Source organism: Ahaetulla prasina, chromosome 7 (genome assembly GCF_028640845.1).
Source record: "Ahaetulla prasina isolate Xishuangbanna chromosome 7, ASM2864084v1, whole genome shotgun sequence".
Classification (NCBI taxonomy): domain Eukaryota; kingdom Metazoa; phylum Chordata; class Lepidosauria; order Squamata; family Colubridae; genus Ahaetulla; species Ahaetulla prasina.
This window is the reverse complement of record NC_080545.1, coordinates 34748477-34820565: the sequence shown is the minus strand read 5'-3', so window position 1 is coordinate 34820565 and position 72089 is coordinate 34748477. Positions and strand designations below refer to the sequence as shown.

General features: G+C 40.8%; 1 protein-coding gene across 4 annotated transcripts; it reads right to left on the bottom strand.

Annotated features, from left to right (window-relative positions):
• Nucleotides 1-14861: 14861 nt before the first annotated feature.
• PPP1R3A (protein phosphatase 1 regulatory subunit 3A) lies at nucleotides 14862-59349 on the bottom strand. Of its 4 annotated transcripts, none has more exons than XM_058190719.1 (5): nucleotides 58510-59348; nucleotides 21708-21766; nucleotides 21474-21604; nucleotides 18104-18566; nucleotides 14862-16618 (listed from the first exon to the last, which is right to left on the bottom strand). In XM_058190719.1, exons 1-5 carry the CDS (start codon nucleotides 59304-59306, stop codon nucleotides 15831-15833), a joined length of 2238 nt encoding a protein of 745 aa, XP_058046702.1. In that variant the 5' UTR covers nucleotides 59307-59348; the 3' UTR covers nucleotides 14862-15830. The 4 variants fall into 4 exon arrangements, with proteins under 4 accessions (XP_058046702.1, XP_058046703.1, XP_058046701.1 ...); XM_058190720.1 differs by having other exon boundaries at nucleotides 14862-16615; XM_058190718.1 differs by having other exon boundaries at nucleotides 14862-18566; nucleotides 58510-58597; nucleotides 59276-59340.
• Between the last annotated feature and the right edge of the window lie 12740 nt (nucleotides 59350-72089).

Below are 72089 nucleotides of genomic sequence, written 5' to 3'. Positions count from 1 at the left end.
AGTCCTAACTCAGCCTCTGAGCCAAGCCTTGCCCCACTCCATCAATATATAAGGGGTGACAGGGAAGATATTACAGCAACCAATTCTGGAACCCTTAATTTGTAATACAGGAGGAAAAACTATAACTCACCAGTCTGTATATATGCCAGATTGTCCCATTCCTTTATTAGGAAGAGATCTACTATGTAAACTAAGGGCACAAATCTCTTTTGAGGAGGATGGCACTATGGAAGTGAAATACGGGAAAGTAAAGATGGAAGTACCCCGTGAAGAGGAATGGAGAACGATGATGCTGGCACAAGAAGTAGAGGAGAACGCCAGATGGAAGGAATTTGATGTACCACATTTGTGGGCAGAGGATAATCCCCCTGGCTTTGCCAGCCACCATCAATCATAGTAGAAGAAATCCCAATGAAAATACCAATAAGAATTAGGCAGCACATGTATCTTTGGGCTGTGATACAAGCCATCCAGGAAGTTATAGACTTATACTTAGCCTATTAGAGCTCTAGAACTTGCAAAGGGAAAATGTGTTAACATCTATACAGACTCTAAATATGCCTTTTTAACAGTACAAGTCCATGGTGAGTTATACAAAGAGAGAGGTCTTATAATGGCAGGAGGAAAGGACATTAAGCATGGATCCCAGATATTATGTGGGTAGAGACAATTGATGGACGAGAACTGGTGTCCGGCCCCATTAAATTCGCCACCCAGCCTTTGCGCCTGGCTATTGGGGACCATGAGGAGGCGATCCAGTTTTATGTCACGGCGGACCTTCATTTTCCCTTGGTCCTTGGGATGGCCTGGCTTCCGACCCACGATCCTCAGGTGGCCTGGTCGCGGAACGCCATCTCTTTCCCGAGTCTGCAGTGCGTCGACCACATCCGCCACACCTGTGCCGGCCAGAATGTCCCCACCGCTGCCATCACCTTGCCTCCTGAGCTGACGGACTTCGCCGATGTGTTCAGCGAGAAGGAGGCGGACCGACTACCCCCGCATCGGCCCTACGATTGCCCCGTGGACCTTCTGCCCAACGCACCACTGCCTGTGGGACGCCTGTATTCCATGTCGGAGCCCGAGTTGGCCGCCCTCAGGGACTTCCTGGACAAAAACCTGGCCCGAGGGTTCATCCGGCCTTCAAAGTCCCCTCTCTCGGCCCCGGTCCTCTTCGTGAAGAAGAAGACAGGGGACTTGCGCCTGTGCTGTGATTACCGCCGGCTAAATGCCATTACGGTACGAAATCGCTACCCCCTGCCGCTCATCCCGGAGCTACTGGAGAGGTTGCGGGAGGCCACGATCTTCACCAAGCTCGATCTCCAGGGGGCCTACAACCTGGTGCGGATGCGAGAAGGAGACGAATGGAAGACGGCATTCGCACCGACACGGACACTACGAATACACTGTCATGCCATTTGGGTTGACCAACGCTCCCGCCGTTTTCCAGCACTTCATGAACGACGTGTTCCGAGACATGTTGGATCGGTTCGTGGTTATCTACCTGGACGACATCCTGATTTACTCCCGGTCCAGGGAAAGCCACCTTCGACATGTCGGTCTGGTTCTGCAACGCTATGGAGCAACAACTCAATGCGAAGCTGGAGAAATGCGTCTTCTTCCGGACTTCCATAGAATTCCTCGGCATATCATCTCGCCCGAGGGCATAGCCATGGACCCATGTAAAGTAGAAGCTTTGTGTAGCTGGGAAGCCCCTCGTCGGGTGAAGGATGTTCAGCGCCTGCTGGGCTTCGCCAACTACTACCGGACCTTCATCCCGGGCTTCGCCACACTGACGGCTCCACTTACCCAGTTCCTCAGGAAGAAGGTTGCATTCGGTGGGGTCCCCAGCAAGAAGCATTCACAGCCCTCAAGAAAGCCTTCGCCACGGAACCCGTCCTGAGGCATCCCGACCCGCTCCGGCCTTTTGTGGTGGAAACGGACGCGTCAATGTGGCTCTGGGAGCGGTGCTGCTACAGGCTCCGGCGAATGGCGGCACACTTTTTCCTTGGCCTTACTACTCCCGGAAACTCAATCCTTCCGAGCCCAACTACACTATCTGGGAAAAAGAGTTGCTGGCTACCAAGGCTGCATTCGAGGCTTGGCGACACCATCTGGAGGGGGCCCGACATCAGGTGGAGGTCGAACGGACCATCGGAATCTCGAGCACCTCACCACAGCTCGGAAGTTGAACCAGCGGCAGATCCGGTGGTCATTGTTTTTTGCCCGGTTCAACTTCCGCGTGACCTACATTCCCAGCGGTCACAACCGGAGGGCGGATGCCCTGTCCCGCAAGAAGCCAGAGTACCTCTGCGCCAAGGACCCCTTCCTCCACGGACAGTGCTGCCGGCAGAAGCCTTGGCCGCAGCACGGGAGCCAGTGGACTTGCGGGCCCAGGTGCGAGAGGCGCAGCCAGGACGCCTGGTCGCAGCAAAGGAGAGCGGAGGTGGGCCCCGTCTCCTTGGACCTTGGAGGAGGACTTACTCAAGTTTCGGGCGATTATATGTGCCCACAGGACCACTCGAGCCCTCGTCATGACCCAGTGCCACGACAACCCTGCAGCAGGACATTTTGGGTTCTTCAAGACCTCCACCTGGTGACACGGACCTTTGGTGGCCCAGTGCGGCATGATATACATGCCTCACGTGACATCCTGCGTACCGTGCCGGCAAGCCAAGACCGCCACGGGGCACTCCCGGCTCCTCCAGCCCTTGCCGACACCCGACAGACCCTGGGGCGATCTCTATGGACTTCCTGACAGACCTGCCGCCCTCTGGGTTCACCACGGTGCTGGTGGTGGTGGACATGCTCACCAAGATGGCACACTTCATCCCATGCCGCGGACTGCCCACAGCCGCAAAACGCCTGTCTCTTTCTGCAGCACATCTTCCGCCCATGGTCTACCGGACAGGGTGGTTTCGGACCGCTGGAGTTCAGTTCACAGCCCGCTTCTGGAAGAGCCTGATGGCGCGTTGGAGGTGCAGGTGTGTCTGTCGTCATCGCACCATCCGGAGACCGACGGGGTACAGAGAAGGTCATCGGTATACTGGAACAGTATCTCCGTTGCTTCATCAACCAGCAACAGGACAACTGGGCCGACTACCTGTCCCTGGCGGAGTTTGCTTTTAACAACTCTCAGCACACCTCTACTCAGATGACCCGTTCTTTGCCAATGTGGGGTACCATCCGCGGCTCTTCCTCTGGCACCACCGGACTCTCCTGTTCCCGAACGCAGACCTTCCTGACGGAATTGCATGCGGTCCAACAGTTGGTACGCCAGCAGCTGAATCGGGCAAAGGAGGACTACAAACGGTCCGCCGACCGCTCCCGACGGGCAACGCCCCGCTGGCAGTTGGAGACCGGTGTGGCTCTCCACCAAACACCTCCCGTCCGACCGCCTGGTAAAGAAGTTGGACCACCGATTCATCGGCCCGTTCCCTGTCGAGGCAGTCATCAACCCGGTAGCCTACCGACTGACCCTGCCACGATCCATGCGGATCCACCCCGTTTTTCACCGGTCCCTTCTAGTTCCTGAGGTCACACCGAGTCCCCTTCGGTGCCCAACAGCACCCGTCACTGTCGCCGAGGACGGATCGGAGGAATACGAAGTCCACAGTGTACGAGACTCCCGCTGGCTGAAGGGTCGTTTCCAATATTTGATCGCGTGGAAGGGATACGGGACTGATTTCTCCTGGGTAGATGCCTCCGACGTTCATGCCCCTGACCTGGTGCAGGCCTTCCATGAGCAGAACCCAGTCCGACCGCATCCCGATCGTCATCCCCGGGGGAAGGGCCCTGTGGTGAGGGATAGTGTTGTGACCCAGGTTCCTGGACCCGGACTCCTGGACTCAGATGATTCAGAAAGTGAGGGAGAAGACCTGGCCAGCCCTGCTTCTCTTGAGCCCTTTCCCTCCCTGGCACCCACTCAAAGGGAGGAGGAGGGGCCGGCAAAGCCTGATTCCATGGAGCCTCCTTCTGATTTGGCAACGCCCCAAGAACAGTTTTGGAGTGATGCAAGGTTACGTAGACGTGATCGGCGTGCGCAGCAGCGGAAGAGTTGGGACAAAGCCAAGTCATAATTGTCATGCAGTGACATCTGCAGAGACTATAAATAGGAGGCGGGACTTCCTGGTTTTTTGTCTTGGACAAAGTAATGAATTTGGGCGGGCAATCTGTATCAACGGAGGGAAGAATATATTCGTGAGTAATTCTGGTCTTATCTGTAATTTCCTTGTTATCTCCAGAAACTTGGCAGGCCCGTGGGTAGACGTAGCCAGGACATTTATATATATGTAAATAAATCAGAAAAGGAGGCCTCTGACTGACTCTTTGCTGGGAGTTTTGGGGGAAGGGAAACAGAACAAAGTATCTGAGGTTGGAAAAGCATTGCTCCAAATTATAATTCCCCATGGTATGGGCTACCATCTAGAATCTCTTCAGATAATGGTCCTGAATTTATTCATAAAGCCACCCAGAAGATATCTGCTATGCTGGGGATAACATGGAAGCTTCACTGTAGTTTCCACATCCCATCAGGAAGAAGGGTAGAGAGAGTGAATAGGACCATTAAGGAAAAATTAGCAAAAATATGTCAGGAAACTCAATTCAAATGGCCAGACACTTTAAGCATGGCCCTGGTTGCAGTAAGATGTGCCTCACAAAAGGGGCTGCTTGTATCACCTTTTGAATTATTATATGGTAGAGTCCCTAATTTACTTCAACCCAATGTTCAGAATACTAGCCAAGTGGCAGATACAGTCAAATTGAAACAACTGCAAGCCCTTAACACAGTAGTCCAGAGGTTGCAGCAGTATGTGTTGACCTGTAGAAACCCCACGTTTTAGTCACATCAACTCATAATATACATCCAGGACAGGAGGACAGGGTAAAGGACTGGAAAAGGGAGCCCAAAGTGGAAAGGACCATATACTGTTGTTATTGAAATCAAATCATGGATCCATTGGTCCCGAGTTAAACTGGCTGCCCCCATCCAGTGGGAAGTGAAAAGCAACTCGGCTCAACCATTGAAACTAACTCTTCAAAGAACAAAAAGGAACCTCTCCCTTTCTGATGACACTCCGGAAGCTGTCTGTCTAAGAAAAAGGAGGCAAAGGAGGAAACCCCTGCAGGTGTTACTCCGGAGGCTAACACCCAATGCACGGGCAAGGAAAGGAACTTACCCTGGAAGCTGTGATCACACAACCAACACACTTAAAAGATTCTGTGTAACTATAGGTATTGTAGAGCTTGTGAAATTAATCTAGGTATTATTGAAGATTGTCAGGGTTCAAAACAACATGGAACCAGTCAAAGGATGAGAGAAACTGCCTGTATCCGAAAAGGCCTCATGCCATCAATTTGGGTGGTAGTAGCACTGTTAATGATTAGTATCTTCATTAACTCCCTATACCTATATAAGATGTTAATTCCTGAAGGAATTGAGTGGGATAAGGGGCTAACCCCTAATGACGATGACGTTCGGGATTGGTGTCAAACTGTCCTTGATGGTCAGGATATGGAAAGAGTTGTTACTCCTGCCCCCGCTTTAGATTACCTAGAGTTAACACACACAGGGTGAGACCCCTTTGAATGGGCAGGGGGAAATCCATAATATACAAAATGCGGATGGTTCCAAGCGTCCTTTCCCTTTATGTGCTGAATGTTTTATGGCCTTACCCTCAGGTAGGAATTTTGTTTATAGCAGTACCAAACCTCCTAATTGCTCCTTCTATAATCTCCCCCCTTGTGAGCATGAAGGAACTCAATATTTTTTTTTTTTGTTTGTTTACATTTATACCCCGCCCTTCTCCGAAGACTCAGGGCGGCTTACAGTGTATAAGGCAATATTGCACATTGCAATATTGGCAATGTGTACATAATTTCACTATAAGATGTCATCTCCTAAGTACCCCGTGGGTCCCTGTAAACCTCTGTGATAGAAATCAGGCTAGGATACCATGCCAAACAGCAAGTGGAAAAGGGCAATGCACTCAATATTTAACCAAAAAGGGAGCCTGCTAGCTAGGATTGGAAAGCCTGAAACATGTAATCAGTTCAATTTGACCTCTTGTGTTTATGGCCAACGAGAACCAAGAACATACAAAAGATGTAATGGGATGGGGGGAATCTTATGTTACAACAACCCTCCACCCACTCCCCTTCGGACTCGGGACCTTCCCAAATGCACCTTGAAAAAACCTACCATCCCACTCCCTGATCACTCCCTATGCCCTAATAATTGTACACTTTGTGAACTGTGCTCAAAGGAAGAACGATCACTACTACTTTGATGTACCATACCCATTATCAATGCCCTGGGAATCATACCCCTTGTTGTTATAAGGGGACGTGGTATCTGTGACCAAAAGGCTGAGTGTTATGATCCAAGGATAAATCCAGCTCAAACATGATTGATAGCTAGGAGTCATGGATCAAGTAGTGGGCCCGTGATATCACAAGCTCAGATATTATCAGCCACAAGTCCTGGAACCCTACAATTTGATGTTTGCAAAGTGGCTCAATGAATATGAAGACCTGCAACACCGATTGTACATCATCATGCGTGGGGAGGAGGGTCTAGACTACAGGGGCATTGCCCGCGAGTGGTTCTTCCTCCTGTCCCATGAGGTGCCATGTACTGCCTCTTTGAGTACGCTGCCAAGAACAACTACTGCCTGCAGATCATGATGTGGGTGTTGCATGGCACAGGACTCTTGCCCAGAGCGACATTTATATATGCCCCTATACTTATCCAGTAGGGACTGAGAAATGGGATTGTAGCAACACAGAGGAGAGATATTGTCCCACTTGGAGTTGTGTGGCATGGGCAACATATGAATCAAACCAAGGAAAAGGAATTTATCTCTGGATATCAAGAGTGCCAGCCTTCACTAATTGTCCACCATACCAATGTAACCTTGTAAATATCACCATACCTAACCCTCAGTTGTGGATCTCCAGGTATGGATCAACTATGGGCATTAGGCTATGGGCATCTGGTAGTGATCCTGGGGGTATTTCCATTTATTCTTGGAAACAAGGTTTCACCCTACAAAGAACTATACTAGATATTTCTCTGAATTTTGGGAGGAGGTAGAAATTGAGTTTCAGCCATCTCAGCAGGCTCGAAATTTATTCATAGAATTGGCCTCCACCATTGCCTATACCCTAAATGTGTCTAGCTGTTATGTATGCGGGGGGATGAGGATTGGAGATCAGTGGCCCTGGGAAGCACAGGAATGGAACTACTCCAATCCGTACAATATCTCTGTCATGCCAAAACGCCAACCTGAGTCAAGATGGGAATTGAAAACAGCAATTGTAGCTCAGTAGTGTCTAGCCAGCTCCCAAGGAACTGGACCACAGGTGAGGGAAACCAGCTGTCTGGAGATTCAAGAATGGAATCTAACTACTGAAGAATGGAACTACTGGTCTGATCATACTAATAACTTTTGGTCAGACTTCTCTCTAGAAAATATTACTGAAGCTCCTCCTGGAGTACATTGGATTTGTGGGATGGTAGCCTATAGTACCCTTCCATTGGGTTGGAAAGGCACATGCACATTAGGAATAATAAACCCTGCTTTCTTCATGTTGCCCCTTGACCAACCACAGGTGCTGGAAGCAGAGCATTGGGAGGGAAGACAACTGAAAGCAGGCTTTAAAATAGGGAACTGGAAGGACAATGAATGGCCCCCAGAATGAGTAATCCATTACTATGATCCTGCCACTTGGACAAATGATAACATGTGGGGTTATCGAACCCCAATTTATATGATCAACTGAATTATAAGACTACAAGCTGTAGTAGAGCTCATAGCTAATGAAAAAGCTCAATCTCTGTGAACTTTGGCACAATAGCAAAGAAAATTTAGGGGTGCAATCTATCAAAACCGGCTAGCTTTAGATTACCTCATGGCAACAGAGGGAGGTGTGTGTACAAAATTCAATGTCAGTAACTGCTGTTTGGAATTTGATCATATTGGAGAAATCATTGAAAACAGTGCCCATCGCATGGAAAAAATTGCCCATGTCCCAGTTCACCAATGGAAAGGTTTTGAGTTTGGCCACATTTTTCGATCATGGTTTCCCAAACTTCCTGAGCTACAAGCTATTGTGGCACTTATTGGATTAATAGCAACCGGATGTGTACTTTTGCCATGTTTTCTCTCAATTTTGTTCGTACAATTTCTAACAGCTTCTCTATGCTTGTGGAAAAGAGAGCCACAGCCCAGGCTATGGCCTTGTGGGAATATTAAAAGCTAAGCACAGTAGAAGAAAACATATCGGAATATGAAACTACACAGTAATCATATGATTTAAGTTAAGTTTCAAAAGGGGGGAATGAAGCAGTATGGAAAAATACCATAAAAGTGTTAACAGAATTAGCAGGAGTTATTTTGCTTAGCAGAAGTTATCTTGTTGTAAAGCTTAGAAAAGTACAGAGAACTTGCAAAATGTAACAATGAGCCTAATGACCTATGTGCTAGATAATTCCTGTAACAGAAAATATTGCAAGAAGTGCCTATCAAAAGCAACAGACGGTGTAAGATATCACCTATATATGGAAATGTAATAACCAATTATGTAAACTTTTCTTTTTGCTCTGTAATAGCTAGATAAGAGTAACACCTCAGGCAAGGCTGGGGTTGCAAAATGAATATAAGTCACACCTTGGGCGTAACCGGGGGTTCAGAATTTGCCATGCTAATGCTCTGAACCTTTGCACAAATAAGCCAAAAAAATCCTTTTAAAAGTAAAAAAAAAAACCTTTGATGATCACATGGCTCAGCTGGGATCATCAGAACCCTTTAAAAGTTTTTTTTTAACAACCTCTTCAGCTGAAGAGGTTGTAAAAACAAAAGGTTTTAAAAAGCTCCTCTGGTGATCCCAGCTGAGTTGCCTGATCACCAGAACCTTTAAAAAACATGTTTTCTACAAGCTCTTCAGCTGGTGTTAAAACAATCCTTTTAAGAGGTTCTGGGCTGCGATCAGGCAACTTCAGCTGGGATCGTCAGAGGAGCCTTTTAAAATCTTTTTTCCCTCTGATGATCCCAGCTGAGTTGCCTCATCATCACAGGCTTTTAAAATCATTTTTTACAACCTCTAACAACAGCCCCCAACCATGCCCACCCAACCATGCCCACTCCTCAGAGTGCCATCAGCCAAACAGTGTCGACTGGCGGCCCCCAGGGGGAGGGCCTTCTCTGTGGGGGCTCCGACCCTGTGGAACGAACTTCCCCTCGGACTTCGACAACTACCTGACCTTAGGACCTTTCGCCGCGAACTTAAAACTTATTTATTTCGTATGGCTGGACTAGCCTGATTTTATCTTTAAATTTTAATTGAATTTGATGGGATTTTAAATTGTTTGTAATTTTATGGGGTGTATTGTTATTTTAAATTTTTTGGGCAAATTTAAATCAGTTTTTTAAGGGTGGTTTTAACTATTGTGTATGTTTGTATTTTATTTGCCTGTTCACCGCCCTGAGTCCTTCGGGAGAAGGGCGGTATACAAATTAAAACATCATCATCATCATTATTATTATTATTATTATTATTATTATTATTATTATTATTATTATTATTATTATTATTATTATTATTATTTGTCCCATCCCCACTTACCTATAATTGCTGTTCCTTTTGGGCTTGCAAAGCCTTGCTTTGCTTCGGCTGCTGCAATCAGTTGCATCAGCTAGCAACTGAATCTGCCTGCCTGCAATCCATCTCCTCAGTGAGCAACTCAATCTGCCTGCCTCCAATTGGGTAAGTAAACTATCAAAAATAGTTAATTGGGTTTTTTTTTTAAGGAGTTGGGTTTTTTTAGATAGCAATTTAAAGTTAAGGAAGTTTTAAATTTAGCTGCTTTTATCTAAAATAGGGGTCTCCAACCTTAGTAACTTTAAGGCTTGTGGACTTCAACTCCCAGAGTTACTCGGCCAGCTTTAATGGCTGATGAACTTTGGGAGTTTAGGTCCACAAATCTTAAAGTTACTAAGGTTGGAGACCTCTGATCTAAAAAATATAAATAAAATAAAATAATAAAATAAAATATTTGTGCAGCTTTCTGAGATTTGGTGTGTTTCTGTAGTGTTTCACTCTAACTACACAAACATACAAAATCTCACATATGTGGCATTTTGTGTGTGTGTGTGTGTGTGTGTGTGTGTGTGTGTAAAGTGTGAAAGTTGATTTTTGAGCTTTTTGTGGCTGTGTGAGGTTCCTGTTTGTTGCAGCGGCCATTTTGGGTGAAGTGCAGCTGCTTTTACATTGTACGTGAGTCAGTTGTGTTGTGTTGTGTGTGTGTAAAGTGTGAAAGTTGGTTTTTGGTATCTCTTATTGTTTTTTATACTTTGTTTATTATTTTTATTATTTATTGTTATTGGCCACGCCCACCCAGTCATCTGACCACCAAGCCACACCCACCAATTAAGCCACACCCACAGAACTGGTAGGGAAATTTTTTAGATTTCACCCCTGGTTCTACCTTATGATTCTTGATGAATGTATCTTTTCTTTTATGTACACTGAGAGCATATGCACCAAGACAAATTCCTTGTGTGTCCAATCACATTTGGCCAATAAAAAATTCTATTCTATTCTATTGGCTGGATTGGTCAAATGATTACTGATCACATGCAAAAACACTAAGCTGGGTTCAGATGCCATAATGAGCTGGGATACAATTGTTTGTTTAAAAATGGTGAATGAGAAACCATAGTGTCTTGTGAAAAGGCTTTCTTTTTTCCTAAGTCTTTAGTCCCTTTCAGATACTTTTTTCTCTTTAAGTCACTTAGAAAAATGGCTATGGATACCCCAAACAGCAGTGTCAAATGCACAGACAGTCTTCTCTTCTTGTTATTATATCAGCAGAGCTGATTCCAGAAAACATTACAAGTAACTAATCAGGAAATGACTTATATGTTTTTTTTAAATGTATAATTAAAAACATTGTACATATTTTTTTGGGGGGGTCTTACTTGATTACTCAGGAAGGCTGTATGTACAGCCTTCCTGAGCACCGTATTCTGTAAGATCTTAGTTATGAACACAAAGTAACCATGCCAGATTACTGATTTGTTATGCACGTATCAATGCACACATAAAGGCACTAAATAATTCTCAAAAGAAGACTATATTTGAGTAGTGGGTGTGTATACAAAATACTGTCTATGAATGGGTTGAGCTTTGATCAGGGAGACACAGACTCTATCCCCACTTGACTACACCACATACTGGTTCCATTTGAAGCTATTTTTTCTCCATATAATGTATCCTATAGACAAAGATTATGTTATATAAATCCAAACAAGCATGTTAATGGCACTATGGTGTTACATAGCACATTGTATAAAAATGACAGCAAAGGGCAGAGTTGCATTTTTATATGTATATACATCAGTGGTGGGTTGCTACCAGTTTGCCCCGGGTTGGGCAAACTATTAGCGGCAGTGGCAGGAGGCTCCACCCACCTGCCTGGATGCTTGCACGCACACATCCATGAGTGAACTGGTAGCGATGGGTTTTGAAATCCGCCCCGATATACATATTTTTAATTTCCATAATATAGAAGAGCTACATGCTGTGACTGAGAATTGGTTTTGAAAGAAGTAGGATTCTCCTGTTTGTTCTAAACTAGTATTTCTCAATTTTGGCAACTTTAAGATATGACAACTTTAACTCTTTCTCAGAATTCCTCAATTAGCTGTATTTTCTGAGGAATTCTGAGAGATGAAGTCCATATATCTTAAAGTTGCTAATGCTGATAAACACCATTCAGGACAAAAAAGCACATCTTGTCATTTAAACATAGCTCTTGAAATGCTTCTTTCTTGCTGTTTAAATAAATCATGTCACAGAAAACAAATAACAGTAATCTACAACATTTTAAATTATTATTCATTTGATGTTCGTTTATTGCCTTTAGTGTTTAACACTAAAACTTTGCTGTGGTTGTTAGTTTTAAATACAGTTTTGCCTCTAACGTGTTTAGGGTGAATAGTTAAAGTTGTTTAATGAGCATTCATAACTAGAAAGCCAGCAATTGCTGCTAATTTTACTCAATACTAAACACATCGCTTTTTTGACTTCTGTTAAAATATATTTCTTGATATTCACAGTTGTATTTCAATAATATATTTTCTTTAAGAATTGGCTGAAATTTAATTCAGTAATTTGTAACTTCTTAAACCTAATGAGGCTGGGGTTTCTTGTATGTCTCGAGATAAGAGAAAAACTTCATTTGCTATATTTATGGTCTAAAGTTTGCACATATGAAGATTTCCTATGAATACAATGTCTCACAAATCAAGAATAAGATGGGGGGAAGATTTAATGGAATGTGGCTTCTTTGAAATAGATGACAATATTAAGGGTTAATTTGAAAAAGAAAACCCAAAATATTAGGAATTAAATTTCAAAAAAGAAAACTACCGTATAAACTTAGCTGATTGGAATGTAGGAAATGAAACATGCATTGATAGTAAGAGGAAGAAGTAAGCTCTGAAGCCATCCACTGTTACCCCATAAACCTCTGTTATGTTTTGCAACAGTCTTATACAGCATTCTGTGTTTGCTTGTGTGTTTGCATCCCTTATGCCTTGACATACAGCTGCAGGTGGCCATTCAACCATATCAGCTAGTCTGAAAGGTCATGGCAGCATTTGCTAGTGTTGAATTTCTTGCACTTTTAAGCCTTATGATCCTCAATAATTCTATACTAAATGTACCATTTTGTCTGAACACTTGTTTTCTGCAGCAGAGTGCACATTGTCAAATTAGTAACATAGCCTGTTGTTATTCTTGGGTTTTACAATGCATTTCAACATTTGATTTAAGCAAAGGTCAAAGCTGCAGGACAGAAATGGCAAGATAGTTTTCAGCTATCATGTGAAAGAAAGAAAGTATAGCCTTCCCTAAATTTGGCTTTTAGACATGCTGTCATGCTAGTCGCTCTTGCAGTCTCAGTGCTCCTTGTAGAACATTAGATGCACTCTTCTCTCCTTCAGCTTTTGATCTATATCCAAATGACTCTTTAGATTTTGTATTTTTAACTTTTAAATATCTATTACTTCCCCCTAGATTTCAAAATGATAGACAATTTCAGAAATTTTTTTAAAATATATTATTGTAAAATCTATTATTACATATTCTATTTCTAAATAGTGCAAGTACAAATTTTAAAAAAATCTGTGGATGCAGATCAGGTGCACAATTCCTAGATCTTACTTCTACATCTGTTTTGTGCATGCAAGGAAGTTTTGCGTAGGGATAATGATTTGATAATTTGCTTCACTTTGTTGCAAAGATCTTTCAAAGCTAAATACCCCTGAATAAAGATATTTCAGTGTATCAGGAATATGCAGAGAACCTGACAAGTCATCTCTTGTTTTTTACACAGTATAATTAAAAGTAAGTCTTTCTTCCAATCAGAAATATTTTAGGTATCTATTGACAGTATTATGAGATGTCTTAGCACAGTACCCATTTTCTTTGTTAGAGAGAAAGGACCATTGCTGGCTATAGCTCAATTATAGATTACAAATAAAAGGGAGGTTATGTTAGGGAGTAAATGCATAATGGTTATGAGAAATATTCTAAATACTTAGTGGATAAAGACACTTTATGTGCAGTTGGACTCCAGCTAGGCCAATCCTAGGGATTTGATGGAGGCTTCATAAGTCCTGTTGTTTTTATTGTATGTAACAATATAATATGATACATAATAGTATTATAAAACAACAGAGAAATATAAGTGTTCTGTTTTAAAGCCCTCTGAAATTTTTTTAGCTGCTAGGTTTGAATCTTATAAAAGATTTGATTAGTCTATGGACTAATGAAGTGATTTGTCAAGCTGATGCAGGCATTCTTAAAGATTATATGTAGGAAACCTTGGGCCAATCAAACTCGAGTCAGAATCCATTTTGGAGTGTATTTCATGAGAGTGAAGATAACATCTATATAATATCCCATCTCTGCCTCATTGTACACTTTGCATAGTGATTTTTAGTTAAACATTTCTATCCTGATCTATAAGGATAAACTAAAATGATTGACTTTAAATAATTTGCATTGAGGACAATTTCCTCAATATGACATTAAACTGCATGTTTAATAGGAGATAAGCTTCACTGTACAAACATTACAGCATTAGAAATGTTGTACTGCAGATGTTGCAGCTTATAGATTGTAGAGATGAAGGATCACAATATTATTTTCCTTCCATTTCCATTACTTTATGTCTTCAAAGACATAAAGTATAACTAGATACCATATTTTTTGGAGTATAAAATGCACCTTTCCCCCCAAAAAAAGAGGGTGAAAATCTGGGTGCGTCTTATACTTCGAATGTACCCCCACCCAGCTTCTCAAATGGAGGTTTCAGAAGCTGAAAAAAGCATCAGAAATGGAGCTTCAGAAAAAAAGCCCCAAACAGAGCTTCAGAAAAAAAGGCCCAAAGCCTTTTTTCCTGAAGCTCTGTTTCGGAGGCTTTCAGAGGCAGAAAAAAAAGCAAAAAAAAAAGCAAGGCACAGAGCTCACAACCAAGGAACCTGTTGCTAAAATTCACCTCTGGTTGGTATTCCGGGAGGCCAATCCACCTGTCAATCAGCTTTTTTCTTATTTTCCTCCCCAAAAAGTAAGGTGCGTCTTATACTCCGATGTGTCTTATACTCCGAAAAATACGGTAATTAGAAATTAATTTTAAAAAAGTGAATGAGAGCTATGAAAATTCTTTATTAATTATAGCTGGGAGGTCCAAACTGTCAGTATTAATCAAAATTAATCTTCCATAGCTGTATAGGACAGAGCACAATTGTTATACTTTATTATGTTCATTTGGGAATTTGAAATATTCACATACAACCAAGACAGTCAAACTTTATTAGTATTATTCAATGTTCATCAGGTTTGCTTTTTCTATATAACATAGTCCAAATAATATGATTCAAAACAACTAACTGAAATAATGTGGAAGAAAAGAAAAGAAAATCACACAGTCTTCATTTATAAAAATACAAACAAATGAAAACAGTGAGGCTCCAGTTTTTATCCTTTAGTGTGTATCAGTCTGTATTAATTCTGTGATAAGAATGGGAGCCTGGTTTTCTTGCTTAACTTTATATTTTTTTATACATACATCATAATTACTTTGCATTCTATAGCTGACAGTGTGTTATTAATGTTATTCACGATATAACTCATTACCTTGAAAAAAAGCAGATGTATCAGAGTTCTTCCACCCACCCACAAATTAGAGCAATGGATCAATGTTTCCCAACTTGGTACTTCGTATTTCTAGCCAGCTTTTGGTCATATTAGCTAAGAATTTGTAAGTCCAGTGTATCTGGAAGGAACTAGATTGAGGAAGATGGATAATAGATTTAATAGATTTAGCAACTGAAGTACATTCCTTGTGGTTTTTAATTCTTCAGTTTTTAACTTTAACTTGCATTAATAGGTTCTGTTGGCATGTTCTTTCTTTTAAAAAAATTAAGTATTTAATTTATATTGCTAAATATATTCATATTTTTAAATTCACAGAAAATGAGACTATACTTCAAAATAAATATTATCAGACCAGAACAGATTGAAGCATCACACCTTCATAATGACAGCAACTAGATTTAATATAAGTTGATATGCTGCAGAACTTTTGATTCATGTAGATACTTAATGTTCAAAACAGAATGGTCCTGTATAGAATGTCTGCATATACAGTACATATGCATTCCGTGTGCATTCTTTTTAAGCAATATTTGAAAAGAGGAAAGGAGTCTTATTTTGGTTTTAAAAGTAGACATTGTTACTCTTTGGAACATGCAGATATATTACTATTCCTTTTTGATGGAGTTTTTGTTTCTCCTACCATCACAATATAACCAGCACAATGAAAATAAGTAGAGTGCAAAGCAGACAATTAAATCATAATGATACAATGTTACACAAAATACAATGAACAAAAGGAAATAAAGTATCTTGTAAGCAATATGCTTTAACACAAGACACTCAGCAGGTGAATTATAAGCTTCATTTTGCTGGCCAGAAACTCCTGTATGACCAAAAAAAGCCTGCTTATCACGTCTGACAATATTCATTTTCTTTTCAGTTATTAAACCTTCCGAATCTAAGCTTGTCTTTTCTGTTTTTTCAGCTGGTTCCCTAATTAAAATTGTGGGCCTTATTTGTTTTCCTGGACTGAACTCTTTTTGATGGGAAAACTGGCCTATGTTTCCTTCTCTATTCTCACTAGGAGGAAATTCTTGAGTTTTAGTGATATTTAGAATAACATGAGTTATTTCATCTTTTGGGTTAAAGTTACATCCAGACTGAGCTGCAATTTCAGTTGAAGCATCTGTGGATGGAGGCAACATCTCTTCAGCAACATGAGGGCCTACAAAGCCTTTGGGAGATATCACTGAGTAGTTTTTATAACAGCTTCCCACTAATTTTTCATCCAAATGGCATATTTTTGGTTCAGTTGTGGGACCTATGTGAGAAAATGAATTCCAGATGCTTCCTTCTTCAGCTTCTTTATTGTGTAAGCCTTGTGAAGAAAGTTCTGAATGTTTCAATGGTACTTCACAATGTACACCTTGTTCAGAAACAATTTTTCCTTCTGCTGAAAAAGGACAAAATATTTCAGTTGATGGTGAATTATTTACAGAATTATGTTCTGCTTTGGCAAGCATTTCATTTATTGCATAGGTTAAAATCATTTCCATATGTACTGTTTCATATGTGGGCACATTATTAATACCTGAAGCAGATATTCCAAATTTGGTGTCACATAATACACCCTCTCTATTGCATTGACAAAGAGGATAATGTGACCCATCATTTCTTCCTTCATGTATATCAAATACCATTTCCTTTATCTCTGTGGGCCTGTCACTTAATGCAGTCTCTTGGGGTAGCTTAACAATTACTGCTTTTTCACCAGCAGACATTTTTTCAGGAATACTTTCTGATGTCATTTTAATTATATAAGCAGCTGTAACTGCTTCTGCCTCTCCTGTACTATCATGCTTAGTGACTGAAGTCTCCTCATACCTTAGTGCATCTTGGCAGGTAAATAGTTCACCTGTGGGACTTACTTTCAAACATCTTGTATTGTCATTAATACCCCTCATGGCTTCCACTCCTGTTAGTTCCTTCATCTGCACGCTTTTATTTGCTTCACTTTGCCTTTCTGCCAACGGATTTTCTGAACCATTCCACCTTTGAATCATCAATCTATCCCAGGTACTCTGATCTTTAAGAATAACTGTGTCAGGTTCTATCTCAGAAATATTTCTGTTTGCTGAATTATCACTCTGACTGTACTTCCTTTTTGCTAAGTTGTTTCTGCTACCAGACATTTCCTTTGTATTTATTAATATAGATTGCATAAATATATTTTCATCAACTGGTGGTACAACATGGGATTGACTCTCCCAAAGTGTATTATGAACTTTCTCATGGATTCTAATTTCTTCTTTTTTTGAGTCATGATTTGACTCATTTATAATGCAACTTTTGCTTTCTGTTTTATTTTTATCTGAATTTCCATTGTCACTTAAATATGGAATCCCTATTGATTTTGACATTTGCTCTTCTTTTATTTCATCTGGGACACTGGAAGTCATTACTTTTTCCCTTTGAGCTAGCCTGTTGATTTCATAATTATCATATAAAACATGTTTTCTATAACTGTTGATAAGAGATATTTGTTTTTCTGGGGAGTTCTCTAAAATTCTCAGCATGATTTCTTTCTCCTTATCAACATTATATTCAAACTTATATTCTTCTTCTACAATGTTTTCTGAATGAGAGCTTACCAAATAATTTTCTGTGATATCAGCACTAGTTATGGCATCACTATTTAAACTTCTGTTTACACATAATTGGTTTTTGCTTTCAACTTTTTCTCTTTGGGATTCATGTCTGACGAAGTTTTCTGAATTTAATTCTGGAATTTGAAAAGCTATTTCCTGCTTAAGTTGTTCCTGAACTGTCTTAATATTTTTATACTCTCTTTTCAATGCATTTTCTTTTAACTTCCCTGCTTCAACATCTTCTAAGGAAATTGCCTCCCTTGCTTTTTTGAAGTTATAATCAGCCTCACCTATGAATAATGTCTCTTTTGTTTTATTTCCTGGAACATTCCTAAATTCATCACTTGGAACATATGCTTGATGCATTCTGCAATTGCTTGAGACAATATCTGGAATATAGGCAGTCTGGTTTTTCTTTATTTCAGACCAATATTCTAGTGAGGAATAGGTTTCATTTGGATTCAAACCCTCTATGGACTGTGCACTTTTGTTCAGTGAGTCAACCTCCCTGTATTTTTCTGGGAATAATAATTGCCTATCATTTCCAATGGAACATGTTTGATTCTTCTGCAGTTCTTTGTCTTGTAAAGCATGTTCTGTTGAATAGCTTCTAGGTAGAGGTTGTCTAATCAAGCCAGACTCTAGTTTGTCCCCCAGTTGTTGTAGTTCATCTGGAAATCTAACTGGCTCAGTTGCATAGGAATTCCTTTCATTCGTCGAAGAACTTCTGCTTCTAGTCAAGTGCTGACTTAGCTGAAACAATAGAATAAGAGTGAAAATATGTATGAATGTGTATGTGAATAGACTATATGCCCACACTCATACACACATGCATGAAAAGGGGTCCAATTCAAGGAAGAGCTTTTTTCCAATAAAACCCATTTTCAGAAAGCATGCTTCCAAGCTGTTTACAAAATCAATATTGCATTTAAAGCACATGTGCATGCACAGCCACAAAGGGCAACAAACAAACATAAGAGACACTTTTCTTCTTTATGTCTGTCCCCATCTTAGCCTCTTTATTTATGAGTTCAGTAAGCTTCAAGTATGTTTCAGAGAAATGAATCCTGAAGAGAAAATTCTATACAAGAGCACATTCATTCAGAGAGCACATTCCATTCTAGGCATGCTTTATTTTAAAGTGAGTGCAGTGACACAAAACATCAAAGCTAAAGAATGTATAGGAGTGTCCAGTAAAATATAGACACATTTGCACAGTGACAAATACTATAAGGATTATGTTTATTTTATTCTCCCAAGACCCCTCAGACAGGAATGTTTTAGTCAGAAACTGCAGAAACTCTAAGTTAGGAAAGGCCACAAAGATGTTTCTTCAATATCACCCCAATATTAAATTATATTATTCAATAGTATTTGCTCCTTATGGCATTGTTCCCTTGCTTTCAAATGCATAGACGGATGGTTCTATACCTATCAATTAGAAGGTAGCAACTGGGATACTCCCTTATTACACTTGCTGCAGATATCCCTATTACAATGTCTCTTATTAATATGTTTTCTGCAAAGCCTCTGCAAACTATTAATAGTAAAACGTCACTCAAAGAAAAGTGAAGGAACTAATGTTTCTGCAAATTCTGTTTTAATGACCCTCTGCCAACTAGTCCTCAAATGTATCTGAGCTTTTCAGTGATGCCAACTGTCAGGATTTAATGGTGAGATGCCTGTTTCTTTTCCCCCCATCTCCCTCCTTATAACTGACATTTGCATGATTTCAATAATTATATGCAAATCTTACAATTTCCCCTTCTCACATAAGGCTGATGTTACTTGTCAACTTCCGAGCTGTCGTGTGAGCCATTGCCTATGGGTTTCAAAGATTTGGTTGCATTTCCATTTATTATAGACCTCTATTGTTTAATTTATTATGCAGCACATAAAATGATTGGACTGAGCTTTGACCAGGTATATAGGTTTTTAAAAAATCTTTATACTTAAATCTTGTATTGGAGAATGAATAGCTTCTCTCTTGTTAATAAAAAATAAAATATTTCGATGCTGATTATTCAGGCAGTAAAAGCTCCTGAATGACAACTTTAAACTCTCCTAAAGTTAGAGCTAAGGTAACTTTGGGCTTTTGTCTGAAGAATTGTCTTATTCTCTACCCAAAATGGCTGTGTGGTACTAATGTTTAGCATGTCCTTTTGTGTGTTTCAGATTTTATATTTTCACTCATAAGCACCATTATATTTCCTGCTTATTTACTTGTGTATATAACTATCCCATTTTTTCTTCTCATAAAATGTAGGTTAATCCAATCACATTCATGAAATATAAGTTGCATTGAACTTAAAAATAATGTTTAATATGAATAGATTTCTTTATAAAATCAGTGAGATTTAGTCAATATTGGGAATGTGTGTTTTATATCTGAAAGGTGGTATCTGTGGTCAGGTGCAATTTTTGAGTTTAAAAACAATAACTTATTTTTCCCTACTATTATTCTCTTCAGAATCAAAACTTTTGGACAAGAAGCAATTTTTAAAATCAATCTATACATCAAGTACCACATTAAAAATTATTTTATGCAATTATCTAATTATCAAATGCTTAAAAAGATTCACTTGCAACATCATTGCTTCACTCTTTTATGAGCCTACAATCACTGTTGAGTAGTCATTAGTTATAATCTATGTATGGCTCCCTAACTGAAAAACTAAAAAAAAAGTGAAAAAAATGCAATAATAGAAATCAGAAAAATAAGATTTTAAGTTATTCTTCTATTGTTTTCAAATTGTCCCTTATATCCTGTGATAAAAGAGAAATAAGTTGTTAAATGAAAGATAACAAAATAAAATGTTTCAAAACATCCTACATCCTTTAATTATACCAAATATATAATTAAAACTTTGATAGTAACATAGTATTAGCAAATTATGTAGTATGTAGTAACCCCCCAAAAATGTCAAGCCTGTGTACAATTCATGCACTATGACCTACTATCCCTCAACCTTCTTCAATAAGAAGATTGCAATCCTTTGGTTGTTGAGGAAACATATCAGAATATATAATTTGAGTTGATACACTTAATTGTCTGTCTGGGATATCCAATATCAAATCCCTGATGATTTTTTTATCACAAGTTTTTGAATTTTTATAGTTACAAAACTCAATAAGAAGTTGTATCCATCTTCAAAATATCCACAAAAAAATGTCCAGAGGTAAGTCAATAAGAAGCTAGTGAGGTAGGCTAGGAGGAGAGAGAATAATAATCTGAAGAATTATTTTTCATTCTACTGAAGAAAACTCCACTAGCTTTCTCATGTCTTGTCAGGAAAGTTTTGATCAACCAATTGGTTGGTCTAAATACATTTGCATTGTTTGCAACAGGAAAAATATTTGTTTATTTTCGAAAATAAAAGAATAGAGAATGCTGTTTGATTCCACCTTCTGGCATTTTGACATGCAGCTGAAAAGGATTTTAGAGTATTTTAAAGTCATAGCAGTTTTTTTCTTGAGATTTTTCTGTAAAACGGGTCCCCAGCCTGTGAGCCGCACCCTACAACTGGGCCATGGCCTATTCACAACTGGGCTGCATGAGTGAAGCTGCCCCTCATGCAAAACCATCCCCTCCCACTCCCCCTGCATTAAGCTATTAACACAGAAAGGTTGGGTTAGCTGTAAAAGATTCTGAAAATTTACCAGCAATTCCAATTCTTTCTCATTTTCTTTGTCATCTTCATTACAGTCAGCATTTTTTTCTTCTTCATTTTCTTTTCTGTATTTATTTTCATTATCCACATGTGAGTAAACAATTTCAGGGATGGATGAATCTAAAGGAATTGAATTATTGAATAATATTCATCTAGATGCTTTGTTACTTTAAAAAAATTATAACACAAACTACAGAAGGCTGAATTGATTGAGACTTTCTACCTGAGATTCTGGGATTAATCCAAATGTCTTTATCAGTCGTTGTCAATGTTTCCTGTTTACTATTAAATGAGAAAGAAAACAAAGTGATAGTTATTAAAATATTTTTCTGGCTTTCTAAGCAATAGTATTATCATAATTAATGTAGTATTTGCATAAATTTAATCTTAAATAATATTTTTCTCATCTGGCTTCATGTGTCATAATCTAATGTCACCATAGGATAGTAATGACAGTAACCTAATCTTTCCATCTCCTTCCATAAATCTAATCTGGACTGAAGGGATCACAAAAAACTTGGTGTCCCCTATTTTGTGTTTGCAAATTATCCATGTGAATATTGTATACTATTGCACTAAGGACCATTCTGTAGAGGCCTTACTGCAGTGTGCTCTCCACTTTTATCATTTGGATATGCCAAATCTGTTGACTGGACTTTTATGTTGGTTTAACGATGTCCCTTTTGGTACAGTGTGCAAAATCCTGTTTGATATATTATCTTGTGTTTGCCTTTCATTAGTGAATGTTCTTTACAGATGAATACAAAGAAAGTTTGTTATAGTAGTTCAAAATAAGGAGCTATGAATACCATAACCTTATTCAAGTTCAGTCTTTTATCAATGGAATAGGGAGACAAGTTATTAAAGCAAGGGCAAGAATATAACATGAATATATAGAAATAAAATATTACATTAATTAGTACATTAGACATATAGTATATAATTCATTTTTAAACTATTCTGTGTTTTTCTTTAAATGTTTTAAAAACAATACATAATTTATTGCATGGATAACAAGCAATAATAACAACATAGTTTTATATGAATCATATTAACATAATTGATATCTTCAAAGCTTTTCATTCTCTGGAAATACAGTATTTAAAAGGAATATTAATTAAATTCAAATTTGTGGCTGGTTTTCATAAGATAATTAAAATATTTATGGACCAATTAAAGCATGATAAGACTTAACACTTGTGATTCAGATTCCATCACAATTTCAAGAGGCACCTAGCAGAGTTCACAATAGTATTTATATATAAAATCAGATTTTGGGACAAAATGGGAAATAAGATGTATCTTTTAAATCTATTTGCAGTGCTATAATTTTGACTTAAATGCTTCTTATTCAGCCACTATATTAAGAAGTTAGATTAATTTGCAGAGGTGTCAGGACTATCAGTTAATTTTTATACATCACATCTGATTTTTTTCTTACTATCTTGAACACTTAAAAGGAAATCTCCATAGCTTTAGGGATTGCTATAGTACATAAATCTTTAGAATAGAATAGAATAGAATAGAATTTTATTGGCCAAGTGTGATTGGACACACAAGGAATTTGTCTTGGTGCATATGCTCTCAGTGTACATAAAAGAAAAGATACGTTCATCAAGGTACAACATTTACAACACAATTGATGATCAATATATCAATATAAATCATAAGGATTGCCAGCAACAAGTTATAGTCATACAGTCATAAGTGGAAAGAGATTGGTGATGGAAACTATGAAACGATTAATAGTAGTGCAGATTCAGTAAATAGTCTGACAGTGTTGAGGGAATTATTTGTTTAGCAGAGTGATGGCCTTCGGGAAAAAACTGTTCTTGTGTCTAGTTGTTCTGGTGTGCAGTGCTCTATAGCGTCGTTTTGAGGGTAGGAGTTGAAACAGTTTATGTCCAGGATGCGAGGGATCTGCAAATATTTTCACGGCTCTCTTCTTATTATTTAGGTATATTTAGGTATTACTATCACTAGAAATATTAATAAAATCTCTACAAATAACTACACACATCAACATGGAAGAAATTAAGGAAATGTAAAATTGGCCTTCAAAACATTTCAATATTCTAGGATGAATTGGAGCAATAAAGATGAAAAGTTGATAATTCCAGAACAGGCTTAACAGATGGGCAAAAGGAAGGAAGGAAGGAAAGAAGGAAGGAAGGAAGGAAGGAAGGAAAGAAGGAAGGAAGGAAGGAAGGAAGGAAGGAAGGAACCTTGGTTCAAAAATCTCTGCCCTCTTCATTTCATTATATTTTAGATATCAATGACAAATAACAAGGATCATCAGATTCTCAATCATTACTTACCGTTTGCATGTTCCTTCTATTTAATGATTGATACAGAATAGGAGATTAAACTATAGGCAAGCTCAAATTGACTGATATTTGTAAATAAAATATTCCAGTTTGGCTAGAGAGTGTTCACCTCTAGTCTATCCTATAGTTCAGTTCAAGAGAACATTTCCTTCAAAAGGCCAATCAAAATGAACTTAAATGTAATTTAGCTGTCAAGCTTCAAATAGAGTTTTTGCTTTGCAACTATTATCACTTCTCAGCTTGCCAACGAACTATGGCAGGAGGGAAGGAAAAAAATAGAACTAAGCTCCAGACATCAAGATCCAGCCATGGTAACCAAGGATGTTTCAGCAGTTGTTTACCAGAGCCAAAAGTACTTTCTCACAACAATACCAGAAGTCTCCATTGGACAATATGACCTGGTCTAATGGCGGGGAGGGAAGACCTGAACTTTAGCTATATGGGTTTGTGTGAGAAATAGTTAGAACTGGTTTTACCCTCGTCTTTGCCGATATGATGCACTCAATAAAGTTTTGCATTAAGAGATTGGATCATCTCAGCCATGCTTGCTTTGGCTGAGTTCTTCAGTCAGAACATTGCCATTAGCTTTAGCAGACATGGTGGTGGTTCCCTATATATTTACATTCTGTCTTTTCTTATCAGTTTTTTTTTTACTATTAGCACATGTTCTGATCTTATAATCAATTATGTATTTTTCATTTTTATTTAATTCAAATATTTTGTAGGCAAACTGATGTTATTCACCAAAAGTAATCAGCAAGAGCTTGTTAATTTATATTTGGTTAAAATAGTCTGCATGTGATGTGGGTTGTCACCAACTTTTTATTTATAATCCTATCTTATTTCTATAATATATAGTAAAATAATTTTGAAAAATACCATATTTATTTAAACAGTCCCTTTGTTGTTTCAATAACATATTTGCAGACATGCAATATGTGAAACTCAAATAACATATTATATATTTATTGGTTCCATGTAGTTTCTTTCACAAAACTTCACTTTGATTTAATATCCTGATTTCATAAATTCAATTCTGTTAATACAGTGTATTTGTTTTAAAATCAAATAAATGGGTAAACTTGTTTTAAAATAGCAATAAGAATAGCACTAAGACTTATATACCACTTCACAGTGCTTTACAGGCCTCTCTAAGTGGTTTACAGGATCAGCATATTACCCCCAACAAACTGAGTCTTCATTTTACCAACTTTGGAAGGAGGAAGGCTAAGTCAACCTTGAGCTGGTGAGAATTGAAGTGCTGGCAGTCAGCAGAATTAGATTTATATAGTATTGTTCTATAGGTTTTCTGGGCTTAAAGCAGGGGTGAAATGCTCCCGGTTTGGACCGAATCACGCGATCTGGTAGCGATGGGGGTGGGTTGTTCGGAGAACCGGTAGCAAAAATCCCTCCCCCCTGCCCATGTCCACTCAACATGAAGACTCCAACTGGTTCAGAATGCGGCCGCACGGGTGATAGAGGGAGCAACTCGTTGCTCCCATATAACATCCCTCCTGTGCAGGCTGCACTGGCTTCCGGTGGTCTTTCGGGTGCAATTCAAGGTGTTAGTTACCACCTTTAAAACGCTCCATGGCATAGGACCGGGTTATTTACGGGACCACCTGCTGCAACCGGCAGCCTCCCATCGACCAGTGTGCTCCCATAGGGAGGGTCTCCTCTGGGTGCTGTCAGCCAGACAATGTCGGCTGGTGACTCCCAGCAGGAGGGCCTTCTCTGTGGGGGCACCAACCCTCTGGAATGAGCTACCACCAGGTATTCGCCAACTCCCTGATCTCCGGACCTTTCGACGCGAGCTGAAAACATTTCTGTTTCATCGCACAGGACTGGCCTAATGGTTTTAAATGGGGTTTTTATTGGTTTTAAATGGTCCAGCCAACTTTGAATTTTTGCTTTTAAATTGGTTTTAACTTTTATATTGACTGTCGTATTTTGGCTGTAAACTGCCCTGAGTCCTTGGGGAGAAGGGCGGTATAGAAATTTAAATAATAAATAAATAAATAAATAACCCGGTCCCCACTTGCCTATTTGGCAGCTTCCTGCTTCTTTCAGTCTGGCTCGCTATTTCGGCCTTGCTTCGGCTGCTGTAATCAATTGCATCACCTAGCAACTGAATCTGCCTGCCTTTTCCTTTGAATTGGGTAAGTAAGGGGGGGAAGCTTTAAAAAAATAGTTAATTGGGTTTTTTTAGTTTTTTTTTTTTTTAGACATAGCAATTTAAAGTTAAGGAAGTTTTAAAGTTAAGGAAGTTTTAAATTTAGCTGCTTTTATCTAAAAATATAAATAAAATAAAATAATAAAATAAAATAATTGTGCAGCTTTCTGAGATTTGGTGTGTTTCTGTAGTATTTCACTCTAACTACACAAACACACAAAATCTCACAAAGCTGTATGTGGCATTTTGTATGTGTGTATGAGTCACTTGTGTTATGTTGTGTGTGTGCGTGAAGTGTGAAAGTTGGTTTTGGGGCTTTTTGGGGCTGTGTGAAGTTCCTGCTTGCTGCAGGGGCCATTTTGGGTGAGGTGCAGCTGCTTTTACTTTTTGTGTGAGTCAGTTGTGGTGTGTGTGTGTAAAGTGTGAAAGTTGGTTTTTGGTACCTCTTATTGTTTTGTGTACTTTATTTATTATTTTTATTATTTATTGTTATTGGCCATGCCCACCTGGTCACCTGACCACCAAGCCACGCCCACCAATTAAGCCATGCCCACAGAACCAGTAGGGAAATTTTTTAGATTTTACCCCTGGTTTAAAGGATCAGAAACTAGCACCAAGCTATTCAGTCACAATTAATATAAGCTTCTGGTTGACTCTGCTAATCTGTTTTTTTTTAAAATTGAAAAAGTTTTACAAGATTTTTTCCCCCATACATCCCCCCTCCCCCCCACCCTAACCCTTCCCCTCCCTCCTCCCTCCTTCCCCATCCCTCCCCCCCGATTTCCCAGGGCAAATACAGGGTATTGGATCTAACAATCATAAACTAAAATATGCTAATTAACATAAACTCCTATCCCTCTTCTTGAACCTCAACTCCCCTTTTCCATAAAAAAAGAAGAAAAAGGAAAATATTAATACTAATACAATTACCTTCTATTCATTTAAAAGCTATTTAATATTTTGTTATTTCAATCTCCATTATATATATCTTTCAAAAATAATCTTTCAAATATGGTGATAATTCTACCTTCTCATCTAAGTCCATTAAATTTAAAGTCCAAACTTCTGTAATAAACAATATTCCATCTTCCAATGTTGTAATATCAAAAATTATTCCTCAGTATACCTTATAATCCATTATATTTATATCTCCATCATACTTAATAATAAACATCATATTTCCTTATATGAATTTAACATTTACCTCATATTCTTCCCCATATTCCCCATGCCATAACTTTCTAAACAATTTACACCCCATTTATCATACAATCCATAACTTCTTTCTACTTTTTCTATTCAGAAATATCTCTTATAATTTACCCTATCCCATGAAAGGAAAGTCTTTTCATTTGAAAATATTACTTCTTTACTCCTTGCTGTTTAGTAGTTACAATCATACTTTGATCCTTCCCTACGGCTTTCTGTTTCTTCTCCCAAATTTACAGCCCCAATTTTAGGTTGTATTTCCTTTGCTTCCTTTTCCCTCTTTTTAAGCATTCCCACCTCTCCTTTCCTCTTAACTTCTAACAATGCCCAACTTCCAACCTTCAATACTTTAGTATAAAAATCTCTCGCTTTAAAAACTGTATTAAGACAATATCTCCCTCCCTTATAGTTTACTTTTAATCCAGCTAGTACATTCCATCTATACTGTATCTGGAGATTTCTAAGCTGATCCACCAAAAAGGCATATTCTTTTCTATTTCTTAACATTTTAGGAGGAATTTCTTTCAGTACCAATACCTCTTGTCCTAATATTTGAATTTTATTTTTATAAGAAAATAAAATTTTCTTATAAAATTTTTATAAGAAACTTGTGAAACTTGTGGCGGAATGATCTAGAATTAGGGGACTTAGTTATTAACCCCCTGTCATGGTTTGATCATTCACTCCTTCGACTCGACTTCAGAACAGCCAACCCGCACCACAGGGAGACGGAACTGATCCGTTGGTTCTGTCCCAGGCGCCTGATGGACCCGGAGAGGTTTCTGATGGAGCTTGGGCCACTTCCTGAGGATCTGGCTCATGGCTCGGCGGAAGAACTAGTCACCACCTGGGAAAGGTCGGTGACTGGGGCTTTGGACCGAGTCGTGCCTTTGCGGCCTCTGACCCAGTACCGATCTCGACCAACCCCTTGGTATTCCGAGGAGCTGAGAGAGATGAAGCACCGGAAAAGACGCCTAGAGAGTTATTGGAAGGCTAGCCGTTCTTAACCTGACCGAACACTAGTTAGGTCTTATATTCAGACCTATCTGGTGGCGATAAGAGTGGCAAAATGTGAGTATTTTTCCACTCTTATTGCATCTTATTGCAGATAATCGCCCAGCCTCCCTGTTTAGGGTGACCCGCTCCCTACTTCATCAGGGGGCGTGGGAGGACCCTTGCAGGGTCGTGCTGAGGACTTTGGACAATATCTGCAAGATAAAATCATTCAGATTTGGGGCGGGCTGGACTCTGATGGGGTGGGTTCAGGTGGGATGACGGGGGATACTCTTGGTGATGTTACCTGGGATGAGTTTGATCCTGTGACTCTCGAGGACATGGACAGGCTACTAGGGAGGCTGAATGCGACCACATGTTTATTGGACCCGTGTCCCTCCTGGTTGGTACTGGCCACACAGGAGGTTACACGAGGCTGGTTTCTGGGAATTGTAAATGCTTCTTTGAGGGAGGGTGTCTTCCCGTCCACCTTGAAGGAGGCGGTGGTGAGGCCCTTCCTCAAGAAGCCTTCCCTGGATCCAGCTGTTTTATCAAATTACCGTCCGGTCTCCAACCTTCGCTTTTTGGAGAAGGTTGTTGAGAGTGTGGTTGCACGTCAGCTCCCTCAGTACCTGGATGAAACTGTCTGTTTAGACCCATTCCAGTCCAGCTTCCGACCTGGGTACAGCACGGAGACAGCTTTGGTCGCGTTGGTGGATGATCTCTGGAGGGCTCAGGATAGGGGCTGTTCCTCTGTCCTGGTCCTATTAGACCTCTCAGCGGCTTTTGATACCATCGACCATGGTATCCTGCTGCGACGATTGGAGAGATTGGGAGTGGAGGGCACCGTTTTTTGGTGGTTCTCCTCCTATCTCGCTGATCGGTCGCAGACGGTGTTGGCGGGGGAGCAGAGGTCGACCGCGAGGCGCCTCACGTGTGGGGTGCCGCAGGGGTCAATTCTCTTGCCTCTCCTGTTCAACATCTATATGAAGCCGCTGGGTGAGATCATCCGTGGTTTTGGGGTGCAGTATCACCAGTACGTTGATGATACTTAGCTGTACATCTCCAACCCTGACCACCCCAATGAAGCCATTGAAGTGATGTCCCAGTGTCTAGAGGCCATGCGGTCTGGATGGGAGGAACGGGCTCCGACTCAATCCCTTCAAGACTGAGTGGCTGTGGATGCCGGCGTCCTGGTACAGCCAGCTGGTTCCATTGAGTCACTGGCCCCTATGGAGAGGGTTTGCAACTTGGGTGTTCTCCTGGATGCCCGGCTGTCGTTAGAAGATCATATGACGGCCGTTGCCAGGGGAGCCTTTTATCAGGTACGCCTGATCCACCAGTTGCACCCCTTCATAGACCCAGACTCCTTGTGCACGGTCACTCATGCTCTCGTCACTTCCCACCTGGACTACTGTAATGCTCTCTACATGGGGCTCCCCTTGAAGGGCACCCGGAGGCTCCAACTGGTCCAGAATGCGGCTGCGCGGGTGATAGAGGGAGCCACGAGTGGCTCCCATATAACACCTCTCCTGCGCAGGCTGCACTGGTTGCCAGTGGACTTCCAGGTGCAATTCAAAGTGCTGGTGACCACCTTCAAAGCGCTCCATGGCTTAGGACCAGGTTATTTATGGGACTGCCTGCTGCCACCGATAGCCTCTCAGTGACCTGTGCACTCCCACAGGGAGGGTCTCCTTACGGTGCCGTCAGTCAAACATTGTCGCCTGCCGACCCCGAGGGGGGGAGCTTTCTCTGTGGGAGCTCCTACCCTCTGGAATGAGCTTCCTCCGGGGTTACAATCACTCCCCGACCTCCGGGCCTTCCGACACGAGCTCAAGACCCCCTTGTTTCATCGCGCAGGGTTGGCCTAATTGTGTTATGGTTTTTAATTGGGATTTTATTATCGTTTTTAATAGTTTTAATGTGAGCCAAAATTTAATTAGATTTTTATAGTGTTTTTAATTTTTATTATGAATAGTGTTTTATATTTGGCTGTAAACTGCCCTGAGTCCTTTGGGAGAAGGGCGGTATAGAAATTTAATAAAATAAATAAATAAATAAATAAATAAATAAATAAATAAATAAATAAATAAATTCCTAATCTTCCTAGATGTAAAATAAATTACTACATCTCTTGGCAAATGTCTCTGCTTTGCAACCCATGAATTAACACGGTAAATTTTTTCAATTTGGATTTCAAAGTCCACTGGTTTCTGTCCGATCAGCTGTGCAAAAGCCTCTGCAAAAATCTTTTTCAAGTCCTCTCATTTATTTTCTTTCAAACCTCTTATTCTCCATGCAAATTCCATAACTCTGTATTGCAATAGAATCCACTATTCTTCTGCTCTCTCCGCCTTAATCTGGAGCACGTCTATTTTATTTTTTAAGTCCAAATTAACTTGATTAATTTCTTCAACTCTATCATCCAACTGCTTTATATTCTCTGCCTTGGTCTAAAACACCTCTATTTTGCTTTTTAAGTTCTAATTAACTTGATCCATCTCTTCCACTTTTTCACCCAATTGTTTTGTGTATTCAACCAAAGTCTTAAATGCTGCCAGCATTTCTTCTCGTATCTCTTCATCCTCAGCTGCAACAAAGTCTTTAATTTTCAGTATTTTCTCCTCAATTTCCTTAATTTTTTTATCCCGAACAGAAATTTAAGCCTTCAGAAATTCCTTCAGCTCCTCTTGTAATTCATATAGTTGAACTAACGGTGCTCCAACTTCCTTGAAAACAGCAGGCTGTATTTGTACAGAAGCCATCTTACTTTAATTTTATAATTTGAAACAAAGTCAACGTCTTTCCATAAACACAGTATTTAAGATAAATTAGGTAGGTTGTATAATCCTTCCAGCTTTCACTTTATAGTTTCTTCATTTAAACGTATAATCCAGCAAGTTTAAGCAAAGTTACAAACGGTAACAATGTTAATAAGCACCTCTTTGTCTTTCACTTTCACACCCTTTATATTCAGACGCCATTTCCTTTCTTCTCGAACAAAATCCACACAGGGGGTTGATGTCTGGTACTTATATCTACCTTGCCTCCTGACATTGCTCTGTCTGGTTAAGTCAAAAATCCATTTAAACTCATTATTGATCGCAGATGTGGATGCAGCGTTTTGCTCTGCCAAAAAAAGACAGAGGCGTCCTGGATCCGGAGCTCTTTGGGCTACCAAGGGAGCTCTTCCCTTCAAGCCTCCAGGATCATTCCTGGAGCTTTGGGGGGAGCTCTACCTCCACCCGATCGCTCACCTTTCCCTCTTCACCTGAGGGAAAGGTTTCCAAGCTTCTAGACAGCTGATTTTTGCTCTCTTAGTGGCTCTACGCGATCCAGGGCTGGTAGTCTAAAAAGACTGTCCTCAATGACCAGCGGAGCCACAGGAAGTCTCTGCTAATCTGTTTTATGATGCTGTGAGATTGCAGCTTTTTCTGTCATATGTCAGGTTCCAAGTAATGCACCCATCACAAATTGAACTCCGCATTCCATTTCCTCAAAGAACAAATTTATTTAGATACATCATTTTGCCACAAACTGGTGGAAAGCCAGTACTGAAAGTGTTTGCGCTTTCCACCCCAGTATAAGTAAGAGTTTCTCAATTTTCCAAAACAATCTGTCACATTCTCCAACTGAGAAGAGAGCTGGTTGCTTGGTGACTTCTCTCCTCCTTGTCTAGCCAGCCAGCTGTTGGAATGCACCTGACTCATTGGCTAGCTATGTTGTTTTGGCTGAAGACTCCATCCTCCTCAGCTCTCCCCCCTTCAGTTCCAAACTGTGTCAAACTGAATTCATGTTAGAGTAACCAAGGATATAAACAATCCCACACCCTGATCAGATTCAGGCTTGACATCATACATGAAATGGTAGGATTGTTCCTAAGAAATGTTTTGTGCAAACAAAATAAAATAAAACCAGCATTGTGTGTGTGTGTGTTTTTTTTTTAATGCTTAATGCTTTTCAAAAGCAAGCCTTGGAGGCTGTGGGAGCTTGGATGGGAAATAACATACTTCATCTGAACCTTGGTAAGATGGGTAGAACCCACTCCATGCAGGAATTTATAATCTTTGGTCTTGGATGAGGATGCACTACACCAGACAGACCCAGTGTGTAATCTGGGGGTCCTCCTAGACTCATGGCTCCTCATCATCATCATCCTGGACTCCTACAGGGGCAGGTGGGAATTGTGCTTAGGAGAGCCTTTGCTGAACTTTGTGTTATGTGTAGTTACACCATTTCCTGGATAGGGAGGGTCTCCATTTCATATCATAACTCAGATTCAGGCCCAATCATTTTCTCAGTTATCTAGGCTGTCTTTCCAGACTCGTGCTGAATACTCTTAGCAACTACTAAGATAGTTGGACAAGCAGGCACAAAAACAGCCAGGGAAGTGATTGAAGCCTGGGAAACAACCATTTTGTCAATCAACGGATGCTGATTTATCACCAGCCTACCAAGTACTTAGACGGTGAGGGCTGGGCAGCACAAACAAATGACAGCTAATAACTTAAAAACCAGCCATCAACACACCCCAATCAATATCTAAAAAGCCACTTACAACAGGCACTATAAATACCACACAGAGAACAGCACACACTCTGCTAGAGAGAAGTTTCCTGAAGATGGGCTCCAGCATGAGCCTGAAAGCTTGGACATGTATATATGTGTGTTTTCTGAGGTTTTCGCGGGTGTGTGTATGTAGGTCTTTGGTTATTCGGGTTTTCTCCCGCGTAAAATTGGAAGTGTCTTGGCGACGTTTCGACGAAGTCTCATTCGTCATCTTCAGGCTTCAGCTTCGTGCTTCTGGGAGCAATGTGTGATTGCAGCTGTTTCTTCCTTTTTAACTGCTAGTGGGGGTTTGAACTGATTGGGTGGGAGCTTGGCTGTGCTCTGATTGGATGGGGTTTTTTTGTGCTCTGATTGGCTGGGGGTGTGTCCTGTTTGGGTGGGGGCTTAGTTGTGCTCAGATTAGTCTGAATTGCAGGGGGATTTGAGCTGGTGAGCTGCACTGCTGCTGTTTGGCTTCGTGTTCGTGGTTGTGCTACATCTTCATAGTGGGTGTCAGTCTGCTGCATGTATGGATTGGAGGGTTTTGAAATGGCTAATGTTGCAGCTGCGGTCTGGCTTCTGGTCCTTGGTTGTGCTTCCTGATCAGTGTGGGTTTGGGTCTGCTTTCTGGGTGGATGTGTGGTGGTGACATCCTGTGTGGACCTCGTGAGTGTGGGTCTGGTGTCATTCCTCATGTTAAGGACTCGTTTGTCAATAAGGGCGGGTTTCCAAATGGCTGGTAGGCGGGAGGTATCATCTCGTTTGTTCATGCTGTGTGGGCGTTTTTCTATCTCGATGGCTTCTCTGATTATTCTGTTGTTAAAGTGTTCAGTTTTGGCGATAGTTCTGGTCTTTTTAAAGTCAATATCGTGTCCTGTGGCTTTAAGGTGTTGGACCAGGGAAGAAGTTGGTTCCTCTTTTTTGACTGAGTTCTTGTGTTCTTCAATGCGTGCACTTATTCTTCTGTTGGTTTGTCCAATGTATGTGGTGGGGCAGGCGGTGCATGATTTCATATACTCGTTGATTTCCTAACTCAATTTTGTCTTTGGGGTTTCTTAGGATGGTGGATATTTTTTGGTTTGTGCAGAATGCTGTCTTGATGTTATGTTTGTGGAGGATCTTGCTGATTCTGTCTGTGGTGCCTTTTATATATGGGAGGAGGGCTGTGCCGTTTTCTTGTTCTCTGTCTTGGGTTTTAGTGGGGGTTCTTTTGGATTAGTTTGGTAATCTTATTTCTCTGGAATCCATTGGATGTTAGTACGTTTGTGAGAGTGTGTAGTTCGGTTTTAGGTGTTGTTCATCAGCTAAGCATTTTGTTCTAGAGATGAGTGTCTTGGCTACGGAGTTGATCTGTGCTGGGTGGTGGTGTGAGTGCGTGCAGATAGCGGTTTGTGTGTGTTTTCTTCTGGTAGATGGTGTGTCCTAGGGAGCCATTGGGTTTCTTGTAGACTAAGACATCTAGGAAGGGAAGTTGGTTGTTAACTTCTGTTTCCATGGTGAACTGTATTTTGGGGTGTAGGCTATTGAGGTGTGTGAAGAAGTTGTCAAGTTTTTCTTTCCCGTGTGGCCAGATTATGAAGGTGTCGTCTACGTATCTGAGCCAGAGTTTGGGTTTGTGATCAGATTTTTCTAGTGCTTGGGTTTCAAAGTGTTCCATGTAGAGGTTGGCAATGACAGGTGAGAGGGGTGATCCCATGGGTGCGCCTTCTATTTGTTTGTATTTTTGTCCGTTATAGATGAAGTATGTGTTGGATAGGCAGTGGTTGGTCAGATCTAGGATGTGCTTGGGGGGGTTATATTTGTTTTGGATAGCTGTCAAGGCTTCTTTGATTGGCACTTGGGTGAAGAGGGATATGACATCAAAGCTCACGAGTAGGTCGCTGGGCTGTAAGTTTTGTTTCTTTATGATATCTATGAACTGGAATGAGTTTTTTACGTGTGAGGCGATGGATTCTGCATAGGGCTGTAGTTGTTTGGTGAGAAATTTGGCTAGGTTTTGTAGAGGTGAGCCTATGGAGCTGACTATGGGTCTGAGTGGGGTTCCTTCTTTGTGTATCTTGGGGAGGCCGTAGAGCTTAGGGCATCTGGATGATTTCTCTCTGGGAATGATTCTTTGTTGGATTTCTTCGCTGATGGGGGAGGCTTTTATTTTGGACCTAGTGGTTTTTTCTAGGTAGGTGGTTTAGGGGCTTGTATGCAGGGTCTTGGAGTAGGTTGGTTAATTTGGTTTGGTAGTCAGATGTGTTCATAACCACCGTGGCGTTCCCCTTGTCTGCTGGTAGGATTATTATGCTGGTGTCTTTTTTCAGGTTAAGTAGTGCTGTCTGTTCCTCTTTGGGTAAGTTGCTTTTGGGTGGCTTGCTGCTGCAGAGGATGATTTTGGTCAGGCTGGTTTCAACTCTGCATATAATGTTTTCAGTGGGGATGCACCGCCTGACACAGCACACAGCACACAGCATGAACAAATGAGATGATACCTCCCGCCTACCAGCCATTTGGAAACCCGCCCTTATTGACAAACGAGTCCTTAACACGAGGAATGACACCAGACCCACACAGGATGTCACCACCACACATCCACCCAGAAAGCAGACCCAAACCCACACTGATCAGGAAGCACAACCAAGGACCAGAAGCCAGACCGCAGCTGCAACATTAGCCATTTCAAACCCCTCCAATCCATACATGCAGCAGACTGACACCCACTATGAAGATGTAGCACGACCACAAACACGAAGCCAAACAGCAGCAGTGCAGCTCACCAGCTCAAATCCCCCTGTAACTCAGACTAATCTGAGCACAACCAAGCCCCCACCCAAACAGGACACACCCCCAGCCAATCAGAGCACAAAAAAAACCCCATCCAATCAGAGCACAGCCAAGCTCCCACCCAATCAGTTCAAACCCCCACTAGCAGTTAAAAAGGAAGAAACAGCTGCAATCACACATTGCTCCCAGAAGCACGAAGCTGAAGCCTGAAGATGACAAATAAGACTTCGTCGAAACGTCGCCAAGACACTTCCAATTTTACGCAGGAGAAAACCCGAATAACCAAAGACCTACATATATTATATATATATATATATAGTGAGGAAATATAACTTATTTAGCCTCTGTGGCTCAAACTGCTAATGCAGTCTGTTATTAACAGCAGCTGCCTGCAATTACTGCAGGTTCTAGTCCCACCAGGCCCAAGGTTGACTCAGCCTTCCATCCTTTATAAGGTAGGTAAAATGAGGACCCAGATTGTTGGGGGCAATAAGTTGACTTTGTATATAAATATACAAATAGAATGAAGACTATTGCTAACATAGTTTAAGCCGCCCTGAGTCTTCAGAGAAGGGCGGGATATAAATGCAAAAAAAAAAAAAATTAGCACAGGGAAATTCTCCAAATCCCAAACCCAGGAACAGTCTCTATATTTTGGGGAATCGGTCTCAATTTATTTGTCCTTAAGTGACTTATCACTGCATCTACAATTTGTCCAAAATATGCCCACTTTTTCATAATTCAGATTTTATGGAGAAATAGATATCATTCCTATATTGATGAGACTTACTCCCCCAATTCCCAATGACTACTCTGAGTGGCTCTGGTACCAAAATAATGCCCCATGGTATTCTACAGCATAGCTGTAGGTGAAACATACTAATATTCCATATTGCTCTTTGAAACCAACCCTGGAAGTAGGAACAGAGCCATTATAAAATAGTGGCCACAATCCTCAACTGTGCCCAAACTCATGAAAAATCACTGACAGATCAAGTTGGATAAAACTTATCACAATCCACTTATTTCTTTTTCTTTTTTTTATTTAAAAGTTTTACAAACCCCCCCCCCATCCACCCCCTTCCCCTCCCTTCGCCTCCCTCCTCCTTCCCCCCCACAAGACTTCCCAGAACCAAATACAGGGTATAAAATTAACAATCATAAATTAAAATACAACATAAATCATAATCCATAATCACTCCTTTCTCTAAAACTTTAACTCCCCTTCCAGAAACAAGAAAGTACATTCTTCTTCCAGTCCATTATATATCCGTCCATTCCACTCCTAAAGTCTTCAGAATCTTCCAATTAAATTGGTATTTCCAGTTCTTCATAAAGTACATAGCTTTTAGTATCCAATCTTCATCGATCAACGCCAAAACAACGTTCCATCTTCCAATATTCATCAGGAATTCTTTTATAATATCTTTCTTCCTTAAACAGTCTCTCAAAGATAATTCATATTTCCAACTTAAATTCTTAAATTTTACTGTCCAATCTCCAAAAATAAACAATATTCTATCTTCTCATATATTTGGTATCACTTACATACATCAAATAGCATCGCTAATATTGATATTAAACCTATATTGTATTCACAATATGTCAATTGTAATAATTAGAATCTTCAATTTACCTTACGTATGTCAAATAACATTATTGAAATTACACCTATAACTTACATCCAAAATATATCAATTATAACAATTAAGTTCTGTTTAACCAAATAACAACATTACATCCATAAACAATCTCTCAAATATAATATTTAATCCAAATTCATAAATTTTACTGTCTATCCTCCAAAATTAAACAATATTCCATCTTCCCATTTCTTTATACCTCACATATATCAAATAATACCCCTAAAATTACACATTTATATCCAAAATAAATCATTTGTAAAGATTAACCATAATCAAATTTATTAGAATTAAACATTCTCCCTCCCCTTATCTTCTGTCTTACACATTTTCCACCATCTGCTCACCAATCAACTTAACAATAAAGGATTTCCAATCTTTAATACATTGGTATAGAAATCTCTTGCTTTAAAAATTGTATTAAGAAAATACTTTCTTTCTTTATAATTCACTGTTAGGCCAGCTGGAATCTCCCATCTAAAATATATCTGATGTTTCTTAAGCTCAGCCACTAAAAAGACAAATTCTTTTCTCTTTCTTAACATTTTAGGAGGAATTTCCTTCATCATTATTATATCTTGTCCTAATATTTGAAATTTATTTTTATAAAATGCTTGTAAAATTCCATACCTAATCTTCTTAGTTATAAAATAAATAACCACATCTCTCGGTAAACGCTTCTGCCTTGCCAACCAAGAATTAATATTAACTTCAAAATCTTCTGGTTCCACTCCATCTATCTGAGCAAAGGCCTGAGTAAAAATCTCTTTCAAATTTTCCTGCCTACATTCTTTTAATCCCCTCACTAGCATATTCCATTAATCTATATTGTAATATAACCCTTTCTTCATCTGCCCTATCCACCTTAACCTGAATATCATCTATTTTATTTTCTAAATTCAAATTAATTTGATTCGTTTGAACTTCCTCTATTTTCATTTGCAAATCTAAGTTAATTTGGTTAAGTTCTTCCAGTCTTTCCTCCATCTGAATACTAGATACCAATAATGGCGTAATTGAATCCTTTATCTTTTTCATATCCCTCCTCTGCTCTTCCACCATAGCTTTAAAATCCAATATTTCTTTCTTCATTTCATTAAATTTTTGATCTATTTCTAAAAGATGAGCCTCCATAAGTTTCTGTAAAAAGTTCCTTAAACCTTCCTTGATATCTTCTTTTAATTTCCGTATCTGAGCTGAAGAAATTTCCAAGATTTTAGTAGTAGTTAATTCTGTTTGCTTAAAAGCCATTTTTAAACTGTATAATCTACAAAAAAAAATATTCAATAAACTTTTCTTCTTAAACACTGTAATTAAAAAAAGAGGTAAAAAAAATCATAAACAGTTATTTATTCCATTTAAAAAATATCTTGTTATATTCTTCTTATAGGTTCCATGCCAGCAATTGTAATAAGCATTTCCTTAACTTTCACTTCCAATACACAAAACACCATTTGCTTTCAATACACAAAACGCCATTTCCTTTCTTCATCTCCAATCTTGATTACAAATATATCCTCTGATAGGGAGTTATAATCTTCTTACAAACAAATACCAACCCTCCTGTTTCTGCTCTGTCCACGTTAGCAGTCCATAACTAATCCATTTCAGTCGCAGAGATGGGTGCTGCATTTTGTTCCGCCATTAGGCAGAAGCATTCTGGATTCCGGAGCTTTTCTCGGGCTATAGAAGGAGCGTTCCCATCAAGCCTCCAGAAATTTTCCTGGGGTTTTCCTGGGGGCTCTACTTCAGCCCGAATGCTCACCTCTCCCTCTTTGCCTGAGGGAGAGATTTTCAAGCCACCAGACAGCTGATTAGCACTTTTTAAGTGGGTCTACGGAATCACAGAGCTAGCGGTCTAAAATAGACTGCCATCAACAAAGTGGAGCCACTGGAAGTCTCATTTATTTCTTTTCCAAAGGGAAAAGAAATAAATAGGGTAATTGAGGTTTAATTTGGCTCAATCTGTTATAAAACTAGCTGAAAAGGCTAAAAATGATTGCCATCCTTCAAGATCATCTACTACACAAAAGATATATTTGTGATCGGGTGGTAGTTAACAAAATCCTCTGGATACTGTTAGTTATTGCTACCTCTTTTTGTAAGCCAAAATAGGCAAGAATCAAGAAAGAACATAGTAGGCTGGTGTGTATAAGGTATGTGGAGTGTGGGAATGATCTTGGGACTGGGTAAAGGGCAAGGCTGAAATCTACTTACCTTCCTTACCCGTTTGGAAGTGTATGTGCTGCACATGTGCACAAGTGACACAAGCATGCACACACACATCACATGCACACGCAGACCTGTGCATGCACAAAAGGTAAAAAACACATTACTTCCTGGTTAAAACCAGGAAGTAATGACACCCAGGAGGGTGGGCGGAGCTTTGCTCTGCTATCGCTACTGGATCGCTGAACTACCGGCCATGATTGTTACCAGATCGCATGATCCAATCTGATCTGGGAGTATTTCACCCCTGGTAAAGGGATGCAGCCAAGGCAGGGGTGAAATGCTCCCGGTTTGGACTGGATTGGCCGATCCAGTAGCGATGGTGATGGGGGGTTTGGAGAACCGGTATCAAAAATCCCTGGACCCCCTGCCCATGCCCAGCTGAGCCATGCAATTGTCAGAGCCTTTTTTTTACTTTTAAAAGCAACTTCTTCAGTGGAATAGGTTGTAAAAAAATGCTTTTAGAAGTAAAAAAAAAGATTGTGAGCCACAGCTGATCACCCCGCCACACACACATGCTGTTCTACTTACCCTTGACTCCTTTTGGCATGCACTGCACACGCACTTAGCATTTTGTGCGTGGTGCACACTGCGCATGTGTGCGCAGCACTCATGCGCAGCCAGCAAACCAATAGTAAACCGGTTCAGATTTCACCACTGAGCCAAGGGAATGATCAGATGAATGACATCTGAGCCCACATAAGAAATGTAGATCGGACAATAGGCTCAGATGAGATCCTCCCTAATTTTTGGACTGTAAAGGAGATAGGGTTTAGGGAGAAGTACTTTCAGACTTGCAAGACTCTGTTAATGTACCGTGTTTCCCCAAAAATAAGACATGTCCAGATAACAAGCCCAATTGGGCTTTCGAGTGCATGCACTATAGTAAGCCCCCCTGAAAATAAGCCCCCCCAATACTTATACACATGCGCAGCTGCTGTGCAAACATCATAAGATGAGGAGGCGAGGCAGGGGGGTCAAACAGTGGGGGAATATGCCCCATGCACACCTGCCATCCACCCAGAACGGCATTGCAGAGGCCGCTCCCGCAAACCATAGCTTGCCCACACCTTCTCTTAGTGGTGGCCACAAAGAGCGGCCACAAACAAACTCTTGCCAGCCCTAGCCCTGTCAACCTGGGGGGAAGGGGTACTGGCGCCAGAGCTCCGAGCAGTGGCCTGTGCGGGCTGTCTGCGCAGCCATGAAGTAGGATTGGCATTGCTGATTTTTGCCTGCAGCATTGCCAGCAAGAATCAGGTCAGAACCGTTGCTGCCCAAGATCAGCAGGCCAGATTCGGTGAGCCGGACGCACCACTGCCACTCAGGAGAAAAGAGAGAGGAGGCGCTGCAAGAGAGTCCATTTCTGACATTCTTCTCCTGGGCGGTGGCAGCATGTTCAGCTCCCTGAATCAGGCTTGCCAATCTTGGCTCGCGAGGGGGAGTGGCAGGTGGGGAGAGGTGGGGAGGTGGAGAAGCAAGAATTCTGCCACTCACCGAAAACCCAGATCTGTTTGCCCTGCAGGCTCTTCAAGAGGAAGGCGATCGAGCTAGTCCGTGGCTTTTGCAATCCAAGCCAACATGTTGTGGTCTGCCAGCAGCCCACAGACCTGACAATGGAGTCAAACAGTGAGTAGGCTGGGGAGGACAATGGATCAGACCTGGAGTCAGGGGAAGGCCTGGACGAGGGCTCTGCATCAGAGGCAGAGATGGGGCCAGGGCCATCTGGGAGCGATGCACAGACTCTGGAGCCTCCAGAGGCGGACAGCAGAGAGGCAGGAGCCTAGTGCACGCATGTGAAGAGCTGCCAGAAGGCAGGAGCAGCTGAAGAAAAAAGGACAACTCAGGAGTAAGGCCAGAATTGGCCACTTTCATAAGGCTTAAAAGAGCAGCAACGAGCCGTTGGGTTCTTTGTAGAAAAGCAACATTGATTTCTGTGCTTATTGTCAGCGTCTCTTGAACTTTGTTGGGTTTTTGCCAAGAAAAGCCTTTGGCACGTTGCCAAAGACTTCAAAGGTTGATGATAAGGCCGACAGACTGGTTATTAAGAATTTTGATTTGAACTAAGTTGAGAATGAATTAATTCTCAGCTGTTTTAATAAAATAAGTTTGTTGAGGACTGAATTGTGTTTAGTAATCACTACTTGGCCTTGGTCACAACACAGTGCTTCTTCTCCTGCTCCCCTTTCCTCCCCGCAAGTGGTGTGTAAACCCACTTCCCCAGCTGCCAAGCAAGGAGACTGGCTGGACTAGGCTGGGCTGGGCTTGCACAGCCACTCTTAAAGCAGCTAAGGGGGCTGGGGTGAGGGTCACCGCCCCGAGGATCGCCCGGCCAGCCTTGCTGAAGTTCTCCCGAGCACCACCACCCCTAGCCAGGGAGGGGGTGGGATGGGGGTTGGTTGCAGCTCCTGAAGCCGAAGCAGAGAACAAAAGGATGGCTGGGAAGAGTTTAAAAGAGAGAATTCAAGGTGCTGGTTCTCAAGTTACACACCACATATTTATTTTTATTTATTTATTTATTTTGTCACAACATCATACAAAAAGATTATATAGTATATACACATATAAACATATATAGGAAGAAGAAAAGAAGAACAATAGGACAGGAACGGTAGGCACGTTTGTGCGCTTATGCACGCCCCTTATGGTCCTCTTAGGAATGGGGTGAGGTCAATAGTAGAAAGTTTTTGGTTAAAGCTATTAGGATTATGGGAAGAGACCACAGAGTCAGGTAAAGTATTCCAAGCACTGATGATTCTGTTGCAGAAGTCATATTTTCTGCAATCTAGATTAAAGCGGTTTACATTAAGTTTAAATCTATTGGTTGCCCTTGTATTATTGCAATTAAAGCTGAAGTAGTCTTTGACAGGAAGGACATTACAATAGATGATTCTGTGAGTTAAACTTAGGTCTTGTCGAAGGCGACGGAGTTCCAAGTTTTCTAAGCCTAGGATTTCAAGTCTGGTGGGATAAGGTATTTTGTTGTTTTCAGAGGAATGGAGAACTCTTCTTGTAAAATATTTCTGGACACGTTCAATTGTATTGATGTCAGAGATGTGGTGAGGGTTCCAAACAGGTGAGCTGTATTCTAGAATTGGTCTAGCAAATGTTTTATATGCTCTGGTTAGTAGTGTGGTGTTTTGGAAAAGAAGCTACATAAAATTAGGTTTACAACTCTTAGAGCTTTTTTGCTATGTAGTTGCAGTGGGCTTTGGCACTTAGATCATTTGACATGAAAACTCCAAGGTCTTTAAGGGGCTGGGGTGAGGGTCACCGCCCCGAGGATCGCCCGGCCAGCCTTGCTGAAGTTCTCCCGAGCACCACCACCCCTAGCCAGGGAGGGGGTGGGATGGGGGTTGGTTGCAGCTCCTGAAGCCGAAGCAGAGAACAAAAGGATGGCTGGGAAGAGTTTAAAAGAGAGAATTCAAGGTGCTGGTTCTCAAGTTACACACCACATATTTATTTTTATTTATTTATTTATTTTGTCACAACATCATACAAAAAGATTATATAGTATATACACATATAAACATATATAGGAAGAAGAAAAGAAGAACAATAGGACAGGAACGGTAGGCACGTTTGTGCGCTTATGCACGCCCCTTATGGTCCTCTTAGGAATGGGGTGAGGTCAATAGTAGAAAGTTTTTGGTTAAAGCTATTAGGATTATGGGAAGAGACCACAGAGTCAGGTAAAGTATTCCAAGCACTGATGATTCTGTTGCAGAAGTCATATTTTCTGCAATCTAGATTAAAGCGGTTTACATTAAGTTTAAATCTATTGGTTGCCCTTGTATTATTGCAATTAAAGCTGAAGTAGTCTTTGACAGGAAGGACATTACAATAGATGATTCTGTGAGTTAAACTTAGGTCTTGTCGAAGGCGACGGAGTTCCAAGTTTTCTAAGCCTAGGATTTCAAGTCTGGTGGGATAAGGTATTTTGTTGTTTTCAGAGGAATGGAGAACTCTTCTTGTAAAATATTTCTGGACACGTTCAATTGTATTGATGTCAGAGATGTGGTGAGGTTCCAAACAGGTGAGCTGTATTCTAGAATTGGTCTAGCAAATGTTTTATATGCTCTGGTTAGTAGTGTGGTGTTTTGGAAAAGAAGCTACATAAAATTAGGTTTACAACTCTTAGAGCTTTTTTGCTATGTAGTTGCAGTGGGCTTTGGCACTTAGATCATTTGACATGAAAACTCCAAGGTCTTTAACGGGATGGGGTCGTCTGTAAGGTAATGTCCATCTAGTATGTACTTAGTTTTAGAGTTCTTTTTCCTATATGTAAGACTGAGCATTTGCTGGTTGAAATTTGGAGCTGCCAATTTTAGACCAAGCGGTTAGATGGTCAAGGTCGTTTTGAATGATAGAAGTGTTGTCTGTGGTGTTAAATAGTTTGACATCGTCAGCAAAGAGAACACAATTACTTGAGATATGGTCACAAAGATCATTAATGTATAGAATAAAGGGTGTTGGTCCAAGGACCCTGCCTTGAGGAACGCCACTCTTGACAGGAACAGGATTTGATAAAGCATTGCCAATTTTGACCACTTGTTGTCTGTTAGACAGAAAAGCAGATATCCATTTGTGGAGGGGTCCTGAGATGCCATAGGATGTTAGTTTAAGGAGAAGTTTATCGTGTACTACTGAGTCAAAAGCTTTGCAGAAGTCTATGTAGATTGCATCTATTGATTTGCCTTGATCTAGATTTGAAGTCCATATGTTTTTGCAGTGGAGAAGTTGTAAGTTACATGATAACTTTTTCCTGAAACCAAATTGTTTGTTGGAGAGTAGGTTGTTAGTTTCTAAGTGTGAGGTAATGGATTGATTGATGATAGATTCCATGACTTTGCAGGTGACGCAGCAAAGGGAGATCGGTCTGTAGTTTTCGACTAAGCTGGGGTCTCCTTTTTTGAAGATGGGGATGACTGTGGCTAGTGACCAAAGTTTGGGAAGAGAACTGGTAGTGAAAGCTTTATCAAAGATAATACTTAGGGGTTCAGCTATATTAATGGAAAGTTTTTTTAAGAAATATGCACATAGACCATCAGGTCCAATAGAAAGCGATGGTTTTAAGTTGTGAAGAGCTTTACCAACGTTGTCTTCTGTGAAATCTATATGAGTTAAATCATCATAGTCATTGCTGGTTCGTTTGTGGAATGTTGGATATGTGTTATCGGAGTTAACAAAAACTGAGCCAAAGAAAATGTTGAAGAGGTTTGCTTTGACTGTTTCGTCATTGCATTCTTTGTTGTTAGAATCTTTTAGTGGTGGGATGGATCTTGAATCTTTAAGTTTACTGTTGACAAAATTATAAAAGGCACGATTGGAATTTGTGCGTAGAAGGTTTTCTTCTTGCTTGGTGTGGTAATTTGTGCATTCAGTTTTTATTTGGTTGCATATGTTTCTGTAACGGTTTCTGAAGTTTGTAACATAGCCTTTTTGTTTCTTTTCCAGAGGATTTTTTTGATTGAAGCTTTTTATTGATATGGGTAGTTTGTTTTTCTTGGACATGGTAGTCATTCGTGGTACATATAATTTAATGACTCTATTGATTTCAAGTAGGAAGATTCTATAGAGGTCATCAGCGGTTATATACTCTCTTCTTGAAGAGCCTGCAGGGCAAACAGGAGATTTGGGATTTGGGCAAGCGGCAGAATTCTTGCTTCTCCGCCTCCTCACCCCTCCCCACCTGCTACTCCCCCTCGTGGGCTGAGATTAGCAAGCCTGATCATGCTGCCGCCACCCAGGAGGAGAAGAATGTCAGAAATGGGGTCTCTCACAGTGCCTCCTCTCTCTCTTCTCCCGAGTGGCAGCGATGCATCTGACTCACCCAAATCTGGCCTGCTAGTCTCAGGCAGCAGCAGCAGCAACTCTGACCTGATCCTCACTGGCAATGCTGCAGGCAAGAACTGACCACACTGATCCTGCTTCATGGCTGCACAGCCAGCCCGCACCAGCCACTGCTTGGACCTCCAGCGCCAGAACCTCTCCCCCCAGGTCGACAGGGCTAGGGCTGGCAAGAGTTTGTTTGTGGGCACTCTTTGCAGCTGCCACTAAGAGAAGGGGCGCACAAGCTATGGTTTGCGGCAACGGCCTCCGCAAGGCTGTTCTGGGTGGATGGCAGGTGCACATGGGGCATGTTCCTTCACAGTTCACACACCCCCCCCGCCTCGCCTCCTCACCTCATGTTGTTTGAACAGGAAGCAAATTAAAAAGTGCCACGATTGCTGGAGGCAGCTGCCTGAGCAGCACCAGCAAAGCAACTGGTCAGCGCTCTGGCAGCAGTCTCCGTGCAGCAGGCCGATGTTTAGGGGCCTCCTGCATCTGAAAAATAATAAGACCCCCCTCCCCGATAATAAGGCCAAGGCCATATTTTGGGGGTCAAAAGAAAATAAGACCCTGACTTATTTTCAGGAAAACATGGTAGTTTTACAATAAAATAGAGTTAGCTCATCTGGCCATGTTTCCTGTCTTGTCTACCTAATAAGGCTGACAGCTGAATATTTCATAAATTAAAAATGATTCCATATAACTAAATGAAATACTATGTTTGATATCTTAATATATACTGTTACAAAAGTAGAGATCATTTTCAGACATATAGAAGCAATTTTATCCTGACAGCCTTACTTTCTGATGGCTCTAACTGTGAGTTTTCTGAAACAAAGAAACATAAAGCACCTCAGAGAACTATGCTGGATGGTTACCTGAGGATGCAATGGAGGCCCAAAAGTGAGCTCTTTTGGTTCTTTTTTCTTTCCTTCCTTCCTTCCTTCCTTCCTTCCTTCCTTCCTTCCTTCCTTCCTTCCTTCCTTCCTTCCTTCCTTCCTTCCTTCTTTCTCTCTCTCTCTCTCTCTTTCTCTTTCTCTTTCTTCCTCTTTTTTTTGCAGTTATCATTACCATGCAATATATATAGTTACATGCATCATGGTGTATCTGACTGCCCTCATAGTGAGATTTAAGATTCTTGATGAACGTATCTTTTCTTTTATGTACACTGAGAGCATATGCACCAAGACAAATTCCTTGTGTGTCCAATCACACTTGACCAATAAAAAATTCTATTCTATTCTATTCTATTCTATTCTATTCTATTCTATTCTATTCTATTCTATTCTATTCCATTCAATTTACTAATTGTAGTCTATCCAATTCCTAGTCTGCTTCATTTCACGGAACAATAATTTAACTCAGTAAGTATATTGCAAAATATGCAGACTGTACATTCTCCATTTGGGAATATCACTAGTAATGAGTGAACTGAGATCACATAGGCATTTCTTTTGTAAATAGCATTTTGTAAATAGCAGTTGGCACCAGCAGTATTATGCAGCTAATGACTCAACTAGTAGGACAGCATAATAGATTCCTCCCCTACTTGTTTTAAATAGTTGTGCTTAGGAAAAAAAATAAACTGTTATCGGATTTCAAATATTTGCTTCTGCTTTCAATAGAACCTAAAACAGGTTTTTGTGTTGATCTCATCATTGCAGCAGACTGGGTAGCATTAAATCTCAAAGGATTATCTGTTATTTGCTTCCTGTATTTCTGCTGTTTTACATTTTTGCTGTTTTTTAAAAATTCAGATTAAAACAAACTAATAAAATAATTTCTTTGTTTATAAAGTATAAAGTCTATTTATCTATCTATCTATCATCTATCTGTCTATCTATCTATCCATCCATCCATCCATCCATCCATCCATCCATCCATCCATCCATCCACCTACCTACCTACCGTGTTTCCCCAAAAATAAGACCCTGTCTTATATTTTTTTGAACCCTGAATAAGCGCTTGGCCTTATTGCCATGCACTCAAAAGCCTGATTGGGCTTATTATCAGAGGATATCTTATTTTGGGGATACCTACCTACCTACCATGGATACACAAAGTCTACACACCTTTGTTAAAGTGGCCTCTGGTGGCTCAACAGGCTAATGCAGCCTGTTATTAACAGCAACTGCTTGCAATATTGCAGGTTCAAGTCCCACCAGGCCCAAGGTTGACTCAGCCTTCCATCCTTTATAAGGTAGGTAAAATGAGGACCCAGATTGTTGGGGGGCAATAAGTTGACTTTGTATATAATATACAAATGGATGAAGACTATTGCCTGACATAGTGTAAGCCGCCCTGAGTCTTCGGAGAAGGGCGGGATATAAATGCAAAAAAAAAAAAAAAAAAAAAAGTGCCAGGTTTCTGAGATGTAAAAAAATCAGACCAAGATAAATCAACGCAGAATTTTTTTTTCCTTTAACATGACACGTAAGCTATATAATTCAATTGAAAAATGATTTTTAGGAGGGGAAATAACAATACAAAATATACAATAATATATTCCATTACTGTGCACACTCCCTTATAAGAAGGGCTGTGACTTGGTTCAGAATTAACCAACTAACCAATCAAACTGATCTTAAATAGTAGTCAAGTTCCACCTGCCACAAGTGACTCTCACCAAGTCTATATAAAGTTCTGACATTTACTTACAGAAAAAGCCATGGTATGCAAAGCATAAAAGGGACTTCATTGTTGGAAGTATCAGTCAGGAGAAGAATACAAAAAATTTCCAAGGTATTGGCTATACCATGGAACACAGTCATGTTAGTAATCAACAAGTGGAGAAAATATGGTACAACAGTGACATTACCAGGAGGTCCCTCCAAAATCGATGAAAAAGCAAGCAAACTCATCTGACAGGTTGCCAGCAACAATTAAAGGAACTGCAGGAATTTCTGGCAAGTAATAGTTGTGTACTACAAGTGAGAACAATCTGCCATATTCTTTGTATATTTGGGTTGTGGAGTGGCTCAGCAGACTAAGTCTGTCTGTTATTAACACAGCTGCTTGCAATTTACTGCAAGTTCAAGTCCCACCAGGCCCAAGGTTGACTCAGCCTTCCATCCTTTATAAGGTAGGTAAAATGAGGACCCAGATTGTTGGGGGCAATAAAAGTTGACTTTGTATATAATATACAAATGGATGAAGACTATTGCTTAACACATTGTAAGCCACCCTGAGTTTTCGGAGAAGGGGGGGATATAAATTAAAATTAAAAAAAGAAGAGTGACAAGATGGAAGCCTTTTCTTACAAAAGACAAAAAAAAAAAAATCCAAGCTTGGCTACGTTTGCAAAACCTAGATCAAGTCTTACAAAAGCATATGGGAATATTAGATGTGACTATTTGGCCATAATTCCAAAAAGCATCTTTAGCATAAAAACCACACTATGCATTATCAAAATTACACCATATCCATAGTGAAGCATTATGGCAGCAACATTATGCTTTAGGGCTGCTTTTCTTCAGCTGGAATTGGGGCTTTAGTCAAAGTGGAGGGAATTATGAATATTCCAAATATTCCATTCAACCTTCAGGCTTCAGCTAAAATGCTGACGAGGAAATTCACCTTTCAGCATGACAATGACCCAAAGCATATCTCTAAATCAATAAAAGGATGGCTTCACAAAAAGATCAAAGTTTTAGAATGGCCACCCAGAATCTAGATCTGTTGAGTGACCTCAAGAGGACTCCACTGCACAGGAGACCTGACAGATTTGTACCACTTTTGCAAAGAAAAGTAAGTAATGATTCCCAAGGCAAGATGTGCCATGCTGATAGGCTCCTATTCTAAAAGACTGAATGATATCATAAAAACAAAAGGTAGTTTTGTAAGTGTTAGATTAAGGTAACATAGGATAAACATAAGACAAACAGGGAGAAGAGTAACAGAGTGCATCCATGAACACCAACTAGAAGTCAGAAGACATGATGAAAACTATTTAATTTCACAACACATGGACAGACGTAACCATAGTTTCAACTGGAAAAGTCCAAAAACACTAAAGAATTTCCAGAAACCTGGCACAACATCTATATAATATTGAAATGAGACAATCAAAACAAAAATGGAACTAAGAGACTAGAACACCACCTCACCAGCAATCAACACCAACAGAGATTAACAGAGCAGAGATTAACATTGGTCTAATATTAATATATTAGACCAACAATCGAGGCAAACAATACCCCAATCAAGGAACTGCCAAACAAGTTTAACAGTAAACATCCAACCAAAGAACCATCAAGACCATTCCCACCATCGCTGATAAGTCATGCCATTAGAATATAAAATGAGAGCAAACCCTATTCCCTTCTAGCACTGATGAAGTTACCTAGTTAAGTTAATGAAATACCTGCAAGAAAACAATCAAGCTCAGAAAGACCAAGGATCATTCTTTCAACCCTGAGCTACAAATAATCTCCTCTATCAACAATCTCTATTGCTAAATAATCATAACATTTGTCTCTCATTTCTGGCAGCATTCAGATGTCTTCAGATGTACAGCAGTTCCTGTATTTCTCAGCGAACCTGCTATTTGGTACTGAAATGATCAAGAATTAAGATCTATAGTTCAGTACTTCTAAATCAACTACTTCAAGAAGTTAAATCTTTTGTTTCCATCCATTGAACAAACAAGAAGAAACACAGAAGTCATACATTGCAATCTGCCATCTTAATTTATTTTCTGTGCTTGTGACTTACTCCTGTATAAGCAGTTAATTATATGAAACAGAGCACACAAAAAACATGTATGACAAATCACACAGAGAAATAAGAGACTGACAGGGAATACTCACTATATTTTTGACTATGTTACTTCCACATGCATTCAATCACTGATAAATCATTTCTGTTTCAGTGCATAAAATACTGCTGTGTCAATCTACTGGCTCACCAAAGCACACAGTAAGCCTTTTGGTTGATGAATTGAGCTTTAGCCTCCCCAATCCAGTAACTATTACAATTATAGTCAATGAAATCCAAATGATCAATTCAAAGAAAATTGTTCTTTTAACATCCAAATGCTGTGGTTTCTAATAATGTTATTAATGTAACGTTCTCATATAAAGTTTAATAATTGGTTTACCTATCACATTATATAATAATATAGCTGTCTATGTTTCCCCACTCTAATTGTAATTATTGAAGAGGGTTAGAAATCATTATTGTTTATATGTGCTGGTAAAGTCACAGCTGCTGGATACATGATTACTGTAAGATATTCAAATTCATATATGCTAGAAAGTTTACCAAAGTAACCAAATAGAACATTAATATGTTAAGTACATCATTTTTCTTGTGATTGAGAGAAACTTTACCCCTCAGCTATAACACAACTTTGTTTCTGTCCAGCAGTAATAAATTTCTATTACAGAAAGCAAGATTGACTTTTCTTCCTGCTTGGATAATGAAATGGAGATATAGGGTACTGGATTGACCAATTCAGCTAGTTTACATTGCTATCAAGCCACACAGCTTGTGCTGTCAAGCCACGCTTATTTTGTTCTTGTTCTGCTCAGGTCCAGCCTTTCAGCTTTTGTAATATTTTTTCCATTGAGATTTTACTTAATATTCTAAAAACAGAATTTTCACCAATGCAATATCTATACTAAAACTCAAGAGCATTGCATTCTAAAATAACTTCTGAATTGTATACAATTTCTTATGCTTATAATTGTATTGATTACAGCTATTCCAGTACATGTAATTGGAAAGAGAAGGGGATACAGATAATAAAGGTATGTGATAGTTTTTAAAAAGAACACATTAGAAAACACTTCTCCTTGTGGAAAGATTAAAGTATTTCACAAAAAGTTAGAATATTGTATTTATGAATGTTTTTTAAAAATAAATCATTTCAATTTCCTGCAGTAATAAACTATTTTACATAACTTGCTGTTTCCAAATTTCAGGCCTCCAAGTCAACAAATCAAATATAAAATTCTATCTAGCTGAACTATTAGAACAAGACCATATTTTTAAAAAACTTCCCGTGGATATATATTTAATATAATACAATATAACAACATTTCATTGGATACTTGCTATTAGCACATCAGATTTACGCTTTTTTGATACTTCTGATAAAGATTGTCAAATTTGTCCAGATGCGTATGTTTAGCACTAGGCTTTAGATCTGAAGGAAAAAACACTGATGGTAGCCATGTAGTAGTAGTACATGTCTACTCCTCTTTAAAGCAGCAACATCTTTGCAACAACACATTCCCCAGAAAAAAATCATGAAATTTAATAGCAGCAAATATGCTGTATATGCCCCCTCACATGCTTTGAAATATCCTACTGCCTTGAAAGCCAAAGACTGCACAGCTATATTTAGAAGTCCTGCAGATTACTAAACACTGCTTAAAACTTTGAATTAGGCTCTGAAAAAAATGCCCTATAAATAAATACCCTACACTACAATCCAAACAATAAACCTTGCTGTTGCTTTTTTTCTAAGTTGTGTTTCTGAGCATTCTTCAAGGACAGCCCAAAATAAATAATATTGCAACAATGGAAATTGATAGCCACATAGATGATTTTTGTTAATCTTGGTCATCATCCAGGAAGAAGCATAATCAAGGCAAGATTTAGTACAATAATTTCTGGGCATAGCTGTATCAACTGACACAGGAATGGACTTGTACTAAAGAATGGACTTGATATTTCAGACAGTGTACTATGCCATCCAGAATAGATTGTACTTGTAATCCTAGGTTTATTTATATATAAAATAAAACTGTCTTATTTTAATATATTTCAATTTCTTAGGCCACTTTTGTTCTGTCACTGTGTCCAGACCATGAGGGACCATCCCATTACCATCTTGTTAATTGTTGGCTATAAGATCAGTGAATTCATGAAATCAATACCAACTATTACAGAAACATAGTTGATTTTGTTGGAAGAAATGTCCATCTGGGTTCAGTTCCAAGGGGGGAAAATGACACTGGAAACATGGAGACTGCTTGGAAAGATGGTTTAATGGTGGACAGGATCACATAGTTTGAGTTCCTGAGCAGAAAAAGGACCGAAATGCTGAGCATGTCTTGGTTTTATTGCCCTCTGTGAGCTTTGAACTTCTTGGGGCACAGGATGAGTATCCTGATTGGTTGTCAGACTCCCAGGGGGTGGGGGTCTTAGCTAGTCTTGCTGGTTGATGTAATCTTCCCAGGTGCCATGTGGTGAGTTTCTGTTGTTAGATGGGTCCTATTGTGTTGCAGATAGTGGTCCATTGACAAAGGTGAGGGGGATTGGGTTTCTGCTTCTGGCCCATTGACAAAGGTGGGGGGGGAGGCAGGAAGGTGGGAGCTGCTTTTTCTTTAAAACATGTTTCTCCATTTTTCAACCAGGGAAACATATTCTGCCTTTTTAATATTTCCCAAAATATCCCATTCTTCCAGGAGAGGGGTGGCCTTTAACCTCCTACAATATAAAGTATAACTATAAGATATAAAACTAAGGAATTGCACAGGCTATATCTATCCTCAAATTCCAATCAGAAAAGCTTCAAATAATCAGCTTCATCTAAAAAACCCTGAACCTGCAGTCATTTGTTCTGTTATTTTAAAGAGAAAAATTGAAAACTGGCCAATACTAATTTATTCATTTTATTAAACAGTTAATGTTCAATAACTGTTCCTAAATAAAATGAAATGCATAGGTTTTCATTATATAAATGGCACGAATCATAATAAAAATTCCTTAAACTGAATGTGACTTCTAGTGAATTTCTTCACAATCTTTTTTTTGTTTTGTTTTGTTTACATTTATATCCCGCCCTTCTCCGAAGACTCAGGGCGGCTTACAGTGTATAAGGCAATAGTCTCATTCTATTTGTATATTTTTTATAAAGTCAACTTATTGCCCCCCCCAACAATCTGGGTCCTCATTTTACCTACCTTATAAAGGATGGAAGGCTGAGTCAACCTTGGGCCGGGCTTGAACCTGCAGTAATTGCAGGCTACTGTGTTCTAATAACAGGCTTCTTAACAGCCTGAGCTATCCCGGAAATGATTTTCAGAAATGATTTTTCTCTGCCACTTTGTGGAGGGTTTCTTGATTTCCCAATCTAGCCCACAGTCCCAGGAAGTCTCCTATCTACATACTTCTCAGATCTCACACCCTACTTTAAAAAAAAAATTAGACAAATTGGCAAAGGACTGAAAGTTGGAACTAAGCCCATACTCATAATCTAGCTCAGGAGTGAAATCTAAAATTTTTCCCTACCAGTTCTGTGGGCATGGCTTAATTGGTGGGTGTGGTTTGGTGGTCAGATGAGGGGTTGGGCGTGGCCAATAACAATAAATAATAAAAATAATAAACAAAGTATAAAAAACAATAAGAGATATCAAAAACCAACTTTCACACTTTACACACACACAACACAACACAACTGACTCACACACAATGTAAAAGCAGCTGCACTTCACACTTCACACAGCCACAAAAAGCTCAAAAACCAACTTTCACACTTTACACACACACAACTCACATACACACACATACACACACACACACAATGCCACATACAGCTTTCTGAGATTTTGTGTGTTTGTGTAGTTAGAGTGAAACACTACAGAAACACACCAAATCTCAGAAAGTAGCACAAATATTTTATTTTATTATTTTATTTTATTTTATTTTATTGTGGACTTCAAATCCCAGAGTTCCTTAGCCAGCAAAGCAGAAGTCAAAGCAAGCTTTTTTTTTTCTTCAGTAGCTGAAGAAAGCATGCAGTTGCAGCCGGAAAGGAGCAGTAATTATAGGTAAGTGAGGAGGGGGAATTGGCTGGGCATGGGTGGGGGCTCTTGTAAGTGAGGGCTGTTAAAAAGTGAGTTTAAAAGCCTGTGAGGATCAGGAAACTCCTCTGGGATCTCCAGAGGAGGCTTTTAAATCCTGGGGGGTTTTTTCTTTTCTTTTTCCCCCTTCAGCTGAAGAGGGTTTTTTAAAAAAAACTCTCTGCTCAGCCCTGCGATCATCAGAGTGGTGTTTTTTTTTACTTTTAAAGGCATGTTTCAGCTGAAGAAAAACTTTTAAACGTAAAAAAACCCCTCTGCTGATGGTGTGGCTCAGCAGAGGCAGGGGGCGGGGCAAGGGATTTTTGCTACCGGTCCTCCAAACCAGCAGCTGCCATCGCTACCTAATCGGGGGAGCCAGTGCGAACCGGGAGCATTTCACCCCTGATCTAGCTCTTGTCAGACAAGATAGACACAGTTTATCAAAGAGTGTATACTCTTTGTTTCTTGACCATATTCTTTGGCTGAATTATAAGAAACTTATCCACCCAAATTTGACAGTTGGCTGCCACAATCACTACCCTCCAATATTGGTGGCCTTGGCTGCTAGAGTCAAAATTGAAGAGGGATAACTAACAAGCTAAACATTATTTTTTGTCTATGGATATTAGATCTGTGCTAAATCCAAAGAAATAAAAAAGATTAAATATGTTTTTGCACTGTTCCTGGTAAAAACTCTCAGACTGTGAATCTCTTAACACTCAGCTTGGTTTGATATAAAGAATCTTAAGTAGGATCAGCCAATAACAAGATGTTGTTTATTCATTTGTCATTCTGTAAATTAAAATGCCCCCTCACAGTAGCAGGGAACAGCTGCCCTGCTGGTAAAGATCAGACATATAATCAGTACCTAATAATAGCAAAAAGCTTGACCAAATCCACTTGCTGATTGCAGTTTGTCAGCTTAGTGGTTATGGCAAAAATCCTGAATTATGAAAAAGCATTCCCTTTTAACTGATGATTTGCCATGAGTTGATAAGTTGATTAATGCTGACAAAGAAACATTATAAGTAGGAAATACAAGGCAAAGATTGTTTCCTTAAAAACAGAACAAATTATCAGATCTCAGCATTGCTGTGTTAAGGGTTTAGAAAGATGTATTGCAAAGACCTGCTAAAAGGCAAATTAATTAATAATCCCTAGTCTTCATAACTACTGTTTTAAGAATCAAAGGCACTGACCTAAGCATCAATGATTAAGCAGCAGTTATAATACAGCTATTGCTCTCATTTTCAGCTTATACAGTTCCAGACTGGAGATGGCCAACTACATATATGGGATTAAACCAGTGGTGAAATCCAAATTTTTTTACTACCAGTTCTGTGGGCGTGGCTTGGTGGGCTTGGCATGGCTTGGTAGCCGTGGCAGGGGAAGGATACTGCAAAATCTCCATTCCCACCCCACTCCAGGGGAAGGATACTGCAAAATCCCCATTCTCTCCCCACTCTTGGGGGAAGGATATTGCAAAATCTCCATTCCCACCCCACTCTGGGGCTAGCCAGAGGTGGTATTTGCTGGTTCTCCAAACTACTCAAAATTTCTGCTACCAGTTCTCTGAACTACTCAAAATTTCCATTACCAGTTCTCCGAACTGCTCAAAATTTCCACTACCGGTTCTCCAGAACCTGTCAGAACCTGCTGGATTTCACCCCTGGATTAAACCAGCCTACAGGTTCATCTTTTGTTATGGACAGTTTCAACACTGGATATCAAATTTGTTTGGAATATTTATTCAAAATCAGATGCATGATTTTGGATACAATCTGGTAAAAAACATCCTGATATAAAAGAAATAATAAATATAATATGGGGTGTGATGGCAAACAAGTATAAATGTATTTACATCCAGCACTGAGATATGCTTCAGAGATTTACAAGGTAGATTGCCTCCTGTGTAGACATCTGTAACTCTCTAAACTGCCCTGATGCTCTCATTACCATTAGTTTTGGTTGCCATGATATAAAAAAATGTTGAGACTCTAGAAAGAGTGTAGAGAAGAGCAACAAAAGTGATTAGGGAACTAGAGGCTAAAACATACGAAGAATGGTTGCAGGAATTGGGTGTGTCTGGTTTAATGAAAAGAAGGACTAGGGGTGACATGATAGCAGTGTTCCAATATCTAAAAGGTTGCCACAAAGAAGAAGGGGTCAACCTATTCTCTAAAACACCTGAAGGTAGAAGAAGCAATCAATGGAAATTAATCAAGGAGAAAAACAAGCTAGAACTACGAGAAATTTCCTGACAGCTAGAACAGTTAATCAGTGGAACAGGTTGTCTTTAGAAGTTGTGGGTACTCCAACATGAGAGGTTTTTAAGAAGAGATTGGACAACTCTCTAAACTGCCCTGAAGATTTGTCTGAAATGGTATAGTGTTTCCTGGTTGAGTAGGAGGTTGGACAAGAAAACTGCCAAGGTAATTTCTGTTAACTAAACGTCAACTGCGAGTTAGGTTGTTGTATTTTCTGAATAAAATTGGGGGCAAGGAGAACTTGGTCTTCAATTCAGGAATCAAATTATATTTGTATAAGATACATGGATACCCCTTATGAAATTTATAAAGTATAATGTAAATGAAATATTAATATTGTGCTTATTGATAGATTTAGTTGCATAGACAAATCTATGCTATTTCTTCTATTTCACTATATCTAGTATCTTTAAAATTAAGAGGAAGAATTGAAATAATATGTGATATATGATCCATGCACACACTATATGATATAAACTTGTGTAAATATAATCTATACATTTTTTAAAATTATGGATTAATAAGTGTTCACAAAATCCACTTTCACATTTCAAAGTATCTGCACAATCTTAAGGACTAAAGTCCAATGTATTTTAAAAATAAAAGAAGTTTAAACAAATCTTTTAAACAATTTACAATTTTTATGGTTTTCATGTTGTAATAATTCTGCACAATACACAATAACCTTTATTTTTCTTTCTACATTTTTTCCATCAGAATTTTTTTTTTGATGCATCATCTTAGACCAGAGGTCCTCAACCCCTGGCCGGTGGACCAGCACTGGATCGCAGCATGCCAGAAACTGGGCCACACAAGTAAGTGAAGCCCCATCTGCAGGATGCGGGCAGTACACAAAACAATGCTTCCTCCACTCCACGGAAAAACCTCTCTCCATAGAACCAGTCCCTGGTGTCCAAAAGATTGGGGGCCTCTGTCTAAAACTGGAGATTCCATTCATGGGACATAGAACTTATTTCACATCCTATATTTTCTATTCTCTCATTTCTCTATTCAATATCATCCAGGACACTGTTGTCACATTTTCTTGGTTCCTCAATAAAATTTGTAGAATTGATCTTACCTTTCTGAGTCATTACTATGATCTCACATTTTTAAGCAATAAAACTTCCCACTGCTTTGGGAAGCTGCAGCAGACTGCACTTACTTCTGATCTTTTCAACAATGGTTCAGATTGATTTGAATGAATTGAGAGCAGTAGCCCCACTGAGATCAATTACCAGTTTCCTAATCCCACTTTAGGTTGAAACATTTAATTTCAAGGTTCTGAAAGAAGACACAGATAGCAGATTTCCATCATGGCAAATTTTGTAGTCCAGACAACTGAGAGGCTTTTTAATGGTATCGGACCAGAATGTGGTTGTGTACACTGTGAACTCCAAATCATATTGAAATAAATACTGCAGAAATAATATTTTCTGATGTTAGCATTTCAGGTCAATTCTACATAGCAATCTTTTAGGATATATAGCAGTACACTATTATTCCATTTAGATCTTACAGCAATTTTGAAAAAAATATTTAGTTAAGAGAGAAAAGGGTTTGTGCAGCAGCATCTAAAAAGTGGCTTGCATAGTACAATCCAGATATCATGGACTATAGGCCCCATATTTTCATGTCAGTAGGTAGAAATTATGGCTATTAGAACCCAACACATTTAGATAGCATATTGGCCATATTTACAATCTCCTTTAAACTCATCTGCTTAATTCAGAAATTCAGGATGCAGATCACAGATCACTGCACATACCTTGGGTTTACACATCTGATAACTAAAACAGCTAATTAATGCAAATGGACCTGCTTTGACCATTGGCTCCTTTCCCTGAATGGTGTTATTAGATTCTTTAGTAGGATCTAGAGAGACACATTCCTTGTTCTGAGTTTGGATTTCACATTTAACTGTAAACAAATTGCAAGCACATGGTTTGCAGGTCACACAGTTAGAGCAAAGAGCCAGAAGCTGTGAATAGATACATTAACCAAATTTCTTCAAATGTTCCAATAGCTTCTCTGTTCTTAACTTCATAGAGCTATTAATGAGATGCTTTATCTGTTTAAACTTATATGAGTTTTCATACTATTTGATAATCAGCATTGTAATATATTATACTCAACTGTTTCTTTGCATATACGTATGTATATCTGCATCACATTTTATTTAGTGTACCCACAATTTAGGTGTGGAAACTATAAATCAGAGTTTTTATAATAAACAAGCATCTCACCTGTTCAGTGTTGTCTTTAAGCAGCTTTTGATATGTTTATTTGTAACTTCTTCCTGAAGATTATTATCCTCCAATGAAGATGCAGTTCCTTTTTTATGGCAAATCAAAATATAATTTTTATTGTTATTGTTTGACCAAAATATTCCCACAGATGTCTCATATCTTATGCAAAATTCAACTTTAGCACCTTCTTTCTGATAAGGAGGAACCAATGAAATCTTGAATAAGAACTGGTCAGTCTCACCATCACAAGAATTTGGCACATATTCTGCTAAGATGTCATAATAGGTTAGCCAGTTGTCCAAAGACATTCGAACATAGACCAACTTCTGAAAGGATATATTCAGAACACGAATTATGCCCTTCATACATATTATGCCTGGAAGAAACTCTACAAACTCCAGACACATTTTATGTGCACGCACAGTTTGCAAAAGTTCCCCTTGTGTGGTGGGAATTAGAAACAGTGGAGTTAAATAGAATTCCTCCACAGGCACATCTTCATCTTCTAAATCATCACTGAGCTGTGTAACTGGATTATCCCAGCTATCAAACTCCTTAACAGATACAAGATCAAAACCAAATGCATCAGCAAATGAAACTTTTCTTGCAATAGTTGAGGGAATTTCTGCTTCCATTTCTTCAGAAGAATCTGAATTCCGCCTTCGGGGACCAGGAGAGAAACGATGCTGATGTGTAGCTTTAACATCTTCTTCTTCTGAAAAACAATTACTTAAAGTAGGAACTTCTAATAAGTTCTCCCTACCAATATGACCAGGTTCTTCAAAAGACTCCATTGGGTTCTCTGATATAAACTGAAAGAGAGCAGACTGTGTAGTGGCAGCTGATATTTGAAACTGTGTGATTTGAAACAAGGATTACTATTACAGTTGACATTGCAAAAGGAACCCTGGCCTATTAATAGGATCAATGGCTTGTTAAATATGTTAGGCCATTATGTTGGTCTATGACTGCTATAAAGACTTTATATGATACATAAGCCATTATCCAAAGGCCTGTAGGGAAGTGTTGCAAAGTAACGACAGTGAAGATATTCTCCTGTGGTTAATTTGAAGGTCTGAACCTTTGTTTTTATGAGATAGTAACTATTCCATAATATAACAAACAACAGGTGGAAAATCAAAAGCACAAAAGTAAAAGCATAGACTGCCACATTGGGGATATTTATCAACGTTTGCTAATATAGATGAGATTTCTATTTGTTTAAAATTACAAAGGAAATAAAATATGCAATTTGACCTTCTTGGCATTGAATATCTGATTTTAAAGCAGGGAGTCAATATTTACCATTGGTGAACAATGCTAATGAACACTGAATATGCATCATTTTAGAATAATAAAGCTCCTGCCATTTAACAGCCCAGACTTAATAACTGTAGATAAGAAAGACAAAAAAGTATGTGTAGTGGAAGTTTATACAGAGCCTACTGGCTCTGCGCATGCACGAGATGGCGTCTCGCTAGAAGATCGGAGCCAGCGATGGGATGTTGTCCTGCGGATGGCGGTGTCCTGGAGACATGCCGAGCTGCTTGCGCCCCCCGGCCTGCTGGGTCATCTCCTCGGCAGCCGTGAGAGAGGTCTTTGGACCTTCTCGGACTCACGGCTGCTGAGAACGGGGCCGGGAGGGCGAGGGCGAGCGGCGAACGGCGGCCATCTTCCCAGGCACGAGGTGAGGCTGTGGCTTGTCTTTTCTCAGATGTGAGATGAGGCCGCGGCTTTTCTTTCCTCCCGCGGAACACCCGCGGTGTTCCGACCTTCCCCCCTGCCTTGTTTCGAGCGGCGATGGGGGCGAAGGGTTGTTTCTGGTTCTTCTGTCATCTTGCTTGCCTGAGACTCTCTACCATGATGCTCCGGCCTCGCTCCCTGCCGTATTGGGATCTGCGGCGTTTTACAGCTCGCTGGCCCCTCTTGGAGGCGCCTGGCTTGGCCCTTGGAAAAGGCCTGGTCCTGGTCCTGCGGAGTGGTCAGGCCTTTGGGCAGGGCCTGGCCTTTTGAAGTGAGTGGCCTGCCTTGGAGAGGGTTTGGCCTTGGAGCAGCTTGGCGGAGGGCGGTGGTGTGGTAGACGTCGGAGGAGTTCTGGCCTATTTGGCCTGTTTCTTCCTGTTTCTTCCTAATGGTGCAATGTTATCTGCACTTTACATGGCCTTTTGGGACTCTTTGGCCGTGATTGGTTCCCTTGGGACTATTGTGGAAGACGTTTTGGGACTGGTTCGCGATCTGCCGGGGGACTTATCCGGAAACAACGGTGGACACCGATGGCGGTGATGGAAGCGCCACCTACCTCATATTTAAGAATTTTAGGACTCGGCTATTGATGGATTAGCAGTATATCCTGGACTTATTAAGATCTTCTGACCAGGACTTTATCATGGACTAGTTGCCATAAATGCTATCTGTCTATCTTTTCCATCTTCATATCATCTTCGTCATCATATGCCAGCCCCCATTTGAAGAGTCATCAGATAATGGGTATCCATTTGAGGAACTATCATGTAATAATATTCTGCCATCCTGGGATAGTACCACCTCTCGCCGATTCCTATCTTATCTATGCGATACTCTGTACATGAACTCTTGCACCTGCGAGGTGCCCCCGCCTCACAGGAGTGGCCCGTTTCATTACCGAGGGCCGGCCTCAATGAAGGGTCTTGGGACCCACAGAGGTGGCATGCGTCTAGAAAGAGCCTCTGGGGATTTTTAGATAGGGAATTTTTAAGGGGAGGGAGGGTAAGAGCGGGTGTTGGGGGAAACCCGTCGGGGGGGCAGTTTCTGTGTGCACTCGCGGTGTTTGTCCAATAGGTTCGAAGGTTATGGGGGAGGATTGCGTTCCTACTTGTGAGGGTGGTTCCATTTGCACGGTAAGTGGGAGGGGCACATATGGCAGAAGTGAGGGGTCGTATCGATCTTTGGGGGCGCGTGCTTGATGTTTGAAGGCTATCGAACGCCCCGACTCCTTAGACTTCTCCCGTTCCCCGGGTGGCCAAGACCCTCAGAGCTTGGGCCTTCGGTTGATATTGTGCAATGCACGGTCCGTGGTTAACAAGCCCCCCCTAATTTGTGATCTTATACAGGGGGGATCCGCGGACGTTATGGCATTACGGAAACCTGGTTGGGCACGGAGGGGGGGGGTGCCCCTTGTTGAAATGTGCCCACCGGGTTTCCGAGCATTCCATCAACCAAGGGCCCAAGGTAGGGATGGTGGGGTGGCGGTTGTTATTAAAGGGAGTCTAGAGCCGAGGGAGACCACTGTACCTCAGATTGCCGGTTGTGAATCCCTCTTTGTGAAGTGGGGGCATAGGGGTCAGATGGGCTTTTTGGTCATGTACCTGGCTCCTTGCTGCATGACAACAGCCCTGCCCGAGCTGCTGGAGGTGCTTGCTGGGGTGGCGGTCGAGACCCCCAGACTTATGGTCATGGGGGACTTTAACTTGCCATCGACCGGCACGTCATCGACGACAGCTCGGGAGTTCATGGCCTCCATGATGGCTTTGGACCTGACACAAGTAGTTGATGGCCCTACTCACATTGGGGGAGGCACGCTGGATTTGATTTTTATCTCTGGACAGTGGTTGAAGGATCTGGACTTGAGAGATCTAGTCATTGAACCTTTGTCATGGTCAGATCACTCTCTCCTTCGTCTGGACTTTCGGACCGCCACTCAACACCTCAGGGAGACGGGACCAATACATTGGTTCTGTCCCAGGAGCCTGATGGACCCGGAGAGGTTCCTGACGGAGCTTGGGCCGTTCCCTGAGGGTCTGGCTCACGGCACGGCTGAAGAACTAGTCGCGGCTTGGGAACTGGCCACGACTGGGGCTCTGGACCATGTCGTGCCTTTGCGGTTTCTGACCCGGCATAGGTCTCAACCAGCTCCTTGGTTCTCCGAGGAGCTGAGGGAGATGAAATGCCGGAGAAGATGCCTAGAGAGTTCCTGGAGGTCCAGCCATTCAGAGGCTGATCGGACATTAGTTAGTGTCAGGCCTGGAAACCATATTAGACTTTAGGTTTCCAGATGCTGCCACATTTTTCCCCTGAGGGGAAGAAGGGGGGCTGAGGGGTATGGTAACATTCTTCAGACGGTCAAGGTCGGATGGGGTTCACATCTGCAGGAAGAGTGGCAAGAAGATATTCGAATGGACTGGGAGAACGTGGGACCATGTGACCATCAAAGGGGTCAGGGGGGTGGGACTCTTGGGGTTTGTATAACTGGGGAAAAGAATCCGGAACTTCAGTTTTGGAATTGCACTCATCGTGTGCCAGTCTCCTCATGCTAGTAAAGAACTCTGGAAAAGAAATGTCTCTGAGTTTCTTTTACGCAGAAGAGGTATTTCTGGAACCTTGACATTTAGGTCATATAGTAGGACCTACCTAGTGGCATTGAGGGAAGCGAGACGTTGTTACGTCTCCTCCCTCATTGCGTCGGCAGATAACCGCCCGGCCACCCTGTTTCGGGTGACCCGCTCTCTCCTTCAACAGGGGGAGCGGAATGACCCATTACAAGGACGTGCCGAGGAGTTTAGTGGTTATCTATACAATAAAATCGTTCAGCTTCGGGATGGGTTGGATCAAAATTGGGTAGATCCAGGTGAGGGGTCGGAGACTCGTCTTGTTGAGACTGTTTGGGATGAATTTGACCCTGTGGCTCCTGAGGACATGGACAGGTTGTTGGGGAGGTTGAATGCCACCACATGGTTACTGGACCCATGCCCCTCCTGGCTGGTACTGGCCACGCAGGAAGTGACATGAGGCTGGCTCCAGGAGATTACTAACGCTTCGTTGTTGGAGGGGGTCTTTCCTGCTGCCTTGAAAGAGGCGGTGATGAGACCCCTCCTCAAGAAGCCTTCCCTGGACCCAGCTGTTTTAGGTAATTATCGTCCGGTCTCCAACCTTCGCTTTGTGGTGAAGGTTGTAGAGAGTGTGGTGGCATGTCAATTACCCCAATACCTGGATGAAACTGTCTATCTAGACCCATTCCAGTCCGGCTTTCAGCCCGGGTACAGTACGGAGACGGCTTTGGTCACATTCGTGGATGATCTCTGGAGGGCCAGGGATAGGGGTTATTCCTCTGCCCTGGTCCTATTAGACCTCTCAGCGGCTTTTGATACCATCGACCATGGTATCCTGCTGCACCGGTTGGAGAGTTTGGGAGTGGGAGGCACCATTTATCGGTGGTTCTCCTCTTATCTCTCTGACTGGTCGCAGACGGTGTTGGCAGGGGGACAGAGATCGACCCCGAGGCGCCTCACTTGTGGGGTGCCGCAGGGGTCGATTCTCTCGCCTCTCCTGTTCAACATCTATATGAAGCCGTTGGGTGAGATCATCAGTGGTTTTGGGGTGAGGTACCAACTGTACGCTGATGATACTCAGCTGTACTTTTCCACCCCAGGCCACCCCAACGAAGCTATCGAGGTACTGTCCCGGTGTCTGGAAGCCGTACGGGTCTGGATGTGGAGAAACAGGCTCAAGCTCAATCCCTCCAAGACGGAGTGGCTGTGGATGCCGGCACCCCGGTACAGTCAGCTGCAGTTGCGGCTGACTGTTGGGGGTGAGTCATTGGCCTCGATGGAAAGGGTGCGCAACTTGGGCGTTCTCCTGGATGGGCGGTTGTCTTTCAAAGACCATCTAACGACCGTATCCAGGAGAGCTTTTTATCAGGTTTCCCTGATTCGCCAGTTGCGCCCCTTCCTTGACCGGGATGCCCTATGCACGGTCACTCATGCTCTTGTTACCTCTCGCTTGGATTACTGCAATGCTCTCTACATGGGGCTCCCCTTGAAGAGCACCCGGAGGCTCCAGTTGGTTCAGAATGCAGCTGCATGGGTGATAAAGGAGCCACTCGTGGCTCCCATGTGACACCACTCCTGCGCAGGCTGCACTGGCTACCTGTGATCTTCCGGGTGCACTTCAAGGTGCTGGTTACTACCTTTAAAGTGCTCCATGGCTTAGGACCGGGTTACTTACAAGACAGCCTACTGCTACCGATTGCTTCTCACCGACCCGTGCGCTCCCACAGAGAGAGACTCCTCAGGGTTCCGTCCGCCAAACAATGTTGGCTGGCGGCCCCCAGGAGTAGGGCCTTCTCTGTGGGGGCTCCCACCCTCTGGAATGAACTTCCCCCAGGACTTCGCCAAGTTCCGGACCTTTGAACCTTTCGCCGTGAGCTGAAGACATATTTATTCATCCGCGCAGGACTGGCATAGGGTTTTTAGTTTTTATCTGGTTTTAATTTTAGTGGGTTTTATTTTTTAAAGATTTTAACTTGGGCCAAATTGAATAAGTTTTTTAAATAGTATTTTATTCTGTATTTATTATGTTTGTTATGTTTTTATTTGGTTGTAAACTGCCCTGAGTCCTTCGGGAGAAGGGCGATATAAAAATTTGATTAAATAAATAAATAAATAAATAAAGTTTCAGTACCTGAAACAGCAAAATAGAGGAAAAAGAACTGGGGAAAAAAATCACAAGATACAAAGACCTGAAAATATAAATTGAATATTTGTGGCAAAAGCAAACAAAAATAATACCAATATTAATAGGTGCCTTGGGTGCAAAACTAAACCTCTGGAGCACCACTTAAACATCATTGGCCTTTGCAAAATCATAATCGGTCAATTGTGAAAGTCAGTTTTACGAGGAAAAGCTTACAGTAGGTGATGATAGCTTTAACATCATTAAACAACATCTGCCTATCCTAGGTCCTTGGGAAGGACTTCATAGATGGGCAGAAATGGCAGACATAGTCTACAAACACAGGCTGATTGTATAACCAACCATAATATACCATGTTCCCCCCAAAATAAGACCTAATCAGAAAATAAGCCTTAGCCTGATTTTTAGCGTGCTCTTAATATAAACTCTAATCCAAAAATAAGAGCCAGTTAAAGTCACATCAGCCAGATGGGTGCATGAGTGGGTGTGGCTAGCACAGGAGGCAATGAGGGTGTGGGGGCCGACAGAGTCCGGAAGCAGCCACAGCCTGCGCAGTGCAGGTGAGTTGATTACCCGTCCAAGCAGCAGGCGGAGGCAGAAATGTGAGGAAGGGAGGCAATCTGGATGTGTCATGTGGGCCATAGGCAAGCCAAGAGATGATGAGACAGAGTGGGCAGCCAGCCACAGGAGGCTCGTCTTTGCATCTCTCAGCTTTCCTGAAGCCTACATGGCCAGCCCATTCTGTCCCATGGGAGGCTCATTTTCACACAGCAGCACCAGCAGCCGATGAAGGCAGAGGCATGGGAGGGAAGGTTGGCAATCCTGATGTGCAGCAGAGTTGCTGGGCCAGAGCAGGTGGATGGCTGTGAGAGGCTCATCTTTGCATAGCGGCATCAACAGCAGATGGAGGCAGAGAGCACAGGTGATCTGGACATGATAAGTGGGCCGTAGGAAAGCTGAGAGTCGGTGGGATGGAATGGGCAGCCAGCTGCAGGAGGCTCATCTTTGTGTCTCTCAGCTTGCCTGTGGCCTGTGTGGTGCATTGAGATTGCCTACCTTCCCCCCATGCCTCTGCCTTCTTCCAGTTCTGTTGTGTGAAGATGAGCCTCCTGCAGCTGCCTGCCCACTGTGACCCACCAGCTTTCCTGCAGCCCGGGCATCACATCAGGATCACTTGCCTTCCCCCCGTGCCTCTGACTCCATCTGCTGTCGATGCCACCATGCGAAGATGAGCCTCCAGCGGCCACCCACCTGCTCCCACTCACCGACTCTCAGCTTTCCCATCGCCCACGCAGCACATCCGGATTGAGTGCCCTCCACACCTCTGTCTCTGTCTGCTGCTTGGACAGATAATCAATTCACCTGCACTGTGAGGGCTGCGCAGCCCAGAGTACACCAACTAAGGGGCCAATGGGCTGCAGCTGCTGCCAGACACCATCGGACCCCGTGTGCTCACCATCTCTTGTACATGACCATGGTGTGGGGTGCCCAGTCAGGCCTGATATCTGACAAGGTTCCAGAAAAACCTCTTCTGCATAAAAAAAACTCTGAAGCCGTTGTCTTTCAAAGTTCTTTACTAGCATAAGGAAACTGGCACACAATGAGTGAAATTCCAAAACTGAAACTTCCGGATTCTTTTCCCAGTTATACAAACCCCAAGAGTCCCACCCCCCTAACCCCTTTGCCCGTCACATGGTCCAACGTTCTTCCACTTTATTCGAAACCTCTTCTTGCCACTCCTTCTCCAGATGTGAACACAATCCGACCTTGACCGCTTGAAGAATGTTACCATACCCATCAACTCCCCTTCTTCCCCTCAGGGGAGAAATGTGGCAGCATCTCGAAACCTACGGCCTAGTATGGTTTCCAGGCCTGACAATATCATGTTTTCCCAAAAATAAGCTCTAATGCTTATTTTGGAGCCCCCCAAAATAAGACCTGGTCTTATCTTCAAAGAAACCAAGTATTTGAAAGAAGACTCTAATCCAGTTTCTAAGTAACAAAACTCAACTCCTCATAGATTTTAGAAATTTGCAAGTTGCTATAAACTAATAACTAATAAAAATCAACAGTACTACACAAGAAATCAAAGCATCTTCATAGAACATGTTACAGATAGAATCACAATAAACAATAATTACATGGTTAACCATAGTGATTCGCAGAATAGTTGTAATTGGGCAATAGGGAGATAGAAAACTTAAAGGAGGAAAAGAGGATTATTGGAAAGCTACATTGCACAAATATTTTAGGTGATGGGCATGTTCCAATGAGTGCCTTATCAGTGGTCAAGTTGATGAGTTGGTAGTATGTTCACATACTATGCACAATAATTGATTAGGGACAATGGAAAAAATAAAAATAAAAATGGTTTGATATGATGCCTAGAGCAAATGAGAATTAAGGCACACATAAATACACAGGCAGAGTGCCAAAGAATTGAGGCCTTTGAACTATGGTGCTGGAGAAAACTCCTAAGAGTCCCTTGGACTGCAAGGTGATCAAACCAGTCAGTCCTAGAGGAGATCAACCATGACTGCTCTTTAGAAGGCCAGATCCTGAAGATGAAACTCAAATACTTTGGCCACCTAATATGAAGGAAGGTCTCACTGGAGAAGAGCCTAATGCTGGGAATGATTGAGGGCAAAAGAAGAGGATGACAGAGAATGAGGTGGCTGTATGGAGTCACTGAAGCAGTTGGTGTGAGCTTAAATGGACTCTGGGGGTTGGTAGAGGACAGGAAGGCCTGGAGGAAAGTTGTCCATAGGGTCATAATGGGATGGGCAACTAACAACAACAAAATACATAGTTATAGACCAGGGGTGTCCAAACTTGGTCCCTTTAAGACTTTTGGACTTCAACTCCCAGAGTCCCTCAGCCAGCAAAGCTGGCTGAGGAACTCTGGGAGTTGAAGTCCAAAAGTCTTAAAGGGACCAAGTTTGGACACCCCTGTTATAGACTGTTGATACTGATAGTATGGCCTTTGTTGTATAAAAAGAAGCCATATATTATTGTATTTTAAAACTGTATGATTATTGCTCATATAATTTGAGATTTATATCAATCAATCAACTTTTTCTACATGAATGTAAAATGTATTTGCATTTATTTAAAAACACGTTTGTCATTATAATGTGAAGAGATGGACTTTACATCTGTTCTGAGGAAGAAATTATTATTTTATTTAATATTTATTGTTATATTTACTTTATTTATTTTACTGGATGCTGGCATCAATACATTATGAGTGGTCTTGAAGAAATTATACTGAAATTATCTCTTCCTAAATAAGATTTGTTCTTGTTAAGTCAAAATCTTATACTTCAATATATAGAAATTATTGTTTCAATATATATATATACAAATATAAAAATAGTTATTTTTATTTCCAGAAGTTTTACTTGATTCAAATGGGCATGATCTTAACATAAATATTATATGCCAGCAATTTTTTCTCAACACCTAGTGACCACCTAGATTTTAACATAAATAAGTTGTTGTTGTTGTTTTATTTTAACCACCCTTTCAAATTCACCATTATAATCATTTTACCTTGAAACTTATTCTTAAATATAGATGTCATCATTCAGTTAAGAAATTTATTTTCAATCTGATATTTTAGAAATGTCAGTAGATATAGCTACTATTAAAACAAAAAAAAGGCTTAGACCAATATCCACCGTCTTTTATATTAAAGAGGCAGAGAGAGAGTTATTAATAACACAATGTCCTGAAGCAGTAAAAAAAGTCAAGATGGCAGCCACAACCATGTGATTGAAGCTCTGTGATGCATGGAAAATAGAGCAAGCCTTCATCCACATTGTTATAGTCACTGACTCTTGATGTTTTGATGACCTGCAGACACCCATGATTACTACTCAAAATCTAGATTAAAAAATATATATTTTCAACATTCAAACTACAATCTATTTTGTATCATGTATCCATCACCTCACATTTTAAAATACATTCTGCCTTGAAGTTAGGCTCAAAGCTAAATTCCAGATATAGAAGTATTCCAATATTAAGCTGTATTATGGCAGAAAGACACTAAGAACAGAATGTCAAATGAGCAAATCAAAGTCTTCTTTGGACTTTTACCAATTACCAATAAAATATTTTGGGATGTGTGCGTATATACACAATTCCTTTCTCACTATAAAGAAGGCTGGAGATAATTCTCTCCCCCCACCCACCATCAGCTAATTTAGAAACGGACAGAGGAAATGCCAAGTGACTGACAAAAATAGCTTTGATTGCAGTCATACTCCATAAATAACATACTCCATTTGTTCTATTCTTCCTGGTCCTATTTTGCTTGGAGGTAAAAGTTGATACTTCATTTAAGAAAAAAAATACAATTCAATCTTCTGATCAATCTTTTATTCAATATTATATTTCATAATTCAGCTGGGAAGCCTAATTTGAAAGTTTAACCCTCTATGTTTTTAACTGAAAATGACCATATTACAAATAATTATTCTTTTTTTATTTGTCACAGTTTGATTTAGATGTTATAACAAACTCCAGTTCCTTCATCAGTGTAAAATCTACTATTGCTTATAATGTAAGTATTATGTTATACATAATATAACTTAGAAAACTAGCAGCATGATAGTGATCATCATTATCTTCAGATTGGACCGCTACAATACACTCTCTATGGAGTTGCCCTTGAAGCGTATCCATTTTAACTAATGCAGAATGCAGCAGTACTGACAGTTACGTGTGCTCCTAGAAACTTCCAGAAGTTGCATTAGCTCCCAGTTTGTTTCTGGGTCTAATTCAAAGTGCTGTTTTTAACTTTTAAAGTCCTTCCTGCCATGAGACCAGTTTTCTGAGGAATTTTCTCTCACTAATTACATCACCCTGTCCCATTCAATCTGGCACACAAGACATCACCCACCAGAACTTATATTTGGTCTCAAGGAGCAGCCCTTCTTTGTTGCTTTGTCTGCCTTATTTTCCCTCTTGAAATCAGGTTAAATCCAACCTTGCTATTGTTTCAGAAGCCCCTTAAGACCTGGTTATGCACAAAGTCTGAGAGTGCCAGGGAACTGCCAGCATTCTGAGCTGGGTCCACTGCTGTTGATATTTTTCTCTGTCCATGTGGTCTGTATATTTTAATGCTTTATATATTTTTTTTCCTTTTTCATCATGATTGCTTAATTTTTTATGACTTTTTATGTATCTGTGGTTTTATTTCATTACTGTACGCTGCCTAAGTGAGATAGGTAGTTACATAAATAAATAAATAAATCCAGTAAGTTTAAATGATTTCAGGGCTTTCTAGGAATATAAAATTATCTTTACTTGGCACCAACAAGGTTATATAACAGCACTAAATAATCTGTTTAGAAAAGGCATTTCCATAACTAGGGCACTGTACCGACCAATCATTTCTTTTAAAGCCATCTGCTGCTTCTACCTAATCTACTATCTAAGATAAATCTATCAAGTAAATGAAGGTGGACATACTCTTTTAGGAAAACCTGTCCCAAACCTCCAGTTCCTGTTTTGATTGACATTGTTTCAATACAGTTTTCCAGATGGTGTTATTGGATGTATGGATCAGATCAATGGTGGGATTCAGCCAGTTTGCATGAACCGGTTGTTAAATTGCTGGCTGGCCCCACCCCGCTCCTTCCAGGAGTCCCCACATGCCCCGTTTTGGCTCCCAGATAAGTGCAGGGAAGCCTACTAGGCCCAAAACGGGGTGCAAGGGGATGCGGTGCGGTCCTAGTGGCCCATTTTTGCTCCCAGGAGGCTGCAGGGAGGCCCACTAGGCCCAAAACAGGGCACGGGATGTAGCATGGGGCCCCATGCCCCATTTTTACTTCCAGGAGGCCTACTAGTGCTAAACTGGGGCACGGGGGGGTGCTTCACCCCCCCCACATGGCCTGTTTTTGCTCCCAGGAGGCCTACTAAGCCAAAAATGGGACACGGGGAGTGCGGTGCAGGCCCCCATGGCCCATTTTTGCTCCCAGGAGGATGCAGGGAGGCCTACTAGGCCCAAAAGAGGGCACTGTGGATGCCCCCCGGGAGCCCATTTTTACTCCCAAGGGAGTGCAGGAGGCCAAGTGCTGTCTGTCACACCCCCAGCCACACCCACCATGGCCACACCGACCCATCCAGTCTTTAGGGCAAAGAACCAGTTGTTAAATTATTTGAATCCCACCAGTGGATCAGATCCATATTCAATTTGTAAGTCATTGAAGGATCTGAATCCATAAAGCCTCTTCTGAGAATAAAACCATTTTCCATTATTAGAGATAAAAAAAGAACTGTCATAAGACTTCTCCTAAAAGATGGAAAATTATTTTTTGTTGTAGAGGCTTAATTTTAGTCTATCCTTTAAAAATTCAAAATGGGATCAATTTTCCCCACTTTTGTTTAAAGATCAAAATGTATTTATCTTCCAAGATGGTGCCACTGAAGGCTGCCTTGGTGAAATGCTCTCTAATGGTTTCTTTATTTTTAATTATTCTCTGCGACTCACTATGTATTTCTTACTCACGAGACCATCTGCTAAAAATTAAGCAACATTTCTTTAAGGAGTAGCTTTCTGTGATCTCCCCCCCACCATCTTTACAAATATGGAGGAGATTCTAACACAAGAAGAAGCAATTTCCCCGGAGTCATGGATTACCAAAAAAACCAAACAGCGGAAGCGGAGAAGGAGAGGTAAATGGGGGGGTGGGATTCTAATCAAGCTAAGAAATAAGAGAAATAAAACTCCTCTGCCTTCAATTTTCCTAACCAATATATATTCACTTGCTAATAAGATGGATGAAATACTCCTCTTAAACAGATACAGTTCTGATTTTCACAATTCAGCAGTCCTATCAATTGAATCAATTGAAGATAGCAGCCTGCATATCCCAGGGTTTCAGTTTCAACGATCAGACAGAATTACAGAAATATCTGGTAAAAAGAAGGGAGGAGGTTTATGCTTATATATTAACAATAGCTGGTATCAAGATTTAACTAGAATATACAAATTCTGTAACGAAAGCCTAGAGACATTAATTATCAACTGCAAACCATACTATTCGCCTCGTAAATTTTCCTCATTTCTTCTAATTGCTGTTTATGTCGCACCACAACCCTGTGTAAACAAGGCATTATGA

What these genes read in the sequence shown, in the direction of transcription:
- PPP1R3A (XM_058190717.1), bottom strand. Translation starts at nt 59,306, where the DNA reads ATGGAGTCTTTTGAAGAACCTGGTCATATTGGTAGGGAGAACTTATTA. An exon ending in TTAAAGACAACACTGAACAG is followed by an intron (nt 21,767 to 58,509) that starts GTGAGATGCTTG and finishes CTCATTTAATAG; the next exon opens with TAAACAGGAAACATTGACAA. An exon ending in GATTAATCCCAGAATCTCAG is followed by an intron (nt 21,605 to 21,707) that starts GTAGAAAGTCTC and finishes CAATTCCTTTAG; the next exon opens with ATTCATCCATCCCTGAAATT.